We start from the raw sequence: 50851 nt of genomic DNA, 5'->3' as shown, positions 1-50851 counted from the left end.
TAAAAACACAATGATCCAAAACCTTTGGGGTGCAGCAGAAGCAATTCTAAGAGGGAAGTTTATAGCAATACAAGCTTACTTTAAGAAATTAGAAAAATCTCAAATAAACAACCTAACCTTACAACTAAAGCAAATAGATAAAGAAGAAACAAAACCCAAAGTTAGTAGAAGGAAAGGAATCATAAAGATTACAGCAGAAATAAATGAAATAGATGCTAAAAAAAAAAGAAAGGAAAGAAAAGATCAATGAAACTAAAAGCTAGTTCTTTGAAAAAATAAGCAAAATAGATAAACCTTTAGCCAGATTCATCAAGAAAAAAAGGGATAGGGCCAAAAACAATAAAATCGGAAATGAAAAGGAGAAGGTACAATCAACACCACAGAAATACAAAGGATCATAAGAGTCTACTACAAACAACTATATGCCAACAAAATGGACATTCTAGAAGAAATGGACAAATTCTTAGAGAGGTACGATCTCCCAAGAAAGAAGCAAGAAGAAATAGAAAATATGAACAGACCAATTACCAGTACTGAAATTATATCAGTAATTTAAAAACTTCCAACAAGCAAAAGTCCAGGACCGGATGGCTTCACAGGTGAATTCTACCATACATTTAGAGAAGAGTTAACACCTATCCTTCTGAAACTATTACAAAAAATTGCAGCGCAAGGAACACTTTCAAACTCATTCTATGAGGTCACCGTTACCCTGATACCAAAACCAGACAAAGATATCACAAAAGGAAGAAAATTACAGACCAATATCACTGATGAACATAGATGCAAAAATCCTCAACCAAATACTAGCAAACTGACTCCCACAATACATTAAAATGATCATACACCATGATCAAATGGGATTTATCCCAGGGATGCAAGGAGTTTTCAATATCCACAAATCAATCAATCTGATACACCACATTAACAAACTTAAGAATAAAAACCATATGATCATTTCAATAGATGCAGAAAAAGCTTTGATAAAATTGAACATCCATCCGTGATAAAAACTCTTCAGAAAGTGGGCAGAAAGGGAACATACCTGAACATAATAAAGGCCAAAAATGACAGACCCACAACTAACTTCATACTTAGTGGTGAAAAGCTGAAAGCATTTCCTCTAAGATCAGGAACAAGAGAAGGATGCCCACTCTCACCACTTTTATTCAACATAGTTTTGGAAGACCCAGCCACAGCAATCAGAGAAGAAAAAGAAATAAAAGGAATCCGCATTGGAAAAGAAGTAAAACTGTCACTGTTTGCAGATGACATGATGCTATATGTAGAAAATCCTAAACATGCTACCAGAAAACTACTAGAGCTCATCAATGAATTCTGTAAAGTTGCTTGATATAAAATTAATAGACAGAAATCTGTTGCATTTCTATACACTAACAACAAATATCAGAAAGGGAAATTAAGGAAACAATCCCATTTACAATCACATCAAAAAGAATAAAATACCTAGGAACAAACTTACCTAAGGAGGCAAAGAACTGTACTCCAAAAACTATAAGAAACTGATGAAGGAAACTGAAGACAACACATACAGATGGAAAGATATACCATGTTCTTGGATTGGAAGAATCAACATGGTGAAAATGACTATACTACCCCAAACATTCTACAGATTCAATGCAATCACTATCAAACTACCAATGGTATTTTTCACAGAACTAGAACAAAAAAGTTTTAAATTTGTATGGATACACAAAGAACCCCAAATAGCCAAAACAATCTTGAGAAAGGAGAACAGAGCTGGAGGAATCACATTCCCTGACTTCAGACTATACCACAAAGCTACAGTAATCAAAGCAGTATGGTACTGGCACAAAAACAGAAATATAGATCAATGGAACAAGATAGAGAGCGCAGAAATAAACTCATGCACCTATGGTCAATTAATCTGTGAAAAAGGAGGCAAGAATATACAATGGAGAAAAGACAGTCTCTTCAATAAGTCGTGCTGGGAAAACTGGACAGCTACATGCAAAAGAATGAAACTAGAACACTCCCTAACACCATACACAAAAATTAACTCTAAATGGATTAAAGACCTAAATGTAAGGTTGGATACTATAAAACTCCTATAGGAAAACATAGGCAGAACACTCTTTGACATAAATCACAGGAATAGTTTTTTGTATCTGTCTCCTAGAGTAATAGAAATAAAAACAAAAATAAACAAATGGGACTTAATTAAACGTAAAAGCTTTTGCACAAGAAAGGAAACCATCATCAAAACAAAAAGACAACCTATGGACTGGGAGAAAATTTTTGCAAATGATGCTACCAACAAGGGATTAATTTCCAAAAGATACAACAGCTCACACAGCTTAATATAAAAAAACCAAACAACCCAATTAAAAAAAAAGGGCAGAAGAACTAAATACACATTTCTCCAAAGAAGACATGCAGGTGGCCAGCATGAAAAGAAGCTCAATATTGCTAATTATTAGAGAAGTGCAAATCAAGAGTACAATGAGGTATCACCTCACACTGGTCAGAATGGCCATTTTTCAAAAAGTCTACAAATAATATATGCTTGAGGGGAGACCTTCAAGATGGCAGAGGAGTAAGACATGGAGATCACCTTCCTCCCCACAAATACATCAAAAATACATCTACATGTGGAACAACTACAGAACACCTCTGAACACTGGCAGAAGACCTCAGACTTCCCAAAAGGCAAGAAAATCCCCACATACCTGGGTAGGGCAAAAGACAAAAAGAAAAAACAGAGACAAAAGAATAGGGATGGAACCTGCACTTCTGGGAGGGAGCTGTGAAGGAGGAAAAGTTTCCACACACTAGGGAGCCCCTTCACTGGCGGGGACAGGCGGTGGGTGGGGGGGAAGCTTCAGAGCCACAGAGAAGAGCGCAGCAACAGGAGTGCAGAGGGCAAAGTGGAGAGCTTCCTGCACAGAGGATTGGTGCCGACCAGCACTCACCAACCTGAGATGCTTGTCTGCTCACCTGCTGGGTTGGGTGTGGGCTGGGAGCTGAGGCTTGGGCTTTGGAGTTCAGACCCCAGGGAGAGGACTGGGGCTGGCTGCGTGAAGACAGCCTGAAGGGGGCTAATGCACCACAACAAGCCAGGAGGGAGTCAGGGAAAAAGTCTGGACCTGCCGAAGAGGCAACAGACCATTGTTTTGGGATGTACAAGGAGAGGGGATTCCTTCCCCTTGTGCCCACAGAAGGCAGAGCACTGACTAAGCGATATCCAGAGATGGGCGTGAGCTGCAGCTGTCAGCTCGGACCCCAGAGAGGGGCAGGAAATGCTAACTCTGCTGCCGCTGCCACCAAGAGTCCTCTGTGCAAGCACAGGTTACTACCCACACCCTCCATGGGAGCCTGTGCAGCACACCACTGACAGGGTCCTGAGATCCATAGACAACTTCCCCAGGGGGAACACACAACATGCCTCAGGCTATCGCAACGTCATGCTGAATTCTGCCGCCCAGGCTCACCCTACATTCCAATTATGACTACAGTACCCCTCACTCTCCCTGTCCTGAGTGAGCAAGAGAGCCCTAATCAGCTGCTGCTTTAACCCCCTCCTGTCTGGGCAGGGAACAGATGCCTCAGGGTGACCTACATGCAGAGGTGGGGCCAAAACCAAAGCTGAACCCCAGGAGCTGTGGCAACAAAGAAGAGGAAGGGAAATCTCTCCATGCAGCCTCAGGAGCAGCGGATTAAATCCCCACAATCAACTTGATGAACCCTGCATCTATGGAATAACTGAATAGACAAAGAATGTTTCCAAAATTGAGGCAGTGGACTTTGGGAGCAACTGTAGACTTGAGGTTTGCCTTCTGTGACTGATGTGTTTCTGATTTGTATGTTTCTCTTAGTTTAGTCTTTAGTGCTTGTATATCATTGGTGGATTTGTTTATTGGTTTGGTGGCTCTCTCTCTTTTTTAAATTTATTTATTTATTTTATTTCCTTTTTTTTCCTTCCTTTTCTTCTGAGCCGTGTGGGTGACAGGGTCTTGGTGCTCCGGCCGGGTGTCAGGCCTGAGCCTCTGAGATGAGAGGGCCAAGTCCAGGAAACTGGACCACCAGAGACTTCTCGGCCCCACGTAATATCAATCAGCGAGAGCTCTCCCAGAGATCTCCATCTCAACACTAAGACCCAGCTCCACCCAATGGCCAGCAAGCTCCAGTGCCAGATGGCCCATGCCAAAAAACCAGCAAGACAGGAACACAACCCCACCCATTAGCAAAGAGGCTGCCTAAAGTCATACTTAGTTCACAGACACCCCAAAACACATCACCGGACGTAGCCCTGCACACCAGAAAGACAAGATCCAGCCCCACCCACCAGAACACAGGCACCAGTCCCCTCCACCAGGAAGCCTACACCACCCACTGAACCAACCTCACCTACTGGGGGCAGACACCAAAAACAATGGGAACTACGAACCTGCAGCCTGTGAAAAGGAGACCCCCAAACACAGTAAGTTAAACAAAATGAGAAGATAGAAAAATATGCAGCAGATGAAGGAGCAAGGTAAAAACCCACCAGACCAAATAAATGAAGAGGAAATAGGCAGTCTACCTGAAAAAAAATTCAGAATAATGGTAGTAAAGATGATCCAAAATCTTGGAAATAGAATGGAGAAAATATAAGAAACGTTTAACAAGGACCTAGAAGAACTAAAGAGCAAACAAACAATGATGAACAACACAATAAATGAAATTTAAAATTCTCTAGAAGGAATCAATAGCAGAATACCTGAGGCAGAAGAACGGATAAGTGACCTGGAAGATAAAATAGTGGAAATAACTACCACAGAGCAGAATAAAGTAAAAAGAATGAAAAGAATTGAGGACAGTCTCAGAGATGTGTGGGACAACATTAAACACACCAGCACTCGGATTATAGGGGTCCCAGAAGAAGAAGAGAAAAAGAAAGGATCTGAGAAAATATTTGAAGAGATTATAGTTGAAAACTTCCCTAACATGGGAAAGGAAATAGTCAATCAAGTTCAAGAAGCACAGAGAGTCCCATACATGATAAATCCAAGGAGAAACACGCCAAGACACATATAATCAAACTATCAAAAATTAAATACAAGGAAAAAATATTAAAAACAGCAAGAGAAAAGCAACAAATAACATAAAAGGGAATCCCCATAAGGTTAATAGCTGATATTTCAGCAGAAACTCTGCAAGCCAGAAGGGAGTGGCAGGACATATTTAAAGTGATGAAAGGGAAAAACCTACAACCAAGATTACTCTACCCAGCAAGGATCTCATTCAGATTCGATGGAGAAATTAAAACCTTTACAGACAATCAAAAGTTAAGAGGATTCAGCACCACCAAACCAGCTTTACAACAAATGCTAAAGGAACTTCTCTAGGTGGGAAACAAAAGAGAAGGAAAAGACCTACAATAACAAACCCAAAAATATTAAAAAATGGTAATAGGAGCGTGGGGCGGGGCCTAGGTGGGGCGACGTTCAAGCTTGTGGCGGGGGCTCTGTTTAGGACCTTCGCGGAAGGGGAGATGCAGCACGTTGAAAGGAGGGCCTCTGGGCTGTGGAGTTCCAGAGTTTGGAGGTTCTGTCTTTTGGAAAGACAACTCCACATATTGAAAGAGGACTTTTGGGGCCACCAGGACATAAGGCAAGTGCTCTCAGATGACCAATGATTTAAAAGCTGAACAAGGGACTTCTCTGGTGGTGCAGTGGTTAAGAATCTGCCTGCCAATGCAGGGGACATGTGTTCGAGCCCTGGTCCGGGAAGATCCCACATGCCGCGGAGCAACTAAGCCCATGAGCCACAACTACTGAGCCTGTGCTCTAGAGCCTGTGAGCCATAACTACTGAGCCTGTGTCCCACAACTACTGAAGCCTGCGTGCCTAGAGCCTGTGCTCCACAGCAAGAGAAACCACTGCAACAAGAAGCCCGCACACTGCAATGAAGAGTAGTCCCCACTTGACGCAACTAGAGAAAAGCCCATGTGCAGCAATGAAGACCCAACACAGCCAAAAATAAATCAAAAATTAAAAAAAAAAAGCTGAACAAGTAGGGGAATATGGTGTTGGAGGCCATGAGGCAATGACCGTTGGATAGTTCTGAGTATCAGATAGCCCTTATTGTGTTACAGTAAATGTTCTCCACATGTTTCCAGCAAAATCAGTCACATAGGTGTTCTCTGAGATGGAGAACAGAAAAGTCTTCTTGCTGGTAGGTTTTTGTGAAGGGAATCATATTAGCGCCTGGGAAGAGTTTCAGTGCTCTAAACTTCCAGAAACAAGGTGATTGGCTTTTTTATGATTATAGAAGTGATACATGAAATACATGAAGAGTTATATAAAAGCGAAAGTATGACATTATAAAAATATAAAAAACAACCCTCCATGACCCAGAGAGAATATATAATCTATATATACATAGATTTTAAACAATGGGACTATACACTTTAAACAGTTTTGTAAACCTACTGTTTTCATTAACAATATCTCATAACCATCTTTCCATGTCAGGAAATGGAAATATGCATCATCATTTTAAAATCTAAATAGTATTCCATTTGTGGAGGAATCATAGCATATTTAATCAATCTTCTGTTTTTCCCATATTTAAGCAAATATTATAAACAATGCTATAATAAATTTCTTTAACTTAAAAAAAATGGTAATAGGAACATACATATTGATAACTACCTTAAATGTAAATGGATTAAATGCTCCTACCAAAAGACACAGACTGGCTGAATGGATACAAAAACAAGACCTGTATATATGCTGTCTACAAGAGACCCACTTCAGACCTAGGGACACATACAGACTGAAAGTGAGGGGATGGAAAAAGATATTCCATGCAAATGGAAATCAAAAGAAAGATAGAGTAGCAATTCTCATATCAGACAAAATAGACTTTAAAATAAAGACTATTACAAGAGACAAAGAAGGACACTACTTAATGATCAAGGAATCAATCCAAGAAGAAGATACAATAATTGTAAATATTTATGCACCCAACATAGGAGCACCTCAATACATAAGGCAAATGCTAACAGCCATAAAAGGGGAAATCGACAGTAACACAATAATACTAGGTGACTTTAACACCCCACTTTCACCAATGGGCAGATCATCCAAAATGAAAATAAATAAGGAAACACAAGCTTTAAATGACACATTAGACCACATGGACTTAATTGATATTTATAGGACATTCCATCCAAAAACAACAGAGTACACTTTCTTCGCAAGTGCTCATGGAACATTCTCCAGGATAGATCATATCTTGGGTCACAAATCAAGCCTCAGTAAATCTGAGAAAATTGAAATTGTATCAAGTATCTTTTCCGAGCACAATGCTATGAAACTAGATATCAATTATGGGAAAAGAAACCTGTAAAAATTACAGACACATGGAGGCTAAATAATACACTACTAAATAACCAAGAGATCACTGAAGAAATCAAAGAGGAAATAAAAAATACCTAAAAACAAATGACAATGAAAACACGATGACCCAAAATCTATGGGATACAGCAAAAGCAGTTCTAAGAGGGAAGTTTATAGCAATAAAATCCTCCCTCAAGAAACAAGAAAAATCTCAAATAAACAACCTAACCTTACACCTAAAGCAATTAGAGGAAGAAGAAGAACAACAAAAAACCCAAAGTTAGCAGAAGGAAAGAAATCATAAAGATCAGATCAGAAATAAATGAAAAAGAAATGAGGGAAACAATAGTAACAATCAATAAAACTAAAAGCTGTTTCCTTGAGAAGATAAACAAAATTGATAAACCATTAGCCAGACTCATCCAGAAAAAAATGGAGAAGACTCAAATCAACAGAATTAGAAATGAAAAAGAAGAAGTAACAACTGACATTGCAGAAATACAAAGGATCGTGAGGGATTACTACAAGCAACTCTATGCCAATAAAATGGACAACCTGGAAGAAATGGACAAATTCTTAGAAAAACACAACCATCCAAGACTGAACCAGGAAGAAATAGAAAATAAGAACAGACCAATCACAAGCACTGAAATTGAAACTGTGATTAAAAATCTTCCAACAAACAAAAGCCCAGGACCAGATGGCTTCACAGGTGAATTCTATCAAACATTTAGAGAAGAGCTAACACCCATCCTTCTCAAACTCTTCCAAAATATAGCAGAGGGAGGAACACTCCCAAACTCATTCTATGAGGCCACCATCACGCCGATACCAAAACCAGGCAAAGATGTCTCAACAAAAGAAAACTACAGGCCCATATCACTGATGAACACAGATGCAAAAATCCTCAACAAAATACTAGCAAACAGAATCCAACAGCACATTAAAAGGATCATACACCATGATCAACTGGAGTTTATCCCAGGAATGCAAGGATTCTTCAATATACGCAAATCAATCAATGTGATACACCATATTAACAAACTGAAGGATAAAAACCATATGATCATCTCAATAGATGTAGAAAAAGCTTTTGACAAAATTCAACACCCATTTATGCTAAAAACCCTCCAGAAAGTAGGCATAGAGGGAACCTACCTCAACATAATAAAGGCCATATATGACAAACCCACAGCCAACATCGTTCTCAATGGTGAAAAACTGAAAGCATTTCCTCTAAGATCAGGAACAAGACAAGGTTGCCCGCTCTCACCACTATTATTCAACATAGTTTTGGAAGTTTTAGCCACAGCAATCAGAGAAGAAAAAGAAATAAAAGGAATACAAATCAGAAAATAAGAAGTAAAGCTGTCACTGTTTGCAGATGACATGATACTATACCTAGAGAATCCTAAAGATGCTACCAGAAAACTACTAGAGCTAATCAATGAATTTGGTAAAGTAGCAGGATACAAAATTAATACAGAGAAATTTCTTGCATTCCTATACACTAATGACGAAAAATCCAAAAGAGAAATTAAGGAAACACTCCCATGAACCACTGCAACAAAAAGAATAAAATGCCTAGGAATAAACCTACCTACGGAGACAAAAGGCCTGTATTCAGAAAACTATAAGACACTGATGAAACAAATTAAAGACGATACAAACAGATGGAGAGATATACCATGTTCTTGGATTGGAAGAATCAACATTGTAAAAATTATTATACTACCCAAAGCAATCTACAGATTCTGTGCAATCCCTATCAAACTACCAGTGGCAATTTTCACAGAACTAGAACAAAAAATTTTACAATTTGTATAGAAACACAAAAGACCCCGAACAGCCAAAGCAATCTTGAGAAAGAAAAACAGAGCTGGAAGAATCAGGCTCCCTGACTTCAGACTATACTACAAAGCTACAGTAATCAGGACTGTATGATACTGGCACAAAAACAGAAATATAGATCAATGGAACTATATAGATATAGATCAAGGATAGAAAGCCCAGAGATAAACCCACGCACATATGGTCACCTTATCTTTGATAAAGGAGGCAAGAATATACAGTGGAGAAAAGACAGTCTCTTCAATGAGTGGTGCTGGGAAAACGGGACAGCTATATGTAAAAGAATGAAATTAGAACACTCCCTAACACCATATACAAAAATAAACTCAAAATGGGTTAAAGACCTAAATGTAAGGCCAGACACTATCAAACTCTTAGAGGAAAACATAGGCAGAACACTCTATGACATAAATCACAGCAAGATCCTTTTTGACCCACCTCCTAGAGAAATAGAAATAAAAACAAAAATAAACACATGGGACCTAATGCAACTTAAAAGCTTTTGCACAGGAAAGGAAATCATAAACAAGATGAAAAAGTAACCCTCAGAATGGGAGAAAATATTTGCAAATGAAGCAACTGACAAAGGATTAATCTCTAAACTATACAAGCAGCTCATGCAGCTCAATATTAAAAAAACAAACAACGCTGTCCAAAAATGGGTGGAAGACCTAAACAGACATTTCTCCAAAGGAGATATACAGATTGCCAACAAACACATGAAAGGATGCTCAACATCACTAATCATTAGAGAAATGCAAATCAAAACCACAATGAGGTATCACCTCACACCAGTCAGAATGGCCATCATCAGAAAATCTACAAACAATAAATGCTGGAGAGGGTGTGGAGAAAAGGGAATCCTCTTGCACTGTTGGTGGGAATGTAAATTGATACAGCCACTATGGAGAACAGTATGGAGGTTCCTTAAAAAACTAAAAATAGAACTACCATATGACCCAGCAATCCCACTACTGGGCATATACCCTGAGAAAACCATAATTCAAAAAGAGACATGTACCACAGTGTTCACTGCAGCACTATTTACAATAGGCAGGACATGGAAGCAACCTACGTGTCCATCGACAGATGAATGGATAAAGAAGATGTGGCACATATATACAATGGAATATTACTCAGCCATAAAAAGAAACGAAATTGAGTTACTTGTAGTGAGGTGGATGGACCTAGAATCTGTCATACAGAGTGAAGTAAGTCAGAAAGAGAAAAATAAATACCATATGTTAACACATATATATGGAATCTAAAAAAAAAAAAGAAAGAAAATGGTCAGAAGAACCTAGGGGCAGGACAGGAATAAAGACACAGACGTAGAGAATGGAATTGAGGACACGGGGAGGGGGAAGGGTAAACTGGGACAAAGTCAGAGATTAGCACTGGCATATATACACTACGAAATGTAAAATAGATAGCTAGTGGGAAGCAGCTGCATAGCACAGGAAGATCAGCTCGGTGCTTTGTGACCACCTAGAGGGATGGAATAGGGAGGGTGGGAGGGAGACGCAAGAGGGAGGGGATATGGGGATATATGTATACATATAGCTGCTTCACTTTGTTATACAGCAGAAACTAATACAACATTGTAAAGCAATTATACTCCAATAAAGATGTTAAAAAAATATATGCTAGAGAGGGTGTAGAAAAGTGGAACCTTCCTACACTGTTGGTGGGAATGTAAATTGGTACGGCCACTATGGAGACCAGTATGGAGGTTCCTTAGAAAACTAAAAATAGAGTTACCATATGATCCTGCAATCCCACTCCTGGGAATATATCCAGAGAAGATTCTAATTGAAAAAGATACATGCACGCCAGTGTTCATAGCAGCAGTGTTTATAATAGCCAAGACGTTGAAGCAACCTAAATGTCCCTCGACTGATGAATGGATAAGGAAGATTTTGTATATATATAAATATATATATATATATATACACAAAATGGACTGTTACTCAGCTCTAAAAAGAATGAAATAATGCCATTTGCAGAAACATGGATGGACCCAGAGATTATCATATTAAGTGAAGTAAGTCAGTGAAAGACAAATATCATATGATATCACTTACATGGGAAATCTTTAAAAAAAAAAGGATACAAGTGAACTTATTTACAAAACAGAAATAGACTCACAGACATAGAAAACAAAAGGGGATAGTGGAGTCGGGGGGAGAGGGGAGCAGGGAGAGATAAACTAGGAGTTTGTGATTAACACATACACATTATAAAACAGGTGAGCAACAAGAACCTATTATATAGCACAGGGAACTATACTCAATATCTTGTAATAACCTATAATGGAAAAGAATCTGAAAAAGAATATATATATATGTATAAATGAATCACTTTGCTGTACACTTGAAACTAACACAACATTGTAGACTAACTATATTTCAATATAAAAAAGAACATTGCATGATCCAAGGTTAATATATAAAAATCAGCTGTGTTTGTATATGCTACCAAAAACAATAGAAAAAATGAACTTTAAAAAACAACACAACAATATCATTCAAAAACAAATTATTTGGGAATAAATTTGATGAAAGATCTGTAAGATATTTACCCCACAATTATAAATCATGGTGAGAAAATTTAACAAGGTCCTAAATGAATGGTGATATATAATGTTCCTAGAATAGAAAATTTGATACTATTAAGGTGGTAATTTTCCCCAATTTGAACTACAGATTCAACATTATCCTAATTCCAAGCAGCATTTTTTTTGTAGCTAATCAAGAAACTGATTCTAAAGTTTAATGGAAATCCAAAGGACATAGCAAAAACTATCTTGAAAAAGAACAAAAGTGGAGGACTTACACCACCTGAATATAAAGCTACAGTAATCAAGTACAATGGGGTTATTAGTACATTGGTACACTGCAGATTAATGAAACAGAACAGAGAGTCCAGAAATAAATTCACACATATATGAGAATTGATTTTTGACAAAATAGCTGAGATCATTCATCAGGAAATGAAGATCTTTTTCAACAATAAATGTTGGCACAACTGGATAGCTCTATGGAAAAAAAGTAATCTTGGCCTTTGTCTGACAGCATACACAAAAATTAATTTGAGATGCATCAAAGATCTAAACATAAAAATCTAAACCTTTAAAACCTTTAAAAGAAAATACAGGGGAATATCTTCATGAATTTGAGGTGGACAAATATTTCAGATGACACACAAAAACCACTAGCCATGAAATTTAAAACTCATAAATTGGATTTCATAAAAAGTAAAAGTTTCTGATCATCAATACCATTAAGAAAATAAAAAGACATGCCAAAGAGTGGATGAATACATTCTCAATACACACATTTAAAAAGGACTTGGATCCAGACTTTATGAGCAACTCTTACAAATCAGTAAGACAAAGAAAAAACACTTTGTAAATGGGCAAAAACTTCACACAGACACTTGACAAAAGGTATACAAATGCCCAATAAGCACTTAAAAGAAGTTCTACATCATTAGTCATCAGAGATATGCAAATTAAAAACATAATGACTACCATGTCATACCCTTCAGAGTAACTAAGATTTAAAGGAATGACAATACTTCCACACCACTTCCTCTTTCCTTTTGTTCCTCCCTTTCATTCCCTTTCCAAATGATTCAGTCCTCAGGCCATTATGTGGAGCAAAGCAAGGTAGGTGCCACACAGTGGAGACTGGAGGAGAGGGAACAGCCACAATGGGTTAGAACAGCGCTCTAGGAGGGTGAGGGGGGCAACCACGTTCAGGGACAGTCCAACGTGGCATATTAGAGCATAAGCAGGGTGAGACAGGTGCTTATACAGAGGGAAGCCCAGTGTTGGATGTCAGAGCTTGAACAGGAAGAGCAGAGAGTCCATACGGGAGACAGCCCAACATGGGGAGTTAGAGCCTGAGCCAAACATGTAGAGTCAGAGCCTAAGTGGACTAAGAAGGTCATCTACTTGGACGGGAGGCCCAAAGCTTGAACCTGAGCAAGGAGAGTAGGGTGTTCTGGTAGAGGCGTGATCAGGAATGGAGTGTCAGAGAGTAAGCATAGTGAAGAGGGTGCTCTCACTGGGGATTCAGATGATCAAAATGAACATCATCAGTAAAAGGACAAATTAAAGTCATGTACCTTCTGTGATAATCTTGCCAAAGATGTATAACGTGAATCTAATTGTGAAGAAAGATCAGAAACCCTCAATTAGGGGCCATTCTACAATATAATTGGCATGGACACTTCAAAACTGTAAAAAAGGAAACAAGAACAGTTCCAGTTTGATGGAGAGTAAAGACATTTGACAATTAAATGCAATATATAATTTTTGAACTGGATCCTTTTACTAGAAAGAACATTACTGGGACAATTGTTAAAGCTTGAATAGTGTCTGAGGATTAGATGGTTGTGATGCACCAATATTAACTTACTACTTATGATGGTTATGTAGGAGAATGTCCTTGTTTGTATTAAATACACACTAAAGAATTAGGGGGAGTTGGGGCACCAGATTGGCCACTTATTCTAAAATGGTGAAAGAAAAATACTCTTTGTACCGTACTTGCAACTTTTGTGATTGTGCTATTTTTTTTAATTATTAAAATTATAATGACACAAAAAAGATAACTACCAAGTATTGGTGAGGCTATAGAGCAGCTGTCCCTGGTAGATGGTTAAATGGTGCAACCACTTTGGAATATTGTATGTCAGTTTCTTAAGAAATTAAAGTTACACCTACTTTATGACCTAGTAATTCCACTTCTAGAAATATCCACAAAAGGGCTTGTACTAGCATGTTCTTAGCAGATTTAGTTGACATAGTTTCAAACTGGAAAGAACCCAAATGTCCACCAATAAGTGAATGGGTAGGTTGTTGTTTATCCATACAATGGAGTACTACTCAGCGATAAACAGGAACTGCTATTACACAGAACAACATGGTTGAATCTCAAAAGAATTACATTGAGTGAAAGAAGCCAGACCTAGATGAATTTATACTTATGATTCCATTTATATGAGGTTCAAGAACAGTTAAAACCACAGAGATTGAAATTAGAATAGTTATTGCTTTGGGGAAATGGAGATTGACTGGAAAGGGACAAGAGGGAACTTTGTGGGTGTGGAAATGTTTTATATCTTGATTAGATGGGGGTTATATGAGTGTATATATTTGTCAAAACTCATCAAACTATACACTTAAAATCTATGCATGTTATTTGTATGCTTCAACTTAAAAGGCTAATTTTTAAAAATGCACTAAATCATTATCAATGGTTATCTCTAGAGGGCAGGATTCTTTCACTTTCCACACTATGTATTTCTGAAGTGTTTGGACTTTTTTCCAACAAGCATGTCCTACTTATTTAAAAGAGCCACATTTAGAATCTAAAAAATATAATTACATAATAGTAGGGAGCACCAAAGGGTGCTCAAGCAACTAGTTGTTTGGGGAGAAAATTAAGTTACATCTTCTCCTTTTAAAATATACCAAAAAAAAAAAAAAAGCTCAGGTAAGTCAAAGAGTTAATGTATAAAACCCAGCCACAATTTTAAATCAAGCCATAACTAATAGAAAACAGAAGTTAATACTTATCTGATTTCTGAATGGCAGATAAACTATTTAATATTAAAAGCAATGTTAGGAACTCTAAAGGAATAGATTTCTGCTACATAAACATATTGCTATATAATAAAATATAAACAAAATTAAATGCAACAGGAAGTTGGGGGATTTAAAAAAACATAACATTTGACAGATTTATAGGCAAAGTATGTGAATTCTAAAAGGAAGGAAGACTAGAGGAAAGAAAGGAGGAAAGGAGAGAGAAAAAAAGTAGGAAGGAAGGAGAAAAAAGAAGAAAAGGAAAGGAGAGCAAAGGGGAAGGGAGGGGAGGGGAGAGGAGGGGAGGGACTTTAGGACAGAAGGAAAGGAAGGGGCAGGAGGGAGAGAAGAGAAATGGCTAATCAACAAGTGAATAAAAAATAAACCTGAAATTTTACCTTTCAAATTAGCACACATTATTTTTACATTACAGTATTTGATGGCAGTCATAGAGTGGCAAGACGAATACTTGGTCACATGTAGGAGTGTAAATTACTACATTTCTGGAAACCAATCTAGCAATGTGTATCAATAATCTTTAATATGTTTCTATTCTTTGAATCAGAAATGTCTCTTTTTGGAATCTGTCTAAAGGAAGCAATCAAAAAAGTCGCTCTTTTCAGGATTATTCAAAATAGCCAAAATAATAAAAACAACCTAAATGCCAACATTATGGAACTAATTCGTTAAGTCACAGGATATCTGATGATTATTCTACCATTAAATGGTGTTTACAATGAGTTTTTAATGGCGCCTTTTTAAAATGCTCATGATAAATTAAAAAATAGCAAGCCTGGACTCAAGTTTGGCTCCGAAACAGAAATTCCCCGTTGGTGAAAAAAAAACCACTGTCTCTAGACACACTGCATTTCCCCGCCTTCGTTATATTTAAATATTTTAAACTTTAAATGGTACCTCTGTCCCAATATGCATGTGTATTACTCAGGGTTTGTTCAGGAAAACACAAGCCACTCTATGTCTTCCGGGTATAAAGGGCATAATATAGCAACAGGGGCTTACAGGATTGTTGGAAGAGCCGAGGGAGCGGAACTCAGGGCAGCTACTGCGAAGGTAGAAGTGGACGTGGAAGGTGTCAGCCTGAAGTTTGGCTCCTGAGAGCTTGCTGGGAAGCCTCCTCACTCATATCTGTGCCGCACCTGGCTGTCTCCACCTCTGGAGAATAATAGATTCCCTCTCCTTTGTGCATTCCAAATTTCCCCCAAATTCCTTTCATACAAACTCCTGCCTGGAAGCAGGGGTGGGAGGTGGAGAAAGGGGGTGTCTTCTGGGAAATGTAGTTCCCTGCTGCTCTGCATTGCGGAGGACGGATGGGAGAGATGCTGAATGCTAAAACAGTCTCGCCAGCGCCACGTGCCAGGTCTATCTGAGAATCATCCGCATGTTTTCCTGTCGGTCAGGGAAGTAGTCAGAAGGCGACAGGTGTTAGGGTTGAATAGAAAAATAATCTAGTTTATAGATATCAGAGGTAGTATTATATTTTTTATTATTGAAATAATGTGGGGCATTCCCAGCTTATTTTATTACAAATTTGCAAAACAAAGCAAAACATAAACTATATAATTTAAACCAAGTTATACAACCTTTTTAGAAAGTTTAGAAAATGACAAGATTCAAAAACTGTTCACCTGAAACCTTCACATTGGTAGGAATGTAAAATGGTGCAGCCACTGTGGGAAACAGTCTGGCAGTTCCTCAAAAAGTTAAACAATACAGTTACCAGTTCCACTCCCAGGAATATTCTGAAGAAAAATGTAAATATATGTTCACACAAAACCTTGTACACTGATGTTCATAGCAGCATTATTCTTTTTTTAAATTTTTTATTGAGGTATAGTTGATGTGCAATATTATTAATACATAAGTTTCAGGTGTACAATGTGATTCACAATTTTTAAAGGTTTATACTCCATTTATAGTTATTACAAAATATTGGCTATATTCCCTGTGTTGTACAATATATCCTTGTACCTTATTTATTTATTGACTGATTGGTTTATTGATTTGGCCGTGCTGCATGGCTTATGGGATCCTAGTTCCCCCACCAGGGATCAGCCTGGGCCCTCAGCAGTGAAAGCGTGGAGTCCTAACCACTGGACCGCCAAGGAATTCCCTAGCTTTTTAATTTTATACATAGTAGTTTGTACCTCTTAGTCCCCTACCCCCATCTTGCCCCTCCCTGATTCCCTCTCTCCACTGGTAACCACTAGTTTATTCTCTATATCTGTGAGTCTGTTTCTTTTTTGTTATATTCACTGGTTTGCTTTATTTTTTAGATTCCACATATGAGTGATTTCATATGGTATTTGTCTTTCTGTATCTGACTTATTTCACTTAGCATAATACCCTCCAAGTCTATCCATGTGGAAATGGCAAAATTTGCAAATGGCAAAATTTAATTCTTTTTTATGGCTTAGTAGTATTCCATTATATATATACCACATCTTCTTTATCCATTCATCTGCTGATGGACGTTTATGTTGTTTCCATATCTTGGCAATTGTAAATAATGCTATGAACATTGGGGTGCATGTATCTTTTTGAATTAGTGTTTGTGTTTTTTGTGGTTATATACCCAGGAGTGGAATTGCTGGGTCATATGGTAGGGTAGTTCTATTTTTAGTTTTTTGAGAAACCTCCATACTGTTTCCCCACAGTGGCTGCATCAATTTACACCAACAGTGTATGAGGGTTCCTTTTTCTCCATATCCTCCCAACATTTGTTATTTGTGTTCTTTTTGATGATAGCCATTCTGACATGTGTGAGGTGATATCTCATTGTGGTTTTCATTTGCATTTCCCTGATTATTAGTGATGTTGAGCACCTTTTCATGTACTTGTTGGCTATCTATATGTCTTATTTGGAAAAATGTCTATTCAGACCTTCTGCCCATTTTTTAGCTGGGTTTTTTGTTTTTTTCATGGTGAGTTGTATGAGCTATTTATATATTTTGGATATTAACCCCTTATTGGTCGTATTATCTGCAAATATTTTCTCCTATTCAGTAGGATGTCTTTTAATTTTGTTGATGGTTTCCTTTGCTGTGCAAAAGCTTTTAAGTTTAATTAGGTCCCATTTTTTAAATTTTTGCTTTTATTTCCCTTACTTTAGGAGACAGATCAAAAAAATATATATTGCTACAATTTATGTCAAAGAGTGTTCCACCTATGTTTTCCTTTAGGAGTTTTATGGTTTCCAGTCTTACATTTTGAATTTATTTTTGTATATGGTGTTAGAGCATGTTTTAATTTCATTCTTTTCCATGTAGCTGTACAGTTTTCCAGGCACCACTTATTGAAGAGACTGCCTTTTTTCCATTGTCTATTCTTGCCTCCTTTGTTGTAGATTAATTGATGATAAGTGCATGGGTTTATTTCTGGGCTCTCTATTCTGTTCCATTGATTTACGTGTCTGTTTTTGTGCTAGTACCATACTGTTTTGATTACTGTAACTTTGTAGTATTGTCTAAAGCCAAGGTGTGTGATACCTCCAGCTCTGTTTTTCTAAAAATTGTTTTGGCTACTCAGAGTCTTTTTTGTTTTTGTACAAATTTTAAAATTATTTGTTCTAACTCTGTGAAAAATGCCCTTAGTATTTTGATAGGGATTACATTGAATTTGTAGATTGCCTTGGGTAATATGGTCATTTTAATATTATATCTTCCAATCTATGAACATGGTATATCTTTCCATGTGTTTGTGTCATCTTCAATTTCTTTCATCAGTGACTTATAGTTTTCCAAGTACAGGTCTTTGCTTCCTTAGGCAGGTTTGTTCCTGTATATTTTATTCTTTTCGATGTGATTGTAAATGGGATTGTTTCCTTAATTTCTCTTTCTGATAGTTTGTTGTTGTTAGTGTATAGGAATGCAAGAGATTTCTGTGTATTAATTTTGTGTCCAGCAACTTTACCAAATTCATTGATTAGCTCTAGTAGTTTTCTGGTGGCATCTTTAGGATTTTCTATGTATAGTATCATGTCATCTGCAAACAGTGACAATTTTACTTCTTCTTTTCCAATTTGGATTCCTTTTATTTCTTTTTCTTCTCTGATTGCCGTGGCTAGGACTTCCAAAACTATGTTGAATAATAGTGGCAAGAGTGGACATCCTTGTCTTGTTCTTGATCTTAGAGGAAATGCTTTCAGCTTTTCACCATTTAGAATGATGTTTGCTGTGGGTTTGTCGTATATGGCCTTTATTATGTTGAAGTAGATTCCCTCTGTGCCCAGTTTCTGGAGAGTTTTTATCACAGATGGATGTTGAATTTTATTAAAAGCTTTTTCTGCATCTATTGAAATGGTCATATGGTTTTTAGTCTTCAATTTGTTAATGTGGTGTATCACATTGATTGATTTGCAGATATTGAAAACTCCTTACATCCCTGGGATAAATCCCACTTGATCATGGTGTATGATCCTTTTAATGTATTATTGGATTCTGTTTGCTGGTATTTTGATGAGGATTTTTGCATCTATGTTCATCAGTGATATTGGCCTGTAATTTTCTTTTTTTTGTGATATCTTTGTCTGGTTTTGTCTGGTGATAGTGGATTCATAGAATGAGCTCAGAAGCATTCCTTCCTCTGCAACTTTTTGGAATAGTTTCAGAAGGATAGGTATTAACTCTTTTCTAAATGTTTGGTAGAATTCACCTGTAAAGCCATCTGATCCTGGAGTTTTGTTTATTGGGAATTTTTGTTTGTTTGTTTTATTTTATTTGTTTTTTACTGATTCAATTTCAGTACTGGTAATTGGACTGTTCACATTTTCCATTTCTTCCTGGTTCAGTCTTAGGAGACTGTACATTTCTAGGAATTTATCCATTTCTTCTGGTTGTCCATTTTAAGCATTAATAGCCAAAACATGGAAACAATCAAAATATCCACCAACTAATGAATGAATAAGCAAATGTGGTATATCCACACAATGGAATATTATCTGGCCATGAAAAGAAGTGAATTAGTGATACATACTACAACATGGATGAATCTTGAAAATAGTATGCTAAGTGAAAGACACAAAGGCCACATACTTTATGATTTCATTTATATGAAATGTCCAGAATAGGCAAGTATATAGAAATAGAAAGTCAATTAGGGTCTAGGGAAAATGGGGACTGGGGAGTGATTGTTAATAGTAATTGCTACTACCAGGTTTCTTGGGGGGGGGTGATAAAAATGTTCTAAAATTAGATAGTGGCGATGGTTGTGAGCACACTAAAAATCATCAACTTGTACACTTTAAAAATTGTGGTAAAATATACATAACATAAAATTTATCATTTTAACAATTTTAAAATGTACAGTTCAGTGAAATTCAGTACATTTACATTGTTGTGCAACCATCACCACTATACATCTCCAGAACTGTTTTCATATTACAAACTAAAACTCCATAGCCTATTAAACAATAACTCCTCATCCCCTCCTCTCTCCAGCCCTTGGCAACCACCATTCTACTTTCTGTCTCTATGATTTTGACTTCTTTAGGTACCTCATGTAAGTGGATCATACTGTATTTTTCTTTTTGCGAGCAGCTTATTTCACTGAGATAATGTCCTCAAGTTTTGTCCAGGCTAGAGCATGTGTAAGAATTTCCTTTCTTTTAAAAGGAAGATAATATTCAGTATATATGTGAATATATACACTGGTTGTATATATTCAGGTTGCTTCAACCTTTTGGCTGTTGTGAATAATGCTGTTATGAACATAGGTGTTCAAATATCTTTTTAAAACCCTGCTTTCAGTACTTTTGGGTTTATCCCTAGGATTGGAATTGCTGGGTCATAGAGAAACTCTGTTTTTCATTTTTTTGAGGAACCACCATACTGTTTTCCATAATTGCTGCACTATTTTATCTTCCCACCAGCAATGCACATGGGTTCCAGTTTCTCCATATTCTTGCCAACATTTGTTATTTTCTGTTTAAAGCAATTTTTTTTTAAATGATAGTCATCTTAATGGACGTGAAATGGTATCTTACTGTGGGTTTTTTTTTTTTTTAAACGCTTCACAAATTTGCATGTCATCCTTGTGCAGAGGTCATCCTAAACTCTGTTATCATCTCAATTTTAGTATATGTGCTGCTGAAGCAAGCACTTGTGGTTTTGATTTGCATTTTCAATTGGTTGCTTTTAAGGCATTAGCTCTCTTTTTTATTAATTAATTAATTTAAAAAATTTGGTTGTGCTGGGTCTTAGTTGCTGCAGGTGGGCTCCTTAGTTGCGGCTCGCTGGCTCCTTAGTTGTGGCACCTAGGCTCCTTAGTTGTGGCATGCGAACTCTCAGCTGTGGCATGCATGTGGGATCTAGTTCCCTGACCAGGGATTGAACCTGGGCCCCCTGGATTGGGAGCACAGAGTCTTAACCACTGTTCCACCAGGGAAGTCCCCAATTGTTCACTTTTAAAGAGTGAATTTTGTCATATAGTAATTACATCTCAATTTGAAAAACTGTTCGTTGAGAGGCCCTAGAAGCACTGAGCATGCCTAATGTTCAGATCTTGGCTTCTAAATATCTTTCTTTACTAAAGCAGCCCCAATCTGGGGCAGAGAAAGTAGAAGGTAAGCCTGGGACATTTCATTGTGCCAAAAAGCAAGGAAGTGCTCAAATAATGATGAGACATGTCTAAAGGACAATGGCCAAATTTGGGACAATTTGAGCATCAAAAAGAACAATGACTGTAATTGTAATATAATGCATAAATAACAATCTATGAATTCACGGTAATAAAAAGGAGAGAGAGAGAGAAAAAGTGATTCTTTAAGGAAGAGGGCAAGGAATGATAGAATTTAAAAATCATCATTTTTTGCAACTCCTAATGAATAATTGTTTCAAGCAAGGATTAGTAATATATGCTGCAGCCATTAAGTGAACAATTATCAGGAAGCCATACAGCCACATGGTATCATCCCCAGATTACAGATTAATTGCAAATGGAAACACATACCTTTGCAATGGAGAAGTCTGGCGATCACAACTTTAAACAAGTGATCAAATTCAACATGACAAATTGTAGAAAAGCTTGATAGTTGTGCTTCCTAATATGAGGCAATATTAAGTACACAACATCAACTACTAAGTATTCTTACTAAAATCGTTTGCCTGAATGTAATCAAGCTTCTCTAGACCTGATCTCCACTTTCTAGGAATTCAGGGGATAGTGGGACAAGTGAAAAGACGCCATGTAGGATATTTTACAAGGCAATTGACCTAAAATCTTCAAAAAGTCAATGCTATGAAGAAAAAGAAAATAAACAGCAGCAGCAAGGGGACTGCTGTACAGTCTGTCATACAGAGTGAAGTAAGTCAGAAAGAGAAAAACAAATACGGTATGCTAACGAATATATATGGAATCTTAAGAAAAAGAAGATGGTACTGATGAACCTAGTTGCAGGGCAGGAATGAAGAGGTAGACATAGAAAATGGACTTGAGTACATGGGGTGGGAGGGCGAAGCTGGGGTGAAGTGAGAGTAGCATCAACATATATACACTACCGAATGTAAAATAGTTGGCTGGTGGGAAGCAGCCAAATAGCACAGGGAGATCGGCTTGGCTCGGTGCTTTGCGATGACCTAGAGGGGTGGGATAGGGAGGATGGGAGGGAGGCTCAAGAGGGAGGGGATATGGGGACATGTGTATGCATATGGCTGATTCGCTTTGTTGTGCAACAGAAACTAACACAGTATTGTGAAGCAATTATACTCCAATAAAGATCTATATATAAAAAAAAGACATTTGAGAGACTGAATTAAACAGTAACAACAGCAACAAAACACAACACTTGTTCAGTAAGGGCCTACTGCTGATTGCATATAGATTTTGTAAATTGATGCTAAAATGATGCAGGCACATTATTTATCATGCTTTAATGATCATCTAAAATACTTAGAGTTAAAATTTTTTAATGAATGTAAATTTTTATTGTAAATCTCTTTCGTATTCCCTCCCTTATGGGAAAAGAAATTATAATCACGTAAAGGGCTGTGCCTGAAAGCAGATAATATAGCATGTGCTTCATGATATTTGTATGATTTATCACTAAATCACAGATTCAACCTGGAAGAAAATAGAAATGTATGGAACAATTTTTCATGTCATTAGGCATGTAAAATCATTCCACTTGTTAATGCCATTAACTGCAGTATGGGCCACTTCATAACATAATATTTCTAGACAAAATGAAGCTTTAAAATAGCACTGTCCTTGGGACTTCCCTGGTGGTCCAGTGGTTAAGACTCTACTCTTCCAATGCAGGGTGTGTGGGTTCTATCCCTGGTTGGGGAACTAATATCCCTAATGCTGCGCCATGGCCAAAAAAAAAAAAAAGTGTATATCAAAAAAAAATAGCTCCGTCCAACAGAAATGTAATGGGACCACAAAGTGAACCCATATATAATTTTACATTTTTAAATAGTAATGTTTAAAAAGTAAAAAGAAATAGGTAAAATGAATTTTAATGATATATTTTATTTAATCCAATATATCCAAAACATTATCATTTCAATAAGTAATCAATATAAAAATTATTTAAGAGGTACTTTACATTCTTTGATATAAGTGTCTCTGAAATCTGGCATATAATTCACACTTTCAGCACATTTCAGTTTGGACTGGGCACATTTCATATACTCAATAGTGGCTTCTCTGTTGGACTAGACAGTGCAGGTCTAGAATATAAATACTGAAATACTGAGTCTAAATAGGATCGGTTTTAAGTGCTACAGATGAGCAATATCAAATACAGAATTTTCAAGAGTGAACTTTCCTAACATGTACTTTTGATTTGCTTTGGTACTAAAATGTTTTGTCAGGGGTGAAAAAATAAGCTGACAAATTCTGTTTACCTACGAAGTGATTAATATTTTTGCACTTAAGATAAAAGAGTGGAGATGACAGTGGTGATGGAGGGCAAGAAGCTCCAATTTTACATATCTGCATTCAATATCACTAAACATGGAACTAGCTTATACAGTTTGCCATGAGCGTCTGAATGCAAGGTACGTAAATGTTCCAAATCCTACCAATTCTCCCTTCAAACCAGCTAACATTTTTCCTTTTAGGTTTCCACTACCCAGACCTTAACCCAAGCTCTTTTCCATTGGCGCCTGGGCAGGTAGATGGTAACCATAAGTTTGTTTTCTATATCTGTGAGTCTGTTCCTTTTCTTTTCTTTTTGTGGCCATGCCGTGCAGCTTGTGGGATCTTAATTCCCCAACCAGGGATTTAACGTGGGCCCTTGGCAGTGAAAGCACAGAGTCCTAGCCACTGGACCACCAGGGAATTCCCATGTTTCTGTTTTGTATATAGGTTCATTTGTATTATTTTAGATTCCACATATAAGTGATATCATATAGTATTTGTCTTTCTCTGTCTGACTTACTTCACTTAGTATGATATTCTCTAGGTCCATCCTTGTTGCTGCCAGTGGGAATATTTCATTCTTTTTTATGGCTGAGTAATAGTCCATTGTATATATATACCACATCTTAAGCCAATTGTCTGTTGATTGGAACTTGGGTTGTTTCCATGTCTTGGCTATTGTAAATAGTGCTACTATGAACATTGGGGTGTACCTATCTTTTTGAAGTAGAGTTTTCATCTTTTCTGTATATGTGCTCAGGAGTGGGATTGCTGGATCAGATGGTAACTCTATTTTTAGTTTTTAAAGAACCTCCATATTGTTTTCCATAGTGGCTGCACCAAATTACATTCCCACCAACGATGTAGGAGGGTTGCCTTTTCCCCACACCCTCTCCAGCATTTATTATTTGTAGATTTTTGACGATGGCCATTCTGACTGGTGCGGGGTGATATACCTCATTGTGGTTTTGATTTGCATTTCTCTAATAATTAACAATATTGAGTGTTTTTTCTTGTGACTGTTGGCCATCTGTATGTCTTCTTTGAAGAAATGTCTGTTTAGCTCTTCTACCCATTTTTTTATTGGGTTGTTTGTTTTTTTGATATTGAGTTGCATGAACTGTTTGTATATTTTGGATATTAACTCCTTGTTGGTTACATCGTGTGCAAGTATTTTCTCCCACTCCGTAGGTTGTCTTTTCATTTTGTTGATGGTTTCATTTGCTGGGCAAAAGCTTTAAAGTTTGATTAGGTCCCGTTTGTTTATTTTTGCTTTTTATTTATTTTGCCTCAGGAGGCTGATCTAAGAAAATATTGCTACAATTAATGTCCAAGAATGTTTTGCCTATGTTCTCTTCTAGGAGTTTTATGGTGTCATGTCTTATATTTAGGTCTTTCAACCGTTTTGAGTTCATTTTTGTATATGGTGTGAGGGAGTGTTCTAATTTCATTGATTTACATGTAGCTGTCCAGCTTTCCCAACACCACTTGTTAAAGAGACTGTATTTTCTCCATTGTATATTCTTGCCTTCTTTGCTGTAGATTAATTGACCATAGTGTGTGGATTTATTTCTGGGCTCTCTAGTCTGTTCCATTGATCTATATGTCTGTTTTTGTGCCAGTACCATGCTGTTTTGATAACTGCAGCTTTGTAGTATTGTCAGAAGTCTGAAAGGGTTACGCCCCCAGTTTGCTTTTTTCCTCAGGATTGCTTTGGCAATTCTGGGTCTTTTGTGCTTCCATATAAATGTTAGTATTTTTTGTTCTGGTACTGTGAAAAATGTCATGGGTATTTTGATGGGGATCACATTAAATCTGTAGATTGCCTTGGGTAGTATGGCCATTTTTAGCAATATTAATTCTTCTAATCCAAGAGCATGGGATACCTTTCCATTTCTTTGAATCACCTTCAGTTTCCTTTAATAATGTTTTATAGTTTTCAGTGTAAGGGTCTTTCACCTCCTTGGTTAAATTCCTAGGTATTTTTTTAATGTGATTTTAAATGGGATTTTTAAAAACTTTCTCTTTCTGATATTTCATTGTTAGTATAAAGAAATGCAACAGATTTCTGTATATTAATCTTATATCCTGCTACCTTGAGGAATTCATTTATTAGTTCTAATAATTTTTGTGTGGAGTGTTTAGGATTCTGTATATCAAGTATCATGTCATCTGCAAATAGTGACAGTTTACCTCTTTCCTTCCAATTTGAATACCTTTTATTCCTTTTTCTTGTCTGATTGTAAAAAGCTGTTTTTTGTGTGTTTTTTCTTTTGAAGGAAAAAAAGGGATGTTCTCTTGCATTCGAGAGCAAGCAAGATAGCTAGGACTTGAAGGACTATTGTCCTAAAGCAGAGAGAAGTGCATCGATTGTGTTCTACATTCTTAGTGACTTTTTCCCCTCAGAGTGGTTGCCAATTCATGGTTCTGGCCATAGAGACTGAATATAAAGCAGAAGCATAGAACCTGCAGCAAGTTTACTGGGCTAAGGGAGACAAAAATTGGAGTTCAGGGCCACCTAGGTAGGTGGGATTTGAGGGGAAAAGATCCCAGAAGAGAGAGAAATACAAAGAAGTGAGCCTGAAATTCTATTTATAATCCCATCTCAACATTTGTTGACACTTAAATTGAGCTCATGAGATTCCAAGAAAATGAACATAAAGTTTCCAAGGGGCTAAAGAGCTAAGCAGAGATTTTGGCAGTCTCACATTTATGAGGAGACACATGTAGGAGTTTAAAGTTCACCAACTGAGACCCATGAACAGGTACTGCTCTAGAGGTAAATGCAAACTGGACATAGACCAGCTTTAACTTGACCAAGGTGATCTGCCTTAATCTGTCTGTCTGCCAGTGTGAGGAGGGCATCCATGTGGGAAGTTGGCCTAAGGCCCAGTGTAGGAGCCAGAACAACATGTGGAGGGTATTTCATAGCAGAGCTGCCAGTACAGGGTGACAAGGGTGTCCGTGGCAGGGGAGGGGCAGGCTGGCATAGGAAATGCATTCACAAGTGGGGGTGGCCCATCCTGGGGACTCAGAGCCCAAGAAAGGTGAGGAGGATATCCCAATGGAGAGGGGAAGGGGCCGTCTTGAGTGTCAGGTCCTGAGCAGGGTGGGGAAGGAAATCACATGGGGTTGTTGGGGAGGCCCAGAGTTTGGTTTCAGAGGCTGAGCAGTGGAAAGGTGGGCATCCATGTAGAAGGCCAGCCTGGCATAGGGTGTTGGAGCCCAGGCAGGGAGAGGACGGTGTTCATGCAGTAGGCTTGTCCTATGTGAGAAGTCAAAACCTGAGTGGGAATTTTGCAGGAGAGACGGGTTGGTGGCGGTGATGCAAAATTTGTTATATAACTAAGCATACTAAGGATGAATGGAGCCACGTTTCTCACTGTCAGAGAAAGGCGTTACAAACATGACTTGAATAAACCCTGTGATGTTGGATTGGAATTCAAGGTATTGGTGTGAGCTTATAGTTTTCAATAGAGATAGATAGAGATATAAATAAATGTGTGCGTGTGTGTGTGTATACCTATGTATTCTCTTGCTCTGTCTACTGAAAGGACCTGGGAGAAGGAACATCCCAACATGAATAAGCACAAGTAAGCCTGGGATATGTTCTGATGGAAAGCCAGGAGGTACTCAAAAATGATGGGACTATGTCAAAAAGACACTGATAGTAATTTGAAGGGATTCCCATTAGTCAAGTCAGGGACAATTTGAGAATCAAAAACATAATAATAGTAATGGATTATACATTTAATTAATCAGGAAGTTCATACTGATATAAATAGGTAAACAAATTGGCGGAAGGTTTGATGAGGAGCAGGATATTACATGGTTTAAAATTACTTCCCCATAAATATTTATTAATTACAAAGGACAATAGAGTAACTTTAACTACATACTGTATGATTCCATTTATATAACATTATGAAAAAGGCAAAACTACAGAGATGGAGAACAGATCAGTGGTTGCCAGGTATTAGGGGTGGAGGGAGGGCTTCACTACAATGTTTCTGGAGTAATATTTTATGGCGTGATGAAACTGTTTGCATCTCGTCTATGGTAATGGTTACATGACCCTATGTATTTGTCCAAGCTTATAGAACTGTGCACCGAAAAGTGGAAAAGCCTGAGAGACAACACCTTAATCAAACAATCAAAGTGAACATCATCAGTAATGGGACGAACTGAAGCCCTGTGATCCCTGAGGGGATGCAACGAGAAGAATGCAGCATCACTTTTGTGATATTCCCGCCAAGGATGCATAACCTGAGAATTCGTTTGGAGGTTCTAGCAGGGGAACACAGCTATACCCTTGGTGGAAGATCAGTCCTCCTCTTTCAGGGAAGTTCTTCCTCTTTGACACAGTCAGTGTGCAGCTTTGGGAGGAAGCATGTGGAGCAATGATCAAGGAAGGGGACACCCACCTAGCCAGCCAGATCAGATCAACCCTGGCACTCAATAGGGTGACAGATGTCACACAACCAGATCGCTCTCATATCCTAAAGATGCATAAACTGCATCTAATCATGAAGGAGCATCATACAAACCCCAATTGACCCACATTCAGCAGAATACCTGCCTTGTGATCTTTAAAAGTGTTAAAGCCAGGAAAGTCATGGAAACATGAGAAAGTCTTCTATAATTTTCAGCCACAAATCGTGTACATATTTTGTTAGATTCATGTCTAGGTACTTCATTTGCTTTTGAGTGGTTATAAATGGTCTTGTGTTTTTAATTTTTTTTCACATCTTTGTTGTTAGTATATTGAAGTATGTTTGATTTTTGTGTGTTGATTTTGTAGCCTGAAACCCTGCTGGAGTGTTGTTTCTCAGACTTTCCTTGAACATACTTTAGAATTCCATTTGACCTCTCTACACTGATTTTTTAGAAAATTGAAATATAGTTGGGATCCCACAAGTGCCCTGAGCCCTGCGCTTCAGGCAGTCAGAGCTCTGTGCTGGGCTGAGAACCTTGGAGTCTTGGCATTTGGCTTGCTGTGCATCCGGCCACTGAACCTCGTTTGTTAGCACTTCTAACAAAGCCAGGACCTGGGGAAATGCTGGGGAAGTCTTCCGGTCGCAGGAAGGTATAAGTTCAGTGTTTTGAAGCAAAGACTGTGGAAGAGTTGCAGAAGTCTTTCCTGCTTCATTTTCCAGCACCTCATACACGGCGTCAGCCTCGCAGAAGAATATGAAAGAGATTCATTTTAACTGTGATTCAGTGAGGAGAGGCCTCTGAAGGCTGGTCCTGGGGAAAATTTTCCGGAGGTGGATCAAAAAAGATCTTGCTACTGAACTGCCCTGGAGCCCGAGGGGAGGGCGGCCTCACTGAGGCTGCCAGCTCTGGAGGAGCCCCACCAGCCGAAGCCGCGACAGTTCTTGGGACCACAGGCCAGTTGTTTCAGCAAGTAACTTAAAGACAAAATGGAAAAACAAGGAGGTTTGTGCCTGAGATCATGTTGATGTGAAACCAAGGATGGCCACCTTGTGCCAGGAGTTGCCAGTCTGCCACCTGCTAAAGAAGAGGATGTGTCACCAATACGTGCCATTGGAATTTCTCCCCGGGCAGAGAGTGAGTACAACTTGGAGGAGCTTCAAGATGGCGGACGAGTAAGACGCGGAGATCGCCTTCCTCCCCACAAATACATCAGAAATACACCTACATGTGTAACAACTCCTATAGAACACCTACTGAACGCTGGCAGAAGACCTCAGACCTCCCAAAAGGCAAGAAACTCCCCAGGTACCTGGGTAGGGGAAAATAAAAAATAAAAAACAGACAAAGAATAGGGACGGGCCTGCACCAGTGGGAGGGAGCCGGGAAGGAGGAAAGGTTTCCACACACTAGGAAGCCCCTTCGCGGGCGGAGACTATGGGTGGCAGAGGGGGGAAGCTTCAGAGCCACGGAGGAGAGCGCAGCCACAGGGGTGCGGAGGGCAAAGCGGAGAGGTTCCCCCAGAGAGGAGCGGTGCCGACCAGCACTCACCAGCCCGAGAGGCTTGTCTGCTCACCCGCTGGGGCGGGCGGGGCTGGGAGCTGAGGCTCGGGCTTTGGAGGTCGGATCGCAGGGAGAGGACTGGGGTTGGCGGCGTGAACACAGCCTGAAGGGGTTAGTGCGCCACGACTAGCCAGGAGGGAGTCCGGGAAATGGTCTGGAGCTGCCAAAGAGGCAAGAGACTTTTTCGTGCCTCTTTGTTTCCTGGTGCGCGAGGAGAGGGGATTAAGAGCACCGCTTAAAGGAGCTCTAGAGTCGGCGCAAGCCGCGGCTATCAGTACGGACCCGAGAGACGGGCGTGAGACGCTAAGGCTGCTGCTGCCGTCACCAAGAAGCCTGTGTGCGAGCACAGGTCACTCTCCACACCTCCCCTCCCAGGAGACTGTGCAGCCCGCCACTGCCAGGGTCCCGTGATCCAGGGACAACTTCCCCGGGAGAACGCATGGTGCCTCAGGCTGCTGTAACGTCATGCTGGCCTCTGCCGCCTCAGGCTCGCCCCGCATCCGTACCCCTCCCCACCCCCGGCCTGAGTGAGCCAGAGCCCCTGAATCAGCTGCTCCTTTAACCCCGTCCTGTCTGAGCGAAGAACAGACCCCCTCAGGCGACCTACACGCAGAGGCGGGTCCAAATCCAAAGCTGAACCCCTGAGCGAACAAAGAAGAGAAAGGGAAATTTCTCCCAGCAGCCTCAGGAGCAGCGGATTAAATCTCCACAAACAACTTGATGTACCTGCACCTGTGGAATACCTGAATAGACAACGAATCATCCCAAATTGAGGAGGTGGACTTTGGGAGCAATGATATATATATATTTCCCCCTTTTTCTCTTTTTGTGAGTGTGTATGTGTATGTTTCCGTGTGTGATTTTGTCTGTATAGCTTTGTTTTTACCATTTGTCCTAGGGTTCTTTCTGTTTTTTTTTTTTTTTTTTTACTTAAAAAATTTTTTTTCTTAATAATTATTTTTTATTTTAATAACTTTATTTTATTTTATTTTCTTCTTTCTTTCTATTTTTTCTCCCTTTTATTCTGAGCTGTGTGGATGAAAGGCTCTTGGTGCTCCAGCCAGGCGTCAGGGCTGTGCCTCTGAGGTGGGAGAACAAAGTTCAGGACACTGGTCCACCAGAGACCTCCCAGCTCCACATAATATCAAATGGCAAAAGCTCTCCCAGAGATCTCCATCTCAACGCCAAGACCCAGCTCCACTCAACGACCAGCAAGCTACAGTGCAGGACACCCTATGCCAAACAACTAGCAAGGCAGGAAAACAACCCCACCCATAATCATAATAAGGCCACAGAAACCCCAAAACACACTACCAGACGTGGCCCTGTGCACCAGAAAGACAAGATCTAGCCTCATCCACCAGAACATAGGCACTAGTCCCTTCCACCAGGAAGCCTACACAACCCGCTGAACCAAACTTAGCCACTGGGGACAGACACCAAAAACAACGGAAACTACGAACCTGCAGCCTGCGAAACATTTAGAGAAGAGCTAACAGCTATCCTTCTCAAACTCTTCTAAAATATAACAGAGGGAGGAACACTCTGAAACTCATTCTACGAGGCCACCATCACTCTGATACCAAAACCAGACAAAGATGTCACAAAGAAAGAAAACTACAGGCCAATATCACTGATGAACATAGATGCAAAAATCCTCAACAAAATACTAGCAAACAGAATCCAACAGCACATTAAAAGGATCATACATTATGATCAAGTGGGGTTTATCCCAGGAATGCAAGGATTCTTCAATATACGCAAATCAATCAACGTGATACACCATATTAACAAATTAAAGGAGAAAAACCACATGAACATCTCAATAGATGCAGAGAAAGCTTTTGACAAAATTCAACACCCATTTATGATAAAAACCCTCCAGAAAGTAGGCATAGAGGGAACTTTCCTCAACATAATAAAGGCCATATATGACAAACCCACAGCCAATATCGTCCTCAATGGTGAAAAACTGAAACCATTTCCACTAAGATCAGGGACAAGACAAGGTTGCCCACTCTCACCACTATTATTCAACATCGTTTTGGAAGTGTTAGCCACAGCAATCAGAGAAGACAAAGAAATAAAAGGAATCCAAATCGGAAAAGAAGAAGTAAAGCCGTCACTGTTTGCAGATGACATGATACTATACATAGAGAATCCTAAACATACTACCAGAAAACTACTAGAGCTAATCAATGAATTTGGTAAAGTAGCAGGATACAAAGTTAATGCACAGAAATCTCTTGCATTTCTATACATTAATGATGAAAAATCTGAAAGTGAAACTAAGAAAACACTCCCATTTACCATTGCAATAAAAAGAATAAAATACCTAGGAATAAACCTACCTAAGGAGACAAAAGACCTGTAGGCAGAAAAATATAAGACACTAATGAAAGAAATTAAAGAAGATACAAACAGATGGAGAGATATACCATGTTCTTGGATTGGAAGAATCAACATTGTGAAAATGACTGTAGCACCCAAAGCAATCTACAGATTCAATGCAATCCGTATGAAACTACCACTGGGATTTTTCACAGAACTAGAACAAAAAATTTCACAATTTGTATGGAAACACAGAAGACCCCGAATAGCCAAAGCAATCTTGAGAAAGAAAAACAGAGCTGGAGGAATCTGGCTCCCTGACTTCAGACTATACTACAAAGCTACAGTAATCAAGACAGTATGGTACTGGCACAAAAACAGAAATATAGATCAATGGAACAGGATAGAAAGCCCAGAGATAATCCCACGCACATATGGTCACCTTATCTTTGATAAAGGAGGCAAGAATATACAGGGGAGAAAAGACAGCCTCTTCAATAAGTGGTGCTGGGAAAACTGGACAGCTACATGTAAAAGAATGAAATTAGAACACTCCCTAACACCATACACAAAAATAAACTCAAAATGGATTAAAGACCTAAATGTAAGGCCAGACACCATCAAACTCTTAGAGGAAAACATAGGTAGAACACTCTATGACATAAATCACAGCAAGATCCTTTTTGACCCACCTCCTAGAGAAATGGAAATAAAAACAAAAATAAACAAATGGGACCTAATGAAACTTAAAAGCTTTTGCATAGCAAAGGAAACCATAAACAAGACGAAAAGACAACCCTCAGAATGGGAGAAAATATTTGCCAATGAAGCAACTGACAAAGGACTAATGTCCAAAACATACAAGCAACTCATGCAGCTCAATATCAAAAAAACAAACAACCCAATCCAAAAATGGGCAGAAGACCTAAATAGACATTTCTCCAAAGAAGATATACAGATTGCCAACAAACACATGGAAGAATGCTCAACATCATTAATCATTAGAGAAATGCAAATCAAAACTACAATGAGATATCATCTCATACCGGTCAGAATGGCCATCATCAAAAAATCTACAAACAATAAATGCTGGAGAGGGTATGGAGAAAAGGGAACCCTCTTGCACTGTTGGTGGGAATGTAAATGGATACAGCCACTATAGAGAACAGTATGGAGGTTCCTTAAAAAACTAAAAATAGAACTACCATACAACCCAGCAATCCCACTACTGGGCATATACCCTGAGAAAACCATAATTCAAAGAGAGTCATGTACCAAAATGTTCATTGCAGCTCTATTTACAATAGCCAGGACATGGAAGCAACCTAAGTGTCCATTGACAGATGAATGGATAAAGAAGATGTGGCACATACATACAATGGAATATTACTTAGCCATAAAAAGGAACGAAACTGAGTTATTTGTAGTGAGGTGGATGGACCTAGAGACCGTCATACAGAGTGAAGTAAGTCAGAAAGAGAAAAACAAATACCATATGCTTACACATATATATGGAATCTAAAAAAAAAAAGAAAAGAAAAAAAAAAAGAAAATGGTCAGAAGAACCTAGGGGCAAGAAGGGAATAAAGATGCAGACCTACTAGAGAATGGACTTGAGGATACGGGAAGGGGGAAGGATAAGCTGGGACAAAGTGAGAGAGTGGCATGGACATATATACACTACCAAATGTAAAATAGTTAGCTAGTGGGAAGCAGCCACACAGCACAGGGAGATCAGCTTGGTGCTTTGTGACCACCTAGAGGTGTGGGATAGGGAGGGTCGGAGGGAGGGAGATGCAAGAGGGAAGAGATATGGGGACATATGTATATGTATAACTGATTCACTTTGTTATAAAGCAGAAACTGACACACCATTGTAAAGCAATTATACTCTAATAAAGATGTTAAAAAAATAAAATAAAAAGAAATATAGTTGGTGTACAATTTTATGTTAGTTTCAGGGGTACTACATAGCAGTTTGACATTTGCATACATTATGAAGTGATCACCAGCAGAACTCTAGCAGTCATCTGTCCTCATACAAAGTTATTTACAATATTATTGACCGTGTTCCTTATGCTGTATAATACATCCCCATGGCTTATTTATTTTATACTCAGTGAGCTTTTTTCAGAGTACTAGATTTATTTATTTATTTTAAAATTATTTCATTTATTTATTTTTATTTATTTGGCTGCGGTTGTGGCATGCGGGATCTTTAGTTGCGCCATGCAAGATCTTTCAGTTGTGGTATGTGGAATCTAGTTCCCTGACCAGGGATCGAACCCAGGCCCCCTGCATTTGGAGTGCAGAGTCTTAACTGCTGGACCACCAGGGAAGTCCTTAGATTCATTTATTTTTAATAGTCCATGCTTCTTAGTACCACCTTCTTACCTTAGCTTTGTCGTTGATGATGGTAATGATTTTTTGTTTGTTTTTATTGTGGTAAGAACATTTAACATGAAATCTACTCGCTTAACAAAATTTTAAGTGTGTAATAGCATATTGTTAATTATAGGCATGATATTGTACAGCAGATTCCTGAATTTCTGTTTATTTTTTTCGTCTGTTTTCTCTTTGTTGCTCAGATTGGATCATTTCTATCCTTCTAGCTTTAGGTTCACTCCTCTGTCATCTCTACTCTTCTACTGAGCCCATCCAGTGAGTTTTTTTTTTTTTTTAATTTCAGTTGTTGCTTTTTAAATTCTGAAATTTTCATTTGGTTCTTTTTATATTTCATATTTCTTTGAATTTTTGCTAAACAATTAAAAATATGTCATCCCTGAATACCCCAATATGCCTCTGTATCAGAGTGGAAGCTCAGTTTCCACTAAATGATGCTGCTGTAAAAAGCAACCCCAAACCTCAGCAACATACAACAAAGGTTTATTTTCCTTCGCATTACATGTAAGCTGTTAATCACCAGTGGCTATACTCCAGCGTATGGATAGGCTGAGGCTATTTCACCTCTCTCTTCATCCTGGGATCCAGGATGAAGGAGCAGCCCCTAGCTAGGTCATGCCATTCCCATGGAAGAAGGAAAAGAAGAAGAGAGCAGACAGAAATTCGCAGTGCCACTTCAAGCTTCTGTCAGACTGGCAAAGTGTCACTTCTGCTTATGTTTCACTGACCAAAGGCCAGCATGATGTCAATGGAGAGGGAAAATATACTCCTCCTAGAGGAAGGCCTGTAAATCACAGGGCAAGAGATGAAGGGAGGGGAGGATATATAATTCTTATCCAGAAAAGAAGGATCAAATAATTGAGAACAATAATACATCACTAAAGCATTTCCAAAGAGTAAGGACATTTCCTACTTAATCACAACCCCTTGTCACCTCTAACCAAATTAACAACAATTCCTTAATATCATCTAATACTCAGCCTATATTTAAAATTTTCCAATTATCCCAAAACTATATTTAAAATTTAATTTATTCAAACCAAAATCAATCAAGGACCAATGTAACATGGTTACATGTCTTAAAGTCTTCTAAAATCGAGAACAGTCAGGAAACTGCATTTTTTTCATCATGGGATGTTTTTTCAAGGGACTTGGGCATTTGTCCAGCAGTATCTTCTACCTTCTGGATTTGTTTGGTTGACTCCTCATGGTGTCTATTTAACCTGTTCCTCCATCCCCAGATTTCTCATTAAATGAAAATTAGATATAAATAATCAGTTAAACTCAGGTTACATATTTTTGGAAAGAACATTCAGGTACTACTGTGTTGTTCATATTACATCACACCAGGTGGCATATATGTCTTGCTGTCTTACCACGAAGGGTGATAAGATTGATCATTGTGTTAAGGTGTTGACAATCTGATTCCTCCAATGTAAATTTTTCCCTCTTGTTAATACCACACCTGTGGTGTGAGACTCATGAACTATGTGAATAGCTGGTTCCCAACCAACCTTTCATTCAAATGCTTTGGCATCCATTGACAAGCTTGCCTGAATTAATTTTTTTCAGTTGTAGTAAAATGATAATTTTTATCATTACTTTTACATTTGTTAGCTGGCAATCTTGTGTAAAGAAGGGTGTTCTTTATCATCATATCTAGTATATTTATGAGATAGCTAGATAGACAGATAGCTATTAGATTAAAAAATAAAACTCTTAGGATCCTATACATTGAGTTTTTAATCTTACTTTTAAGAAGCTAGTATTATATCGTAAACACTTTTCTCTATATATTCTTTTTTTTTTTTTTTTTTTTTTTATATTTCTGGCTGTGTTGGGTCTTCGTTTCTGTGCGAGGGCTTTCTCCAGTTGCGGCAAGTGGGGGCCACTCTTCATCGCGGTGCACGGGCCTCTCACTATCAGGGCCTCTCTTGCTGTGGAGCACAGGCTCCAGACGCGCAGGCTCAGTAATTGTGGCTCACGGGCCTAGTTGCTCCGCGGCATGTGGGATCTTCCCAGACCAGGGCTCGAACCCGTGCCTTCTGCATTGGCAGGCGGATTCTTAACCACTGTGCCACGAGGGAAGCCCTCTCTATATATTCTTCAAAATAGTTTTGATGGCTTATAATATGCATTATGGTGATGAATGACTATGATGAGTATTAATCTAATATACAGAATCTGTATGCTGAGCATTATAAAACAGTTTTTTTGTGTTTCCTTGACTTCCATGGCTTTGATATTTTAAAATATTACAGGGCAAGTATTTTGTAGAATATCAGTCAATTTGAATTTGTCTGATAATTTCTCATGATTAGATTAGGTTATGCATCTAGAATTTCTAGAATTCTGGAATTTCTATCTGGTTCTTTAAAAAACTTTTCTCATTTCTCCATTGAGATTCCCTGTTTGTTCATCCACTGTGGCTACATTTTCCTATAGTTTCTCTATCATATTTATTATACTTGTTTCAGCTAATTCCAAATCAAACATATGAGTCACTTATGGGTCATTGTATACAATATGTTATAGAAAATCTGGGTTAAGTTATCTTCCTCTAAAGAATATTGCATTTTGTTGTGGCAACAGTTAAATTATTTGCAGATTATCTTGATCCTTGGGGGCTTAGTTTTAGCCTTCGTTAGAGAAGGCATATTCAGTTTTTCCCTTGGTCCTCAGATGTGGTATTTGCTCCTAAGGTGTAGCTCTTCAGGAATGTCAGTGGAAAGCTCTAGCTGTTTGCCAAGCTCCTCTATTTTGGTTGGACTTAAATGCCAAACTTAAACTCCTGAGTCCTAGGCAGCTGCTAAAATCTCAGCTCAGTTCCTTAGCCTCTTTTTTGCTGAGTTTCTTGAAGTCTTGTCCTGTGCATACACAATTTAGGAATCAGTCAAGGATTAAAGGGATATTTATATTAAAATTTTGGATCTCCTTCTTTTGTGACTGATTCCTTTCGGGGTTGTTCTCTCCCCTGCCCGTTCCTGCTCCCTGATTTCCAGTGCTTCTGGATCATTTCCAAAACTCTGAATTCTGTCTCATACTAGTAAAACTGCTACTCTCTGCTTGAGCTCTATTTGCCTAGGCACTTCAGTAAACTATGAAATGCCCCAAGGGGCAAAGCTGATTAAATGTCGGTCTCACCCAGTGAGCTTCTCTTCTTCAAGGATAATATCCTTCCCATTTCTCTCTACTTTGGGTTGCTCTCCAGTGCCTTCACACAGTTGTTTTTTATATTTTGTCCAGGATTTACAATTGTTATTGGCAAGAGAGTTAATCTAATACAGGCTACTCCTCCATTCCATAACCTAGAACAGGATAGGTGTGTTTTGATTCAAGGTTATTTAGAATTCATTATAAAGATGAAGAAGTAAATCAAACAAGCAGTAATAATATTTATATTTTAATGAATTTGTTTCTGTTTGGTACTTCAGGTGTTTGTAATGTTTCATAGAATTTGGCATGCTAGGATTGCAATTCTAACTTATAATGTGTAATTAAATAATTTGTTTAAATTTGTTGCTTAATGTTTAAATCTCACTTATTTTGTAAACAGTATGGGAACAATTAAAGGCATTTTAGATTCATATTTATATTTAACTTATTGGATTTACAAATATTATTAAATACTTCAGAGTGGTCTCCCTGTAAATCAGATACTGAAATACTTAAAAAGGAAATTGACTATATTAGATTCAAAATTCAATTTGAAATAACTAAAGCATTTAAATTTGTAAATAGGACCAAAATTAATACAAGCTCCTTATTAATGATTATTAAAATTTTCTACACTTATAAGGAAAACAGGAAAGTGATTAATATTGTAAATTGAATAATTGTATTTGTAATTTTATTTATTTATTTATTAAATTAATTTTTATTGGAGTATAGTTGATTTACAATGTGTTAGTTTCTGCTCTACAGCAAAGTGAATCAGTTATACATATGCATATATCCACTCTTTTTTTAGATTCTATTCCCCTATAGGTCATTGCAGAGTATTGAATAGAGTTCCCTGTGCTATACAGTGTATTTGTAATTTTAATAAATTGAACAATTAATTTTAAACTAATATTCTAAATGAGCATGTATTGACATAAACTCCATGGGTTTGGACTCTGCAAGACTGGGTTAAAATGGCTCTGGATCACAATTTACTTAATGTCTGTCATCCATGATTTCTTTATCTGTAAAATGAGGATAATGATACCTCCCTAAAAGTACATGTTGCAATAAATATTAATGTTCATGATGGTAATAATAATGATTAATGATAATATTTTTAAAGGAGAGTTATAAAACAATGTACACACTATGATTCCATTTTTTGGTTAAAAAATAAGATATGCAAAGACAGGTATTAAAAAAATCTCCAAGAGGTTATATACATTAGTTTTTACATACAATTATCTATCATTTAAAATTTTTTTCCACAGTATAAATGTATTATATTATGATATCTATTTGTTGTATGTATATGTGTGTGTGTTCATATATAAAACTTCTAGTTGTAGTTGATCATTTTGTGGGGAGGGATTATGAGTAACTTTTACTACTTGTTTCTTAATTTCATTTATTGTCTATGTTGAGCAGATATAACATAATCAGCACAAACACGTACCTGAACATTTTAAAGTCAAGAAAGAGACATCTTTCCTTGGTTTTAATCTTGCATGGAGATCTTGCCACAAGGGTCCAGGGAGATAGAAGTCATGCTCAGTATCATCCATCACACAACCATTAAGTCATTGAAAAATCCTTGTGTAGAGTATTTGCTTTGAGATTGGGTGCAGCCTGATTTCCATCCACACATACTTCATTTCTGCCAGTAAATGTGATCTTGCTTCACAGCATAATGAAGGTGCAGGCCTCTGCCTGTCCGAGTCTCTTAGTAGAGTATGTGTGTTGAGAAACCTTATAAGTAGGAGGGACCCTTGTGTCCTTTCCTTTTCTCCTTTTGCCACCCCTTTTCACTCTTCATGCTCTCTTATAAAGACTTAACCCCTCTCGAGGCCCCCCCTGAGCCTCTGCCCATCCCAGGGGAAATTTCCAAATCTGTCTCTGAAACTCCTTCCTCTTCCCAGGACCCAGGTCAGAATTTCCAAATGTCTACTGGACATTCCCACCTCAAATTCAGCAAACCAAACACTGGCAGTTTCATGGCCTGCAGACCAGCTTTTTGTCCCCTTTTTTGGATAATGGTTAATGGGATCTCCAATTTACCTAACCAGATAAATGTATTTAACCTCATATGTCCTTTCATCCTGGAGGCTTTTTCTGACCATCTCTCTCCCAGAGAATAAACCCTCTCTCACCTGAGCAATCCGGGCTCCATGGTACATACACCTCTTAGAGCACCTCTCACTTTGGACTATGAGTCTTTCATTATATTTTTTTGTCCTTGACAAGATCATATGTTCTTTGAAACTAGGGATATATCAGGGTATCCCAGAACTGACCACAATGCCTGTAAGATATTCTTATCACTTGTTAATGTCTTGAAGCAAAAGCAATGCATTTTACTCCCCCAGTGAGAAGAGACAACGCTTCTTTACAGAGGAATCCCAAATAATATATGTAGATAACCCCACCTCCTACTTCATGTATGGCCTGGGCTGTTACTCACTTCCAAAGGGTAGCATATAGGAAAGGGAAAAATAATAACTTTATAGTATAGAAATCTTGCAAACACCACCTTTATCAAGTGATGAAGGTCAACATTGTCAGTGATGTTGTGTAGATACCAGGGGTATCAGGGGTACCAGGTCCTCCTGATAGCATGTAATGGGAAGGGCACTTCACCTCTGTGCTGTGCTTCCTCCAAACCTGTAATCCCAGTCTAACCTTGAGAAAACATCTGACAAACCCAGACTGAGGGACATTCTACAAATACCTGACTTGTACTTCTCAAAACTGTTGAGGTCATTAGAAACAAAAATTTAAAAAGGAAAGACTTGAGAAACTCATTGACTAGAGGAGACTAGGGAGAAATGATAGCTAAATGTAATGTGGGATCTTGCATTAGATCCTGGAACAGAAAAAGGGCAAACTGGTGAAATCTGATAAAATCTGGAGTTTAGATGATGATAATGTACCAACGTTGCCTTTTTAGTTCTGACAAATGCACCATGGTAATTTAAGATGACAGTATTTGGAGAAACTGAAACTGGGTAAATGAAGAGCTCTCTGTACTACATTTGCAATTTTCTGTAAGTCTAAAATTTTTCCAAAATTAAAAGTTTATTTTAAAAACTCACTCCCCCATGTACTACACCCTCTGTAAAGGCTGAAAGGTTAAACATCTCTGTTTGGATATAAATGGAACCCAGTTAGTTAGAAACTGTTCAGTAGAGTTGAGCAATTAAAGCAACAGAATTTATTTTTTATTTTATACTGATTATAAGGGTCTGTGCAAGAGAATGCCAATTGCCTGCACAACCATTCTTTTTTTTTTTAAGATTTTGTTTTGATGTGGACCATTTTTAAAGTCTTTATTGAATTTGTTACAATATTGCTTCTGTTTTATGTTTTGGTGTTTTGGCCGTGAAGCATGTGGGATCTTAGCTCCCCGACCAGGGATCGAACCCACAGCCCCTGCATTGGAAGGCGAAGTCTTAACCACTGGACCGCCAGGGAAGTCCCTGCACATCCATTCTTAACTAACTGAACCCACATTGTCACTCAGCTGAATGGCTATATTTACTGCCTCCCTTGTAGCCCAGGGTGACTTGTGACTAACTTCTGGTCAATGCTATGGAAACAAGAAGTGTATGCCATTTCTGGGAAGGCTCCTTCAAAGGGCAGGGCGCTCCCTTTCTCTTTCCTGCTGCTGGTATGAGAATGGGAAGGCCCTAGGTGGCACACCGAGGTGGATGGAGCCACAAGAGGGCATGGGTCTGGGTCTTTGATGAAGTCTTGGAGGTGTCATACCTAATCCTGACTAATACAGGATCATACGCATCCATTTTTTAAAAGGGAAAAATTCAGAAAAGTAGATAGGTGCATATGAAGGAAAATAAAAATGGCCTGTAATTCCATGTAGAAATGGCTGGTTTTGACATATCCAGTACCATTTATAAGATAAATACATATCAGATTTTTAAAAAAACTCTTAGGATCCCATACGTGGAGTTTTCTATCTTACTTTTAAAAACTTAATATTATATTAGGGACATTTTTCTGTATATTTATTTTTTGAAAATATTGTTTTGATGTTTGTACAATATACATTATGGTGATGAATGACTATGAATTTAGTGTCACACAGACTTGTGTTCAAGTCTCACTTGGGCCACTGAGTGTGTTAACTTCAAGCAAGTTGTGCCGCCTCTTGAAAACAATGGGGATACCTTTTAGAGTTATTGAGAGGATTAAATTAGTTAATGCATATAAAATCTCTAGCACAGGGCCTGGATCTTAATAAATTCTTAATATATATAAACTATTGTGATTGTCATTATCATCCTTTAACCAGTTCCCTCTTCATGAACAGTTAATTGTCAGGGTCTAATTAAGAAATAGACAATCCACTATAGTTCAATTAAAAAAAAAGAAATAGAAACCACATGAAACCTTAGAACAGAAGGAATTTAATGCAGGGAATTGGTCACAAAGGTGATAGGAAAGCTGAGAAATAAAATAGGGGAAATAAGATGACCCAAAGATTAGCAACAGCAAGAAGGCACTAAAGTGTTAGGTATAAGGAGAGAGGGAAAAGGCAGTGTAACCAGAGCCCAGGGCCATGGTCACCTGGTAGAAGCTATGATCATGGCAGACCTCTCCAGTGGGAACTAGAACAATGGAGGAAATTCAGCTACTTCTGAAGATGCCACCTGATGTGCGGAGGGCTGGATTTTCTCCCTCCCACATTATAATCTCCCTCCAGAACCTCCCATTGCAAATCCATGAAGGGCCCTGGTCCCTCAGTCAGCACCTTGGCTATTTGGGGCTCTTTGGGGTTATTTACTTGATGAAAATACCTTCATACCCAAGTGGTCTGAATTCTTGTTTTTCCATGACTTTATTGGGTTACTTTAGTCTTTAATTGAACTTTAATATTGGACATGCAATTACTATTCTTTAACTATTTCCAGATTCTAAATGGCACCCCATTGACTCTCCCAGGTCCCAGATATGGTCATTCCTGCACCAGATGTATAGCAGCAACCTAATTTTCCCTTGATAATTGATACCAGTAACCCCAGAGAGTAAATTCTCCTTTCTCAGCCTGACAATTCAATGACCTGAGGAATCCTAAATGGTCAGGTGGCATACTCAACTTCACATTTAATTATTTTATCTCCTGAAGAAATAATACTTTTCCTGAGGACCTAGATCACAAAAGTAGCAGAGCCCAAGGTTTGTGGATGGGAAACAAGAGCTCTTCCAGTGATTTATCAAGTGTAACAGTGAGAGTAGCCACTTCCAGTTTTACACCTTAGTTCCCAGACCCTTCAGACTTGCAGGTGTTATCTCCCAGTAGACACCACAAAAAGTCTTTAGCAGGTCATTCTCTGTTTTATTAGGGCACCTGCTTCTAGGTGATGGGGTATGGTGATAAGACCAGTGAATTTCATAGGCAGGTGTCTATTGATGCATTTCTATTGCTATGAAGTGAGTATTTTGGTAAAAAATAAATGTCATATGGGATTTTTTTTTAATTAAATTAAATTTATTTATTTATACAGCAGGTTCTTATTAGTTATCCATTTTATACATATTAGTGTATATATGTCAATCCCACTCTTCCAATTCATCCCACCCCCCACCCCAACTTTCCCCCCTTGGTGTCCATACGTTTGTTCTCTACATCTGTGTCTCTACTTCTGCCCTGCAAACTGGTTCATCTGTACCATTTTTATAGGTTCCTCACATATGCGTTAATATACGATATTTGTTTTTCTCTTTCTGACTTACTTTACTCCCTATGACAGTCTCTAGATCCATCCATGACTCTACAAATGACCCAATTTCGTTCCTTTTCATGGCTGAGTAATATTCCATTGTATATATGTCCCACATCTTCTTTATCCATTCGTCTGTCAATGGGCATTTAGGTTGCTTCCATCACCTGGCTATTGTAAATAGTGCTGCAATGAACATTGGGGTGCATGTGTCTTTTTGAATTATGGTTTTCTCTGGATATGCCCAGTAGTGAGATTGCTGGGTCATATGGTAATTCTATTTTTAGTTTTTTAAGGAACTTCCGTACTGTTCTCCATAGTGGCTGTATCAATTTACATTCCCACAAACAGTGCAAGAGGGTTCCCTGTTCTCCACATCCTCTCCAGGATTTGTTGTCTGTAGATTTTCTGATGATGCCCATTCTAACTGGTGTGAGGTGACACCTCATTGTAGTTTTGATTTACATTTCTCTAATAATTAGTAATGTTGAGCAGCTTTTCATGTGCTTCTTGGCCATCTGTATGTTTTCTTTGGAGAAATGTCTCTTTAGGTCTTCTGCCCATTTTTTGATTGGGTTGTTTGTTTTTTAAATATTGAGCTGCATGAGCTGTTTATATATTTTGGAGATTAATCCTTTGTCCGTTGATTTGTTTGTAAATATTTTCTCCCATTCTGAGGGTTGTCTTTTCGTCTTGTTTGTAGTTTCCTTTGCTTTGCAAAAGCTTTTAAGTTTCATTAGGTCCCATTTTTTTTTTTTTTTATTTCCATTACTCTAGGAGGTGGATCAAAAAAGATCTTGCTGTGATTTATGTCAAAGAGTGTTCTTCCTACGTTTTCCTCTAAGATTTTTATAGTGTCCAGTCTTACATTTAGGTCTCTAATCCATTTTGAGTTTATTTTTGTGTATGGTGTTAGGGAGTGTTCTGATTTCATTCTTTTACATGTAGCTGTCCTGCTTTCCCAGCACCACTTATTGAAGAGACTGTCTTTTCTCCATTATATATCCTTGCCTCCTTTGTCATAGATTAGTTGACCATAGGTGTGTGGGTTTATCTCTGGGCTTTCTATCCTGTTCCATTGAACTATATTTCTGTTTTTGTGCCAGTACCATATTATGTTGATTACTGTAGCTTTGTAGTATAGTCTGAAGTCAGGGAGTCTGATTCCTCCAGCTCCGTGTTTTTCCCTCAAGACTGCTTTGGCTATTTGGGGTCTTTTGTGTCTCCATACAAATTTTAAGATATTTTGTTCTAGTTTTGTAAAAAAATGTCATTGGTAATTTGATAGAGATTGCATTGAGTCTGTAGATTGCTTTGAGTAGTGTAGTCATTTTCACAATATTGATTCTTCCAATCCAAGAACATGGTCTATCTCTCCATCTGTTTGTATCATCTTTAATTTCTTTCACCAGTGTCTTATAGTTTTCTGCATACAGGTCTTTTTTCTCCCTAGGTATTTTATTCTTTTTGTTGCAGTGGTAAATGTGAGTGTTTCCTTAATTTCTCTTTCAGATTTTTCATCATTAGTGTATAGGAATGCAAGAGGTTTCTGTGCATTAGTTTTGTATCCTGCAGCTTTACCAAATTCATTGATTAGCTCGTAGTTTTCTGGTGGCATATTTAGGATTCTCTATGTATAGTATCATGTCATCTACAAACAGTGACAATTTTACTTCTTCTTTTCCAATTTATATTCCTTTTATTTCTTTTTCTTCTCTGATTGCCGTGGCTAGGACTTCCAAAACTATGTTGAATAATAGTGGCGAGAGTGGACAACCATGTCTTGTTCCTGGTCTTAGAGGAAATGCTTTCAGTTTTTCACCATTGAGAATGATGTTTGCTGTGGGTTTGTTGTATAGGGCCTTTATTATGTTGAGGTAGGTTCCCTCTATGCCCACTTTCTGGAGGGTTTTTATCATAAATGGGTGTTGAATTTTGTCAAAAGCTTTTTCTGCATCTATTGAGATGATCATATGATTTTTATTCTTCAATTTGTTAATATGGTATATCACATTGATTGATTTGCATATATTGAAGAATCCTTGCATCCCTGGGATAAATCCCACTTGATCATGGTGTATGATCCTTTCAATGTGTTGTTGGATTCTGTTTGCTAGTATTTTGTTGAGGACTTTTTATCTATATTCACCAGTGATATTGGTCTGTAATTTTCTCTTTTTGTAGTATCTTTGGCTGGTTTTGGTATCAGGGTGATGGTGGCCTCATAGAATGAGTTTGGGGGTGTTCCTTCCTCTGCAATTTTTTGGAAGAGTTTGAAAAGGATGGGTGTTAGCTCTTCCCTAAATGTTTGATAGAATTCACCTGTGAAGCCATCTGGTCCTGGACTTTTGTTTGTTGGAAGATTTTTAATCACAGTTTCAATTTCATTCCTTGTGATTGGTCTGTTCATATTTTCTATTTCTTCCTGGTTCAGTCTTGGAAGGTTATACCTTTCTAAGGATTTGTCCATTTCTTCCAGGTTGTCCATTTTATTGACATAGAGTTGCTTGTAGTAGTCTTTTAGGATGCTTTGTATTTCTGCGATGTCTGTTGTAACTTCTCCTTTTTTATTTCTAATCTTATTGAGTCCTCTCCCTCTTTTTCCTGGTGAGTCTGGCTAAAGCTTTATCAATTTTGTTTATCTTCTCAAAGAACCAGCTTTTAGTTTTACTGATCTTTGCTATTGTTTTCTCTGTTTCTGTTTCATTTGTTTCTGCTCTGATCTTTATGATTTCTTTCCTTCTACTAATTTTGGGTTTTGTTTGTTCTTCTTTCTCTAGTTCCTTTAGGTGTAAGGTTAGATTGTTTTTTTGAGGTTTTTCCTGTTTCCTGAGGTAGGATTGTATTGCTCTAAACTTCCCTCTTAGAACTGCTTTTGCTGCATCCCATAGGTTCTGTATCGGCCTGTTTTTGTTGTCATTTGTCTCTAGGTATTTTCTGATTTCTTCAGTGATCTGTTGGTTATTTAGTAACGTATTGTTTAGCCTCCATGTATTTGTGTGTTTTACATTTTTTTCCCTGTAATTGATTTCTAATCTCATAGCATTGTGGTCAGAAAAGATGCTTGATATGATTTCAATTTTCTTAAATTTACTGAGGCTTGATTTGTGACCCAAGATGTTACCTCTCCTGGAGAATGTCCCATGTGCACTTGAGAAGAAAGTGTAATCTGCGTTTTTGGATGGAATGTCCTATAAATATTAATTAAATCTATCTGGTTCATTGTGTCACTTAAAGCTTGTGTTTCCTTATTAATTTTCTGTCTGGATGATCTGTCCATTGGTGTAAGTGAGGTGTTAAAAGTCCCCCACTATTATTGTGTTACTGTCGATTTCCTCTTTTATAGCTGTTAGCAGTTGCCTTATGTATTGAGGTGCTCCTATGTTGGGTGCATATATATTTATAATTGTTATATCTTCTTCTTGGATTGATCCCTTGATCATTATGTAGTGTCCTTCCTTGTCTCTTGTAACATTCTTTATTTTAAAGTCTATTTTATCTGATATGAGTATTGCTACTCCAGCTTTCTTTTGATGTCCACTTGCATGGACTATCTTTTTCCATCCCCTCACTTTCAGTCTGTATGTGTCCCTAGGTCTGAAGTGGGTCTCTTGTAGACACCATATATACGGGTCTTGTTTTTGTATCCATTCAGCAAGCCTGTGTCTTTTGGTTGGAGCATTTAATCCATTCACGTTTAAGGTAATTATCAATATGTATGTTCCTATTACCATTTTCTTAATTGTTTTGGGTTTGTTTTTGTAGGTGCTTTACTTCTCTTGTATTTCTCACTTAGAGAAGTTCCTTTAGCATTTGTTGTAAAGCTGGTTTGGTGGTGCTGAATTCTCTTAGCTTTTGCTTGTCTGTACAGCTTTTGATTTCTCCATCGAATCTGAATGAGATTCTTGCCGGCTAGAGTAATCTTGGTTGTACTTTCTTCCCTTTCATCACTTTAAATATGTCATGCCACTCCCTTCTGGCTTGTAGAGTTTCTGCTGAGAAATCAGCTGTTAACCTTATGGGAGTTCCCTTGTATGTTATTTGTCATTTTTCCCTTGTGGCTTTCAATAATTTTCTTCATCTTTAATTTTTATCAATTTGATTACTATGTGCCTCAGTGTGTTTCTCCTTGGGTTTATCCTGCCTGGGACTCTCTGCACTTCCTGGACTTGGGTGGCTATTTCTTTTCTCATGTTAGGGAATTTTTCAACTATAATCTCTTCAAATATTTTCTCAGGTCCTTTCTCTCTCTCTTCTCCTTCTGGGACCCCTATAATGCAAATGTTGTTGCATTTAATGTTGTCCCAGAGATCTCTTAGGGTGGCTTCATTTCTTTTCATTCTTTTTTCTTTATTCTGTTCTGTGGCAGTGAATTCCACCATTCTGTCTTCTAGGTCACTTATCCGTTCTTCTGCCTCAGTTATTCTGCTGTTGATTCCTTCTAGTGTATTTTTCATTTCAGTTATTGTATTGGTCATCTCTGTTGTTTGTTCTTTAATTCTTCTAGGTGTTTGCTCTTTAATTCTTCTAGGTCTTTGTTAAACATTTCTTGCAGCTTCTCGATCTTTGCCTCCGTTCTTTTTCCGAGGTCTTGTATCATTTTCACTATCATTATTCTGAATTCTTTTTCTGGAAGGTTGCCTATCTCCACTTCATTTAGTTGTTTTTCTGGGGTTTTATTTTGTTCCTTCATCTGGTACATAGCCCTCTGCCTTTTCATCTTGTTTATCTTTCCGTGAATGTGGTTTTTGTCCACAGGCTGCAGCATTGTAATTCTTCTTGCTTCTGCTGTCTGTCCTCTGGTGGTTGAGGCTATCTAAGAGGCTTGTGCAAGTTTCCTGATGGGAGGGACTGGTGGTGGGTAGAGCTGGGTGTTGCTGTTGTGGGCAGAGCTCAGTCAAACTTTAATCTGCTTGTCTGCTGATGGGTGGGGCTGAGTTCCCTCCCTGTTGGTTGTTTGGCCTTAGGCGACCCAACACTGGAGACTACCGGGCTCTTTGGTGGGGCTAATGGCAGACTCTGGGAGGGCTCATGCCAAGGAGTACTTCCCAGAACTTCTGCCGCCAGTGTCCTTGTCCTCACGGTGAGACAGAGCCACCCCCCGCCTCTGCAGGAAACACTCCAACACTAGCAGGTAGGTCTGGTTCAGTCTCCTCTGGGGTCACTGCTCCTTCCCCTGGGTCCCGATGTGCACACTACTTTGTGTGTGCCCTCCAAGAGTGGAGTCTCTGTTTCCCCCAGTCCTGTCGAAGTCCTGCAATCAAATCCTTCAAATCCAGCCTTCAACGTCGATTCTCTAGGAATTCCTCCTCCCGTTGCCGGACCCCCAGGTTGGGAAGCCTGACGTGAGGCTCAGAACCTCCACTCCAGTGGGTGGACTTCTGTGGTATAAGTGTTCTCCAGTTTGTGAGCCACCCACCCAGTGGTTATGGAATTTGCTTTTATTGTTATTGCGCCCCTCCTACCATCTCACTGTGGCTTCTCCTTTGTCTTTGGATGTGGGGTATCTTTTTTGTTAAGTTCCAGTGTCTTCCTGTTGATGATTGTTCAGCAGTTAGTTGTGATTCCGGTGTTCTTGCAAGAGGGAGTGAGTGCACGTCCTTCTACTCTGCCATCTTGAACCAATCTCTCTCGTATGGGATTTAATAATGGTAAATAAGATTTTCTCTAATTCCACAGATGGTATGCTTGCAAAAGCATGGAAGGCAGGGAAGACAAACCAATACTCCCAAATAGTAATTTATCCTATTTAGGACAAACTGATGAGTCCAATATAGCACAGTTGGTAATGGGTAGTTGACTATTAATGGGATGGGTCCTCCTGGGAAATGGTGTTTAGCCTTGGTTTCTGCTGTTAGCTGATCCAATCTAGATTCATAATTCCATTTGGTGGATGTGGCCACCTTAGTATTAAGTGACTCCTCTGCAATGGATGCCCTCTAGTGAACTTTCACATGGGACACAAATATCCCCACACTCGATGCTTATTTCCGATGTCCATCCTCATTCCTCTTACACAAACTTTCTTGTCACCAATCTTACATTCTTATTCTTTCCAAGTCCCTAATCGGGTGTTAGCCACTGTCCCAAACTCAGTGTAGATCCATTTCTCAGGTTATTCTTCTCCCGTAGTGAACAGTCATAAGAATTGCTCCAAGCTCTGTCTACTGGCTGAAATTTCCTTCACCACTATCCTTGAGCGTCATGCCTAATTAGACTGTAATATGGCAGCATGCACTTCTGGCTAGAGCACCTGTAAACCAGGCTCAAGTTCTTTCTTTCTCTATCAACTAGGCAAAGGGAGGTCCTCATAAGGGCACAGGTGTGAGGTGAAGGAGCACCAGCACTACAGCAGAAGGTGGTAGATGTAACTTGCTTATGCCATACAGATCTACTTGAACCTGATCTCATAGATACCACTTCCATTTGAAAAGAAATTGTTTCTGTACACACCAACCCTTATGGCTTAGTGGATCAGAGAGCACTCAATTCATGACAGGAAGCTCAAGCAACATAGTCACTCAGAGTCCATGATATAGTGGATCCTATGGCACCCTGCCCAGAGGCCCCAATCCAGGACTGAGACACTCATTACCCTGCTGTAATGACACTATTATGAGAACGTGATCACAGTTGATCCCCTTCTGGAAATTTCCCAGAGCCCATGGAAGCAGCCTTGCTCAAAGTTATGCTCCCCTCCCTGGGGCAAAGACCACATCCAGTACCTGGGTGATGTGGCAATACCTGGCTCCCTTTCCTCTTCAAGGCAAGACAACTTTATAGAAACATCCCAACTCCAGAACTCCCTGTGTCATCAACTGAGGCCTCTGTTGCAACTGCATCACAGTTCAACTCCTCCCCTTGCCCAGTCCTGACTCTTTCACCCTCTTACAGTTGTTGCACCCAAGTGCAGTCCCCAGTATGCCCCCTGTACACCAGTCTCCATCTCAGACTTGGCTCTGTGGGGAACCAAACACACAGTCAAGTGTTTAGACTCTGTGAAGTCCTTGAGGCATGCCAGGGTCTTCTTCTCAAAGGAAGAATAGTTATCAGCTCAGAAAGGCACAGCTTTGCTTCAAAACTCTATGGGACTATGCTGTGATTCTCTTACTGAGATTTCCTATTACAAAAAACTTTGAGTACCATTGAATCTGTTGGGTCATAGGCCTGAGTGACAGCCTGTACCCACTAAAGAATCTGCTCTTACTCTGAGCCCTTCTTGAAACTCACAGTCTTGCAGGTTACTTGGTAGATACAGAATATATATCCACCGAAATCTAAAGAAGCTCAGAAATGGTACAGATAGTTCAGTAAAATACATTAATTTTGTAGACACTTACTGATGTCTACTATGTGTCAGTCACTCTGGGAGATGCAGGAAAGAAATGAAAAGTGGCTTCACACTTAGAAGAATTTCATCTAGTTAGTTGCAGAGCAATAAGAGTCATGATGATGGCTCTTTGTGGGCAATGCCATACTACATTTATGTATGAAGTGTCACAAGCATGCAAGAAGAGAGTAAT

The 50851-nt window shown here is 38.5% G+C and overlaps 2 non-coding genes across 2 annotated transcripts; both read right to left on the bottom strand.

Annotated features, from left to right (window-relative positions):
• Positions 1-20826: 20826 nt before the first annotated feature.
• Positions 20827-20931, bottom strand: LOC118891415. The gene has a single exon (XR_005018994.1). It is a non-coding gene; the product is annotated as a U6 spliceosomal RNA (small nuclear RNA).
• A 13356-nt stretch (positions 20932-34287) lies between these two features.
• On the bottom strand, positions 34288-34360 carry TRNAW-CCA. Its single transcript has one exon. It is a non-coding gene; the product is annotated as a tRNA-Trp (tRNA).
• Positions 34361-50851: the final 16491 nt, after the last annotated feature.

This window comes from Balaenoptera musculus, chromosome 2, assembly GCF_009873245.2.
Source record: "Balaenoptera musculus isolate JJ_BM4_2016_0621 chromosome 2, mBalMus1.pri.v3, whole genome shotgun sequence".
Classification (NCBI taxonomy): Eukaryota; Metazoa; Chordata; class Mammalia; order Artiodactyla; family Balaenopteridae; genus Balaenoptera; species Balaenoptera musculus.
The sequence above is the reverse complement of the archived record's forward strand: the minus strand, read 5'-3'. Positions and strand labels throughout refer to the sequence as shown.